The sequence below is a fragment of the Chiloscyllium punctatum genome, chromosome 31 (assembly GCF_047496795.1).
Source record: "Chiloscyllium punctatum isolate Juve2018m chromosome 31, sChiPun1.3, whole genome shotgun sequence".
Classification (NCBI taxonomy): Eukaryota; Metazoa; Chordata; class Chondrichthyes; order Orectolobiformes; family Hemiscylliidae; genus Chiloscyllium; species Chiloscyllium punctatum.
The window spans coordinates 7,164,781-7,236,869 of NC_092769.1; the positions used below are offsets into that span (position 1 = coordinate 7,164,781).

Below are 72,089 nucleotides of genomic sequence, written 5' to 3' on the forward strand. Positions count from 1 at the left end.
ATGTCCAGGAGTGAACATCTCTGCAGCAAATTGCACGGTTAAGGTAAAAGGCACGGAAAGTGTCATCTCGAACAGGCTCCGAGGGCAGAGCATCCTCACAATGTGATCTGTCGCTCTCGGAATGTAATGCGACCTCCGGTTTTAGGGTAGAGAACTTTCTTTGGGACACTTATTCTGCAAAACAGACACAGTGACTGAATAAATGCTGCACGGTATGATGTGGAACACGGCCTGCTCAGCTTTGTGCATTTTCCCTGTAGTCCGGTGTGTTTCGTGTTCCGTGTAAACGTGAAAGTCGTCCTGTTTCGAGCAATGGGTGAAATCATTTAGCAAAGCAAGAATCGAAATTGCAGTAATGTCAAGCAGCTCATGGTTATTTGACCAAATCATAAGCGAACATATATTGTCACGCACTCACAGATACATTTGTAGCTGAAAAGAGTCCGAGAAGATAGACTCAGCTTTTGTCTGGATTGATGGGCTATCATTATCTGATGCGACATTGACTTTGTAGCCGGGCACATCCCAGCAGCTGTGCGAGTCGGAGAGGGATCATGGAACCCTTTTCATGTGACTTTGCGTCTGTTGTTATGCAGGGGCACAATTGGAAATGCAAGAAAAGGGGCTGTGCGGTCGGCTGTTAGTGTGGCCGAGCGGTCTAAGGCGCTGGATCCAGGTTCCAGTCCTGAAAGGGGCGCGGCTTCGAATCCCGCCACTGCCATTTCTGCTGTTTAACTCCAATGCCGCCGCTTGTTAAAATGCTGTTTCGGTCCCGACTGTATTGATTTTTGAAAACAAAAGTAAAATGGGTTTGCTTCCCGGGGAATTAACTGTGGTGTGGGATAGTGCCACGCGGAAAATCGCAAACAGCTCTGCTGTTCCAGGCAATTTGTGCGTTTCCTGGAACCGAATGGAGACTGTTATTTCATCGCTGTTGTGATGAAACACTGCAGAAACGAACGGCTTACTTACTTTTGATCCGACTGACCATACTCCGTGAAATTTTCCCAGACCCTCAGTTGAGGATTTTTGCTGCTGGAAGTTACCTCAGAAACCCTGTTAACTCGTAATGTGGTGACTCGACTCGTCGTTATTTGGTTTTCTGGCCAATGGGAAAATCGATCCAATGAATTTCGATGTCACATGTTATTGAATTTCTCCCATTTCCTTTATTTCCATCCTGGAGACATCAGAAGGGAAAGGCAATCTAATCGAGACTGTGATTGGTGAAATTTACTTTTTATGGCCCGTTATTATTATGTTTTTTCCTTCTCTCTTTTCAGCATTGTCTGGGAAGTGTTGGTGCACTAAGGCTGCAGTATGTTTGAAAGAGTAGTTTGGAATTGCCCTGTTGTTAGTTGTGAGATTACTTTATGACTCATGCCCTCGGACTGTCTCACATTTAGCTTTCATGCATCTCTGTGTCTGAAAATGCATTCGGCATGCCAGTTTTGTTTGCGTTACGTGTTAAATGCTTACTGTTTTGCGATTCGCTCAGTACATTACGGGTTAACAGGGTTTCTGAGGTAATTTCCAGCAGCAAAAATCCTCAACTGAGGGTCTGGGAAAATTTCACGGAGTATGGTCAGTCGGAGCATACGTAAGGAAGTCGATCGTTTCTGCAGTGTTTCACAATACTACCTTTCCCGTGAGCAGTCGAATAGACTAAACGATTGTGCCACAGACTGGAACAGCAAGCTCTGCTAAAAAGGAATCCTTTAAAGCCGGTGTAAGCAACACGACGGTATTGGGGTACACTGCGTGGAAACAGATACTTCGGTGTATCTCGTCCATGCTCACCGTATAGCCAAAATTAAACAAGTCCCGTTCCCCAGCATTTGGCCCCAATCCCGCTAAACCAATCTTATCCAGAAACTCATCCGATTACCTTTGCAATTTTCTCAGTGTAATCGCCTCCTCCACTTCCTCTGGGAGCTCATTCCAAACACGCACAACCTTCTGTGTGGGAAATGTGCCTCAGGTCCTTTGTCAATTTCAGCCCACTCACCTTAAAACTATGCTTTCGATTTTTCAACTCACCCCAACTTGGGTAAAACACATAAATACTCAGTTTACAACCCTTCCATAAGATCATGTTACGCTGGACAATAACAAGCTATTGGAAACAGAAAGCTGAAACGTAGAATTATTCAACTTTCAGTGCTGGATGCCACTGAGCTGCAGTAGGATCTTCTCGGCTGGTTTCTGTGGTGTAGTGGTCATCACGTTCGCCTAACACGCGAAAGGTCCCCTGTTCAAAACTGGGCAGAAACTGCTTTGTTCTTCAACTGCAGCCGTTCCCATGCGCAAGAACGGAGCTTCCTTGCTTGCTTTCCCATCTGTAAACCTGCTTTCGAATTTGCTTGAACGAATCTGCTCTCGTCGTGAAATGTAAGGCAACTCCATTTAATTACCTTGCAAAGCAGTATAAAGATTTTCTCCAACCTGGTTCTGATCAAATGCCATTCTCTTTGAGAGTGTAGTTGCCGCGTTCTGATCCTTCCACAAAAAGTAGTACCGCATTTGCATTCCTTGCGCAGGCGGCTCAGTTCAAAGGCAGGGAAGAAGCTGATGCGCTGGTGTCACAGCGCACCACGAATTCCTGAACTTGTCTGTCTGTCAAACGTACCCCCAAGTCTTCTCTGAAATGCCTCATTTGGAAGTTGTTTGTTGTTATTCAACGCGCGAGAGATGGCACCGGAGGTCCTGAATCATGTTTTGGAGCAGTTCGCACGTCAATGGCTTATTCAATCAGCAACAGCAATGAAAAAACTTACACTCTCAGAGGAACCTTCGGACCTGTGCTGTCATAGTGTCGCTCTTATTAAGGTGCGCCCCGAGATCTAAGCTATGTTGGAACTGAAACGGAGGAATCGACAGAGAGGCTACAGAATGACATCGCATGCAATTAATTTTCTTTAAATCACTGACGAGCAGGAAAACGTAAACGGGGAGGGCGAGTGCAAAAGTGTGGCAATTGCAGCTCTGGTGCAGCTCCTTCTTTGTGATTCACTTGGCAACAAGAGAGTGGAAGGTGACTCAGGTGTGAGAGCTCTTCACATCGAGAACAAAGAGCACTCAGGTACAGTTAACAATCTCTCTGACACCTTCTGATGTGTGCATGGGGGAATCAACTTTGGCTTCTGTTACTATGTTCAGAAACTGCCTTTTAGATTAACGTGAACAGAAACTGCACCTCTAATAAGCACCAGAGAATTTAGTAAACTTTCTGAGTCACTTTCCATCGATCCCCACTCTGGTTGCCACCTGAGTTGGCAGCCGTGTGGCTCATGTCCAGGTGTAAACATCTGTGCAACAAGTTGCATTGTTAAAGAAAAAGACAAGGAAAGCGACAACTTGTACTGGCACTGATGTTTGCGCTTCCTCACAATCTGATCTGTCTTTCTCCGATTGCAATGCTCCCCTCACTTATCAGGGCGAGAACATTCTTTGGGACGTTAAATCTGCAAAACAGACGTCGTAACCGTCAGTATGTTGCACGGTATGATGTGGAACACGGCCTGCTCAGCTTTGTGCATTTTCCCTGTCTTTCAGCGTGTTTCATGTTCCGTGTGAAGGTGAAAGTCGTCCTGTTTCGAGCAATGGGTGAAATCATTTACCAAGGCAACAATCGAAATTCTAGTAATATCATGCAGCTCTTGGTTTCGTTGTTGAATCAGAATCGAATTTCCATTCTCTTGTACAGACATTGCATTTGTGGCTCACACAATTCTCAGAAGGTAGGAACAGCTTCCCTTTGGTTTTTGTGTGGATTGAAGGGTTATCATTATCTGCTGCAAGATTGATATTGCAGCTGGGCAGATCCCAGCAGCAGTGCGAGCAGGACAGGGATGGGGGAAGTCTTTCCCTGTGACTTTGGTTCTGTTGTTTTGCAGGAGCACCATTGAAAGTGTAAGAAAATGTGCGACTGCAGTGGCTGGCCTTCTGGTAGGAGGTGCTGCATTGTAGCTCCAATCTCTAATGAGGCGTGTGTTTGAATCCCACCATTTGTGTGTGTTTCCGGTTTTACTGCAGCGTGTTAATGTTCAGTATTTAAATTCCAACACGACCATCTTACTTCGCTTATTGGAAATGTATCTCTGATTTGGGAGTGTGCACCCTCTCCAGTGGGCCAGTGTCCATGCTGTAGTGATCACATTCGCCTCCCATATGGAAAGCCCAGGCCTCAAGCGGTTCCACTGCTGCATCATGTTTCGGCCAAGTTGTGTTGTTCACTGTTTTTGCTGAAACTGAACGGAGATTGGTATTTCATCGCTGCTGTGAAACTTAATCCTGCAGTGACTTTACTTCTCATTATTTGGTGTTCTGGCGGATGGGAAAATAATTCCGGTTAGTTGTGATGTCATATGGTCTTAAATTTCTCTCATTTCCTTCACTTCTGTTCTGGAGACCTGGGCAGCAGGCACTGCCACATTGTTGATCGGATGGGCAAACTAATCTAATCCAGACTGTGTTTGGGAATATTCACTTTTCATGGTCCATTCATATTCGGTTCTTTGTTTTCCCTCATTTCAGAGTTTGTTGGGAGGTGACGGTACAATAAGTTTCCAATATATGTTGGGAGCATAATTTGGAATTGCTCCGCTGTAGGAGCTGGGAGCCGTTTCTCACTGATTGCCCTCGGACTGTCCCCAGAACAGCATTCATGCTTCGAAATCTCTAAAAATGCATTTTAAACAAAATCCATTTCCCAGCATTTGGCCCCTATCCAACTAAACCCTTCCTATCCAGAAACTCATCCAGTTGCCTTTGAAATCTTCTGAGTGTACTCGCCTCATCCACTTCCTCTGGTAGTTGATTCCATACACTCACAGCTTTCTGTGTCGGAAAGATATAAAAGTCCCTTTTATATTTTACCTGTCTCATCTTCAACCTATGCTCTCCAGTTTTCAACTCGCCCCACATTGCGGAATACAAAACCTTAAGTATTCCGTTGACAAACCTTCCTTCAGTTCATGCCGACAATGAAAGGAAAGCTGTCCCAGCATTTTCAGACTCGCCCTACATTCCAAACTGTGCGCCCCTGACAAATATACTTTGTGAGCAATTTCACGTGATTTTCTTAATTTTTCAATGATGCCAGTTAGGCTGGAGAGCAACCAGCTCCTGGAAACAGAAAGGTGAAGCGTTGAACGGCTGTAAATTTTAGCGCTGGACGACTCTGACACAAAATCACCCTGTGTCAAAATCCAGCAAGAATAGCCTTATTCCCGAAGGCAGCCTTTCAGACTGACACGCGCAGAGCTTTCTAACGTGCTGTTCACATCAGCAAACCTGGCTTTGAATTTGCTCACTCATATCTGTTCGAGTGGTGAAAAGAAATGCAATCCCGTTTCATTACTGTGTGAAACATTGTTATGCGTTTCTCCAACCTGGTTCTGAATATGCACAGATGTGTACAGCATTGATGGCCATTCTGTTTCAGAGTGGAGTTACCGTGCTCTGATCCTTCCACTAAAAGCAGTACCGCATCTGATTTTCTTAGGCAGGCGACCCAGTTCAAAGCCAATGAACAAAGGTTCCCAGCAAAAACCCTCAGCTGAGGACCTGGGCATGTTTCATGGGGAATGGTCAGTGGGGGTAACATTATGGACGCTCTCGGTTCTGCAGTGTTTCGAAACACTAAATTGAAGCGCGATTGGATTTTAATATTCTGAGGAATAATTTAAATTGATTGGCAAAATAGGAATTGTTTTCTAATTAGCAACCAACTCAGGTTTGTTTCACAGCCAAATGTTACATCTTTCCAATTTTTCAGTACACGCTGAGACTGCTAGCTGGTATTTGTCAGGTCTCAGTTCTGAACAGCATTCACTCTCATTTCAAGGTGGAGGGCAGTCCTTCACCTTCATAACACTGTTCTCATCACTAAATTCAGCAACTTTGAATTTTGGGGACAGGGGTTTGGTTGGAGCTGTTACATCATTAAATGTCAAAATTTTCACACGGGAATCCCCTTTCAATCGGGGGGAGTTTCTGTAAGCTGTGTCCAAGGGCTGTGCAGGGAGCTGCAGTGGCCACTTTCTGTTGACAGCAGGGTCTGGATAGAGCAGTGTTTGTACCTGTCTTACTCCATGTGGAGCCAGGGAACACAGAATCATCAATGGTTTGGGCTGCAATTGAATCTTGCCATGGATTTTCCGGTTTAAATGGAGGTAGGGTAGTATTCCCATAGACTGATCTGGAACAAACAAATCTCCATACCTGGATGATCTCAAACTCGCAACCTTTATCTTGCAGCCCGCTGCTGACCATTGGAGCCATACAGCCTGTCACCAGCCAGACGTGCCAATTTCCCTACAGCAGGAAGATTAGCAGGGATCTGAAGGGCGGTGGAACAACTGGAGCTCTCACTGTTTATAGAGGTTGTCACCAATTTTCCTGCTTTCATAACCAAATGTGTCAGAGAGCTAGAGGGGTCTTCAAAACAGGAGAAGGAACCATGACAAATTGGAAGATGCCCAGGCCCTTCAATGTGACTGCCTGAGCTACATCACTATGGCTCTGGTACTGGGATAATTCAAGCCCACGGCTTGACAGAATCTGGAAATTAAATACAGAACTTCAGGCTGTTCAGTCTAAATGTATACCATTAAGATACAGTGGGTATTGAATCCCTTCCATATGGCCACTTCATCAAATCATCCCTGTCAACATATCCAGAATCTTAATTTTTGTATCTCATCGTCCATTTCGACAGCTAATGTGAACATCTTGTTTTCATCTTCCTTATCTACATCAATTATAAGCCAATAAGCTCTGTCGCATCTCGCTTCAACTGCAATTGCTCCATCTCATCATAAATCACTCCTGAAACCTTCTGGGAAATGAATGAGTCTATCACCTCTCAGGACCCTCCCATCTTGCACAATGTGTGATCATCTCTGTTGTGAGTGTACTGATAACCCTCGGCCAGGAGGAGGGATAATGTGAGTTTCTGAAATAAAGGAGAGGGTGCAGGAGGAACCCAATAGGACTGGCAAGCTTTGGGAGAGAAATATAATGTTCATTTCTAGAGATAAATTCTTACTTTATTTTGATTAATCTTTTCTCTCTGCCCGAATAGTGATGGATTGCAAAGAAGGGAATACCCACAAAAGTATAAAGCAAAGGGCATTATTTGTCTGTCTGATTTCTCACCTGGACTGACACTCCGTTTATTAAACTTCTTTGAATATTTAAATTAGATTAGATTACTTACAGTTTGGAAGCAGGCCCTTCAGCCCAACCGACCCGCATACCACCCAAACCCATACACCTACGTTTACCCCTTCACCGAACACTACGGGCAATTTAGCATTGCCAATTCACCTAACCTGCACATTTTTGGATTGTGGGAGGAAACCGGAACACCTGGAGGAAACCCATGCAGCCACGGGGAAAATGTGCAAACTCCACACAGAGAGTCACCTGAGGGAAGAATTGAACCCGGGTCTCGGGCACTGTAAGGCAGCAGTGCTAACCCCCTGTGCCACCGTGCCTCTCCTACCAATTTGGAGACGATTCACAGACAGGAAACGCCAAACAAACATCTCATCAAAATCTGACATGATCAATCAATTCATCAGAAACTGTAAACAATTGGCATTTGAGTGTTCCATCCTCATTCATTACCAATCACTGCATATAATTTCTCCATCGTATCCTCGCTGACGGTCTGTAAAAAAGTCTTAGGTGATTGTTGGTGTGTCACATTCCTGGGGGGAGGTGTGTTCCAGGTAGAGGAGGCTGGGAGCTGAAAGGATGAACTGAGTTGGGGAGGAGATGGGGTTGAGTGACAGACCTTGGGAGTATTTGAACCTAGCTAAGTCAGCCATTGTATTCACACCATGTGGGCTGACAGGGGGAATATTGACCTGTTACTGTCTCTGTCTGTCTGTGTGGGCTGTGGGTCACTTGTTCCTTTTCTGACTTTTCTATCTATCTCTCTCTCACCCTCTCGCTCTCTCTCTTCTCACTCCTCTTTCTCTCCCTCTCTCATTTTCTCTTTCACACTCTCATTCTCTTGCTCTCCCTTCACATCTTCTTCACCTTTCTTCTCCCCTCCCCTCTTCTCCCTCTCTCTCCTCCCCCTCACTCTTCTCTGTCCCATTCATCTTCTCTCTCCGCTCTCTCTTCTCTCTCCCCTCACTCTTCTCTCTCCCCTCTCTCCTCTCTCTTCCCCCATTCTCTCTCATTAGGGTCTCACTGTGGCTCAGTGGTTACCACTGATACCTCACAGTGCCAGGGACCCTGTAAAAATCCTGCCCCAGGCGATTGTCTGTGTGGAGGGTGCACATTCTCCCCAGTGTTTGCGTGGGTTTCCTCACCCGGTCCAATGATGTGCAGGTCAGAGTGGACTGGTCATGGGGGAGTTGCCCATAGGGTTAGATGAAGTGTTCAGGTGGAGAAAGGTCTGGGTGGGTTACTCTCCTACCAATCTTCCCACCCCTCTCTTACTCCTCTCTCCTCTGCCAGCCGGCCCTCACCCTTCTTCCTGATTCTCTCCTCACTTTCCTCCCCCACTTTCACCGTCCTACCCATCTGCCATTCTGCCTTTCACCCAATCTCCTCCTCTCCCACCTCCAACCACTCTGTCCCCTCGAACTCTCCTCGCCACCTCCTTCTGCTACCACCCCCTCCTGCTGTCTACTCCCTCTCTCCACATCACCACCTCCTCCCCCTCACCTCTTCTCTCCCCGCTAACATCCACCCCTGCTCTCCTCCTACTCGCCTCCACACCTCACCTACTCTCCTTCTCCCCATCTCTGACACTCTCCTTTCCCCCTGCTGCTCTCTACCTCAACTTCCCACTCTCAGTCTTCCGCCCCTCTCTTCCACCCCCTCTCTTCTTCCCCACTCCATCCTCCCCTTTCTCCTCCCACTCCCTCCCCTCCTCTCCTCCCCCTATCCGTCCTCCCCTAACTTCCCCTCTCTCTCCTCCCTCTCTCCGTCCCCACTCTCTTTCCTCCCCTCTCTCTCCTCGCCCTCTCTCCTCACACACCCTCCCCTCCCCTCTCCCTTCTCCCCTGCCCCATCCTCCCCTAACCTCTCCTCTCTTTCCTCACTCTCTCCTTCCTCCCCCTCACTCCACCCACTCTCTCTCCTCCGCTCTTTCTCCTTCCCTCTCGCCCACTCACTCTCCACCCCATCTCTCTCATCCCCCTCTCTACTCCCCTCTCCTCCCCTACACTCTCCTCCCCTCACTCTCTTCCCCCTCTTTCTGTCTCTTCACCTCTCTCACTTCCTCTCTCTCCTATCCCTCTCTCTCCTTCCCTCACCTCTCCCCTCTCCCCCTCTGCTCTCTCCACTCCTCTCTTCTCCCCCTCCCCTCTCTCGTCTTCCCCCTCCCCTTCCTCCTCCCTCTCTCCTCTCTCCTCTCCTCTCACTCCTCACCACTCTCTCTTCTCCCTTCTCCCCTCCCAGCTCTTCTGTCTCCTCTCCGCTCTCTCTTTTCCCCTCTCTCCTCATCACCTATCCCCTCTCCTCCTCCCTCTCTACTCTCTCCTATCCCCTCTAGCCTCTTCCCTCTCTCCTCTCCCCTCTCCTCTCACTCCTCACCACTGCCAGCTCTCCCCCTCTGCTCTCTGCTCCCTCCTCTCTCCTCTCCCCTCTCTTCTCTCCCCCTCACCTTTCCCCTCAGCTCTTTTCTCCCCTCTCCCGCTCACCTCTCCACTCTCTCCTCTCCCCTCTACCCCTCCTCTCACTCGTCACTACTCACTCCTCTCACTCATCACCACTGTCTCCTCTTCCCTCTTCCCTCTCCCCTCTTCCCTCTCTCCTCTCCTCTCTCTATGCTCTCCTCTCCACACTCTCCTCTCTCCTCTCCCCTCCCCCCTCTCTCCTCTACCCTCTTCCCTCTCTCCTCTCTCATCCCCATATCTCTCTCATCTCCCCTCTCACCTCTCCCCCTCCTCTCCTTTCCCCTCTCCCTCTCACCTCTCCTCTCTCCCTTCTCCCCACTCTCCTCAGCCCCTCTCTTCTCATTCCCTCTCCTCACCCCTTCTCATCTTCCACCCTCTCCTTTCTTCACCTCCCCTCCTCTCCTTTCCACTTTCCCGCCCTCTCCTCCCCTCTTCCCCACACTCACTTCTTCCCCTCTCCCATCCCCTTCTTCTTTATCCCTTCTCCTGAACCCCTTCCCTACCCCCTATGTTCTCCCCTCGTATCCTCTCCCCCCACTTGTCCTCCCCTCTACTCTACCATCTCTCCTGCCCCCCCCCCCTTTCATGGCTCTCCTCCCTGTCTCTGCTCCCCTTCCCTCCTCACCTTCCCACTCCTTCCCCCACTACTGCCTCTCCTCCCGCACTCTCTTCTCCCCCTCACCTCTCACCGTCCTCCCCCATCCTCCCCCTCCTCCTCATCTTCACTGCTCTCCTCCCCAACCCTACACACATCCTCCACCCCCAAGTCCCTCTCTCCTCCACCTCTCACCCCCTTCTCCACCCCCTCTCCTACTCCACCCCAAACTCTCCCTCGCCTCACACCACAAACTTCCCCTCTGCCTTCGCCTCCTACCCCCTCTACTCCCCCCTCCTTCCCCCTCTCTCCTACACCCTCTCCTCCCTTCTCCTCCCCATCACTCGCCCCCCCACTTCATTCACTGTCTCCTCCCCCTCCTCCACCTTCCACTTGCTCCTCACCTCTTCTCCTCTCCTTCATTCCTCTCCCTCTCTCCTATAACCTCCCTGTCCTACACCCTCCACCCCTCTACTCCCCCTCATGCCATTCACCCCTCGCTCATCACCCCATGTCCTCATTTTCCCTCTCCTACCCAACTCCTCCTACTCTCTTCTCCCATCTCTCCTCCTACTCTCACCCACCGTTCCCAGCTCTCTCCTACCCCCTCTCTCCTACAGCCCTCTCTCCACCCCTTCTTTCCTCTGCGCTGCCTCTTTCCCCAATCCCCTTATCCCCGCAGCGCCCCCTCCTCCACCCTCTCGTCTCACCCTCTGTCCTCCCCTCTCCCTCCCCCTCCCCTCCCCACTCTCCCTCCCCATCTCTCACACTTAAAGATGAGGCATACAAAGTGATCAAAACAGCATGAAACTGGAAGATTGGGAAAGCATTAAAGGTCAAAAGAAAGCCACAAGGCGAGCGATAAAGAACCGTAAGAAAGAACAGGACAGAAAAATGCATCACAGAATTTAAAGACAGATAGCAGAAGTTTCTATGAAAACTTTAAATGAAAAAGAATGGCGAAGGTAAATGTTGGTCCTTCAGAGGATGAGAAGGGCCATTTAGTTATGGGATGTGATGGAACGGCTAAGGCACTGAACAGGTATTTTGTATCGGTCTTCACAGTGGAGGGCACTAATAACACGCCAGTGATTGACAAAGAGATGGAGTTGGTGAGGACTTGGAAACAAACATTATTACAGAATGCTAGTGTTGGGCAAGCTCATGGAGCTAAGGATAGAGAATTCTCCTGGTCCTGGTGTAATGCATCCCAGGGTGCTAAAAGAGACAGCTGTGGATAGAACAGCTGCACTGTCAGTAATTTTCCAAATGTGCTGGACTCTGGGGCAGTCTCTGCAGATTGGAATACAGTGGCACCGATGTTTAAAAAAAGGAATGTAGACAAAAGATGGGGAAGTATAGATCAGTTAGCGTAACATCTGTAGTGGGGAAAATGCTTGAGTCTCTGAGCAGGGAAGAAAGAGCAAGGCATTGGTGGATCCTCAAGTGAATACCTTCCCACGCATGGAACAGCTGAACGACTTCTTCCCCGTGTTAATAGAGTGATGGTAAATAAAGACCATTGAATTTAAGACCTTTAGAGATCTTAATTTTTTTTTCACCACAGTCAGCGGAAAGGTCTCTTTTCAGTGTAAAGTCACTGGTGTGACATGAAGCTGGATGACAAAATAAATCTCTTCACACAGAATGTCTGTGACAATGAGTCTCCAGTAGGTCTGGGAATTTGCAATTCTTCTCACAATCCAGACATTTCCATTGTGCTCATCTCCTCACATATCTCCAAGTTGGATGATCTGGTGAATTCTTTAGGGAGTTTTAAATTCTTTAGGGAGTTCCCTAAGGGAACTTTAGGGAGTTTTAAACAATCCTTAGATAAGCTCATGGATGATTTTGGGATAGTGTCGGGGGACGAGTTGAGAAAATTCCACAGGTCGGCGCAACATTGAGGGCCGAAGGGCCTGTTCTGCGCTTTATTGTTCTATGTTCCATGTTCTATAATCTTAATCTTTTTCCAAGGTAGAAATGACAAATTCTAGAGGCCATAGATTTCAGGGGACAGGGGGAAATTTAAACAAAATAAAAACCAAAAGAACAGAAGATGCGGTAAATCAGAAACAAAAACAGAAGTTTCTGGAAATCCTCAACAAGTCTGGAAGCATCTGTGAAGAGAAATCAGAGTTCACGGTTCTGATGAAGGACCCGAAACATTAACGGATTTTTATTTTCTCAGAAGCTGCAAAACCTGCTCAGGATTTCCAACAACATGAGGAAGTTTAAAGGGAGTTATGTCAGGCAAGTTTCTTATGCAAAAGGTGGTAGATGACTAGAATGTACTCTCCTGGGAGGTGGTAAAAGCAGAAACAATCATAATGCTTCAGAGGCATTTGGGACGACACATAAGCCGGCAGGGGTTGGCAGGGACATGGATCATGTCCAGGCAGGTGGAATTAGTTTGGAATGGCATCATGGTCTGCACAGACATGGTGGGCTCATTATTCCGGTGCTGTACTTTTCTGATTTCCTGGGGGTACAACGTATGGAGCGAGAGTTAATATTTTTTTTATAACACACAGTGAGTTGATACATTTTTAGAAAAGCAATGTAGAAAGGAAATATATATTTGGATAGCACAGACACAAAGAGTAGAGACTGAGGGAAGGGGGGACAATGTGTACAATTCTTTATAGGAGAGAGGACATAATCAAAGAGTTTTGATCAAATCATATGAGATCCTGGGTTTCATTAAACAATTTCAGTGACTGATTAGGTCACAGTCAATCATTGTATCCAATTCAGGTCAACAGATTCCTGCTCAGGAAGGATCTGAGTGATCTTCAGGGTGTGGAGGACAGAATTACTGGTGTGGTGCATTGATGAAGAAAATGCAGTAACAGGATTGATTTGGAAAAAAAATGCCATTTTCTTTGAAGAAATCAAGTTGAATATATCTTGATAGATTAAAATGGATAAGATTATAACACATCTAGATAGATCAGACAATAAAATAAATTGCACTTGATAGGTGATGTCTCAAAATGTAAGATTAGATATAACGTTATGAGAAAGTGGGAGATGAGCAAGTGTTCCCGCTGACTGTATTGGCTGGAAATATGCAGAACATGCTGCCTATTATGGTGGTGCAAGTAGTGATGATCAATGATTAACAAATACGATTATATCAGATCTGAGGGAAATAAACTTCCAGGGGCTTGGGGACAGTTGGAGAATGAGAATAAAGGATTCTGCTACAGAGAGACAGCTTAGATTTGATGGGTACCTTTCTGTGCCATAACACTTTTTTTTTGTACTTGCTTAACTTGTTCTGGTTATTTGTGTCCAGGGGTTAAATTATCATTCAGGTAAATCTGCTCTGTGTTCATGCTCAGACCAACACAAGTTGTCCTTCCACAGCAGGAGATACTGTTTACTGATTTATACTTGGTTCTGGGGGAGTCCACAGGTAGGGTACACAGAACTGAAAATCTGCTCCAGGGTGATTTAACCAGGATTGTGAATATCTTGGAACATCTAGTGCCACTCCAATACCTGAAATGCTTTCCGACTGACTGACTAAATGAAATATGTTCAGCTCCTAAAAACCGAAAAATCTCCGGGTCCACAAGCTATCAGGAGAAATACTTTTTGCTTTTCATTGGCCCCAACGTCATTTGCCTCGAAAAATTTAACACATTCCTTCCACATACTGGGGCCAGTCACCAAAGACAGGTTTGAATGAGTCAAGCTTCCCAAATAATGGAATGATGGCAGAAATGCTTATCCCAAATCACACTTTTCTCTTGTCACTACTGAAATAACTCCACAGGGGCTGGTATCTCATCACCAAGTCTCCCTTTATCTACATGTCGCTGGCTGGAGTTCTGTGGTCAGTGTTGTTCCACAAGGATCAGAAATGGAACATCTATTGTCAGTAACATATATCAATGATTAGCATGAAAATGTAAACGATTTAATTAGTAAGTTTCTAGATGGTGCAAATAGATGAAGTTGTGAATCATGAAGAATGTTGTCAAAGGATACAGCAAGAAAGAGATCAGTTGGAAAACCCATACGAAGATAGATTTTAATCCAGACAAGATGTATTTTGGGATGCTCATTGCAAGAGGAATGTATTCACTAAACCGAAGGACTCTCAGCAGCATTGATGAACACAGGGATCTTCAGGGGCAAGTTCACAGTTCCCTGAAAGTGGTGAAGGATCTGTATGGCATACTTGCCTTCTTTTGTCAGGGACTGAATATAAAACTGTCATGAGGCCACCTTTGGAGTATTGTGTGCTGTTTTGATCACCACATAAAAAGGAGGATGTGGAGGCTTTGGACAGCGTGAAAACAGGTTTACCACGATGTTGCCTGGATTGGGAGAGGTTGGAATGACATGGATTTTTGTCTTGGGAATGTCAGTGGCTGCGGGTGATCCGAAAGGTTCAGACAGAGTGAATAATCTGAATTTTTTTCCAAGGTGAAAATGGCAAATTCTAGAGGCCATAGCTTTAAGGGGAGAGGGGGCAAGTTTAAAGGAAATGAAAACCAAAACAACTGCAGATGCTGTAAACTAGAAACAAAAACATTTTCAAAAAAGGTTCAGCAGGTCTAGCAGCTTCTATGAAGATAAATTACAGTTAACGTTTCTGAGGAACGGTGACCAGACCCAAAACATTAAATGTTTTTCTTCACAGATGCTGCATGATCTGCTTAACATTTGCAACAACATGTGCAAGTTTAAAGGGAGTTGTGTCAGACAAGCATCTTATGCAGAAAGTGATAAGTGACAAGAATGTACTTTACTGAGAGATGGGAAAATCAGAAACAATCGCAACGTTTAAGAGGCATTTGGGCAGACACATAAGCAGGCATGGATTGGCAGGGATATGGATCATGTACAGGCAGATGGAATTAGTTTGGAATAGCATCATGATCCGCACACACATGGTAAGCCAATTATTCCAGTGCTGTCCTGTTCTGATTTCCAGAGGGTATAATGTGTGGAGCGAGAGATAGTATTTTGAGTGGAATATGTCTCTTCTTTAGACCACACAGTAAGTTGATGCATTTGAGAGAAGCAATGTAGAAAGGTAATATATATATTTGAATGGCACAGACACAGAGAGCAGGACAGCAGGAATGGGGACAATGTGTACCAATCATTAAAGGAGAGAAAACAGAAAGTGTTTTGAGTAAAACAAATGGGATGCTGGGATTCATTATTGGTGGAATGATAACAAACTCATGGAAAAGATGCTGACCCTTGACAAATCTCCAGTTAGGTCACAGTCAATCATTGCATTCATATTGATCAACAGATTCCTGGTCAGAACGAGGAAGTTAAAATACCATAGAGGGGCCAGTTCCTTACCTTTTGTTTCTCTTTCAGGACACCGTGCAGTCTCAAGGGTTAAACAGTCCCCTGCAAAAGGCCTTATTTCTTCAACTGAAGGCCTGTACTCTGCCAATACAGACAGAACACTACAGAAGGGGGGAGGCTGACAGTATCTCAAAATAGAACTTCTTGCTGCTACACCTGTGGATTGCCCCGGAACCCCAGACAGAGGAATTTGCCCTTTCCAGACAAGACTGAGAGCCCTGTGCAAAACCCTGTTAAACTGCCTCCCACTCCTATTGTCTTACCTCCATAGGGCAGTGAATCCCCCATTTACTAAAGGAGGAACCTTTCTGCCTTAATCTCTTCCCATCAACACATAGTCACATAGTCATGAACAATATGATAATCAATTTCTATAATCCATTCACACGTTATCACAGGACATCGTCATTCATCAAGCTTTGTAAGGTCATAATTACCTGCTTTAAACTATGTAATGACAATCGCCCATTTGACTGATATGCCTTTGTCTAATTCCTATTAAATGTACTGTCTCTGTGGGTAAGGCAGAGATTCATGAAGAAGAGTCTCTACAAGTAGACACTCTGCTACTTTAGAGATGCTTTGAAACTCTCGCCAGCTGTCCGATAATAAAGCTACTGCTATTGTGCAGAAAACTTGTCTCGTCTGGATTTGTGGAACAAAATGGGCATCAACAATGAATGATCTGAGTGATCTTCAGAGTGTGGAGTACAGACTTACTGGAGTGGTTCACTGATGAAGAAAATGCGGTCACTTGATTGATTTGAAGAAATTGCTTTTTTCTTGGAAGTGAAGAAGTTGGATATAGTTTTGATAGAGCTGTATAAGATTATAACAGACCTAGATATAGCAGACAAAAATATCTGCATTCGAAAGGTGATGGCACAAGCGTTAAGGTCAGATGTAAGGTTTTGAGACAGCGGGAGATGAGCAAGTGTTTCTGCTGACTGTATTGGCTGGAAATATGCAGAACATGTTGCCTATTATGGTGGTACAGGCAGAGGAGAAGATGAATGATTGATAAAAACAATTATATCAGATCTGAGGGAAATAAGTTTGGGGGATGTATGGGGAGTGAGAATATGGGATTCTGCTACAGAGAGCCAGCTTGGATTTGATTGGCCTCTTTCTGTGCTATAATGCATTTTATTTGGACTTGCTTAACTTGCTCTAGTCACCGATTAAGTTGTCATTTATGTAAATCTGCTCAGTGTTCCTACTCAGTCCAATACAGGCTGTCCCTCCACAGCAGGAGATAATGTTTACTACTTTATACTGGTTCGTGTGGGGGTAGGGGGGGGGGGGGGTGAGCTAATAGTGTGTATAACAGTCTGCTAACATTTATCTGAAATGGCAAAACAGCAGTGCAGCCACACTAGGGACAGACTCTGGAAATGTGGGGATTTCTTTACCCATCCCAGCTGGAAACTGGCCAAACCAGTCAGAATGGGGAGCTGTTGACCTGCTCTGTGTGTGTGTGTGTTGGGGGGGGAGGGGGCGGGGGGGTGTGGACGAGGGATTCACTCAGACATCCATCCTGCTGAGAAACCAATGAATTTACTCATAACCACAGCTGAAGGATTTTTTCTCTCTCTTTTTCACACCAAGGAATGAACAATGGTTTTGGCAGTTCATGAAGTTTTGCATATAGAGAACATAGTTTTGGAAATGTTCACAACATCGTTGACCATGTACAGATTCACACTGGGTAGAGACTTTTATTTTCCTTTATTCATTCACAGGATGAGAGTGTCGCTGGCCCGGCAGCATTTACTGCCCATCCCTAATTGCCCAGAGGGCAGGTAAGAGTCGACCACATTGCTGTAGGTCTGAGGTCACAATGTAGGCCAGACTAGGTAAGGATGGTAGCTTCCTTCCTGAAAGGGCATTACTGAATCAGATGGGTTTTGCTGGCATTCGATTAATGGTCATCATTAGATTCTTAAATTCTCGAGATTTTTAATTATTGAATTGAAATTCCCCCATTTGCTGTAGTAGGCTTTGAACCCAGGTCTCCAGAACGTTATCTGAGGCTGTGGATTAACTGTCTAGCAACAATACCACTGGGCCAAAACTTCCCCACATCGCTGTCCATCTGCACAGAGTGAACAGTGATTTTCTGGTTCATCACACATAAGTTTGCTGAATAATTGCAGGTGTTGGATGTTGATTGGCTATTGATATTCATCTATGAACAATGTATTCTGGGGTTTGTTTCTGATGATGATTGGAAGCACCATCAGTCTTGTTATCTTTTGGGGATAAAAACAGATTTAATTAGCTTTCTGTTAAATGCATCACAATCGAGTTGATCCCATGACTTTCAGGCAGATTAGTTTCTTTTGAAGGGCTCTTCATTACCCCAATCTCCTCCATCCTCTCTCCAACAGTACAACAATCTCACAGAGTCTCGTTATGATTATGAAAGAGACAATCTGATCAGCTGCTTCTTTCCCAACTCCTATGTTAAGTTGGATTTTAAACTCCCCTTGCTGCAGGTGTGATCCTGCATCATTGTACAGTGTTGCTCGTATTTCATGTCTTGGCCTATCAGTGTTCATGATACTGCATGTCGCTTCTTGTGTATGGGGCTGACCGTGTAAGAGTTCAGCTCTTTCCTTCCACCAACAGCAGTAGAATTGTACTCCAACAAAACTTACAGAATCACGGCCCAGCATATTCCCCAACTTACCTCTTACCATCTAACCAGAGTATCAATCCTCATTCAACTGAGAGAATCCATGAGGGCATGCCAGTAACAGCAGCATGAATACCTAAAAATGAGGTGTTAACCTGATGAAGTACCCAAAGAAGACTACTTGTGTGCCTAACAGCATAAGCAGCAAGTGATAGACAGAGTGAAGCAATCCAGGAAACAACAGAACAGATCTAAGATCTGCAGTCCAACCAAAACCAGTTGTGAATGAAATCAGAGCACAGCTGGAGTTCTGAGGACAGTTCTCTTCAAGATATTAACCAACAAGAATGTCAGACTGGATTAATTATCATAAAACTCAAGTCCATTTGATATTCATATATTTACAATCAGTGTTCAATTCACCAAATGTAGCTGAAGGTAAAGATAATCTTCAAGTGATTGTAACAGTGGAGACATCTGAATACTTGATCAGCAAATTAAAGCCTGTTGCGTTTAGATTGTAATAATTTTAAAGAGATTTTACAAAGTTAGGTGACTTGAGTATAATAGAAGAAGTTGATTGGTCGGTAGCGGATAATATTGCTTTAATCTGAAGTTAATTTAGGATGAGTAAACAAATAAACACATGTTAGGGAATCCCAGCCCCATGGAGTGCACATCCAGTTCCATGTGGGAAAACCAGGACACTTCTTGTGTGAGTGACAACCACAGGAACACAGAGGTGACATGGGAAATGTCAGGAACACTCCTTTGACCACGGCTAAAGTACTTCACACATTTCTGATCCCCTTATTCCAGAGTTGATGTGATCACACCAGAGAGGGTACAGAGGAGATTGATCAGAATGATTCTACAATTGGGAAATTTCTGCTCTGAGGAAAGGTTGGATAGATTGGGGATGATTTCCAAGGAGGATGAGCTGAGATTTAATTGAAGTGATAAAATGCTGAGGAATCCAGATCGGGTGGTTAGGAAGGAGCTATTCATTAACTGAGAGGTCAGAAACTGGAGGATTTAGATTGAAACTAATTCTCAGAAAGAAGGGGAGGGGAGAATTCATTTCACTCGGAGATGGTGGGGAGCAGGAACTCATTGATGGGGTGGCAGAGGCAGTAACCAGCATTAGATTAGAATAAAAGGACATGGATCTAACTGAGATGCTGGAACATGCAGGGCTGTGGACTAAAGTCTGCAGAATGGGATCATTGCGATTTATTTAACATTTCTCCAGAATATCAAACTCAAGTCCAATTTGAAAATTTATGAACATCATCCAACCGAAATTCCAAATGTCAGAATAAATTTATCAGAAAGTTACAGCACAGATCGAGGCCACTTGGCCTATCCTGAATGTGTTGACTGTAATAGAATGACCCAGGCTTTACAGCGTTCGTACTCACCAACGAGAGCAACAATTTCAGACTGTGAACTCTGCCCTCTATGTTGTTATAATCTGCTTTTATAATGTATATCTTTCACAGCTGCATAACTTGTTTCCTGGTTTCTTTCCCAGCCCTCACTCTATTCCCTGTGGCCTTGAGGGACTACCATTTCTGCTGTTTAATCTCTCCTGCCTTCCCCCGTGTAACGGACTGTCTTTTTGTCCTTGTCTCACCCTCACCTTGCTCACAACCTGTTACATTTATGATTCCCAGACCTCTGTGACTTCACTGCGCCCTTTGGTCAGTGGTACGAATTTTGAATTCTCTTCCTCATGAGATAATCGGAAATCTTCCTGGCTGCAGTTTCCCCTAGATTTTATTTTGATAAAAAAGACGATTTACATCAGAGTCAAGTATTTTGAGCCTTCATCCACAATTCTGAGCACTTAGACATAATTTGAGACCGTCCCACAGATGTGCAGGTTTGATGGATTGGCCGTGCTAACATGGCCTGTAGTGTGTAGGTTAGGTGGGTTGGGTTAGCCATGGTAAATGTGGGGTTACGGGGGTAGGGTGGGACAGCAGGTCATTGCAGACTCGATGGACTGAATAGCCTGTTTGTGTGCCTAAGGGATGCTGTGATTCTAACTAATTGTGATTGTTGTCACAGTTTCCTCATGCCAGGTTCATTCAGCTAAGGTACACATGCTGCGTTTTGTGTTTCTCTGGGTTCTCACTCAATCCTTTCCTTCAGTTTTACATCAATTTCACACTGTATGTGAGGGTGGGAATGAATTTGTAAATATAAATACTCCAACCGAAACCCCTCACAAGTCAGGAACTGTTTCTGCTAATAGCATCACTCACAACAGGAAAATAAAGGTTCAGTCAGAAATCTGACAGAAATGCAGCGGTTATAATCACTAGGAAAGGCTAAATAGCTTAAAACTCTTTTCTTAAGAAAACAGGAGGTTGAGAGACAACCTGGTACAAGTAGGAAGCTTTGTGTCTGTGTTTTCAGAGATTTGAAGCTGAAATCATTGGTTTGAAGCATATTTCATTACCCCAGGTCATCAAAGGTGCTATCGAAATGTGCATCTTTCTTTCTGCCTATCTGTCTGAGTTAACAATCAGATGGATAGGTCATTGATTGTTTTCCCGAATCCCTGATTGAATCTGCCTCCCCCCACAATCTCACGTGCCTCACCACTCACTGGGTCTCGGAGAAACTCTGCTGTTATCATGAGAGCTGCAGATGGATAACTTCCATTGGAACAGGGGGAGGCCATTCAGCCCCTCAATCCTGCTCTGCCATTCAGGATGATCATGGCTAATTTGTGGCCTAACTTGCAATTTTCAAAACCCTCCAAACTCATCAATCAACTCCTCTGCAACAGACAAGATGAACATTGAAAAACTGATCATCAGCAAATGCTGGGATATCAGGAACAAAAGCAGACATTGCTGTAAAAATTCAGCAGATCTGGCAGCATCTGTGGAGAGTGCACCTTTGCGACCAGTGACAGGTCAGGTGACCAGCTGCAGCTGACCATTCTGCCTTTTCTGGAACACTCTCTGCAACAGGTTCCGGTGCAAGGGGAATGAGACTGTCAATAACAACTAAGAAAACAGGAGGATGTGCTCAATCAGGCTAAAACCCATTTTGGTCTTTCACTTTTAATTCAACTGGAAACATTATTCATTAATATTTCTGAAATAGGATAACAGACCAGACATCAACTCTTCATGTCATTGGGCCTGGGAAATTGTGCTAATTCTGACCTGGTCCAGCCGACATGTGAATCCAGACCCTGAATAATGGGGTTGACTCTGAACCATCTCCTGGACAGTTAGAATGGATGACAAATGCTGCCCCAGCAAGTGATGCCATGATCCCATGAACAAACAAAACAAATCCAATCACTGTGGTTACTTGTGAGCTCGCCGATGATTCATCAAGCTGGATATCTGAGTGCGTGGCTTCCCACACTCAGAGCAGGTGAATGGCCTCTCCCCACTGAGAATTCGCTGGAGTACAGTGAGGCTGGATGGTGCACTGAACCCAGTACGAGAGTGGGAGCACCTGAATGGTCTCGCACTGGTCTCCTGGGACCGGGAGAGATGATATTCATCATCTCAGGGGATACTGGGTAAAAATACCTCCAAGAGGGATCTAGTGAGAGTAGATCGGGAGGAACTGTTCACATGCATGGGGGAATCAATAATGAGGAGGCTCTGATGTAAAGGGATTGATAAAGGAAGCACATGTGACATGAGACAAAACGTTTTCATGCAGAGAAAGTTTATGGAATGCACTGCCAAAAGAGCGAGGTGGAGCCAGGTACAATGACGAGATAGAATTGAACAATTATTGGAAGGGGATGAATGGGAATGTTTATGGGGTAAAGGTAAAGAATGGCATTTGGTGAGGTGATGCTTTGGAGAGCTGATGAGTCAATCAGCCTCGTTTTGTCCTTCTGTGAACATTTCATTCTGAGCCCTCTAAGGAATTATCAGAGCAGGCATTGTGAAGAGGTCAGATTGAATGAGAGTCTCGGTGAACAAAAGTGAGACACCTATACAGAGAAGTTTTGGGATGGAATAAATGAAATGTTATAAATTTACACGGCCACCAACATTACAGCAGTTACAAGTGGGACTGATCAAGAGAGTGGAATTAGAGCAGCAAATAAATCTTAAACATTTATGCAGCTAAAGGGGATGCTGGATAAAGATACCACAGTTAGTGCTGATTTCATTCCAGACACATCAGCCAGGGCACACATCCTTGCAGTGTCTACCATATTGATCTCTTTAAGATGTTTGTTCATTTTTAGATAGTCCAGAGAAGACAGCTTCATTTTCCTCAATCACTTCTGCCAAGGAAATGCTGCTGTTAGAATTCAATTCACTGGCATGTTACTGGCTGCTTCGAGGACTGGAACTGGAAATTGAGACTGAAAGGTTACTGTATAAAATATCTTCGATTGTATTGCCAGATTGCCAGACACATGAGGGGCTTTAACAAAAATAACTTAAATGATGGGCACTGAGTGTCAGAGTGCCTACTGTTGTGGGGGCATCCCGTTCAGATACAATCTATTGGTAATTGTTAGAATTGACTTGCACTGGCTCCAGCGAAGTGGTCAGAGCATTATAACGGTCATCGGAGATGGTAACAAATTTCCCATGGGTTACAAATCGTAAATGACAGAGGAAGTATGAGTTCTGCTGGTAAAGTGTATAAAGTTATTCAAAATGGCGCCAACTTACTTTCAGATACAAGTGAGAGAAAGGCACATTAAGTAGGTCATTGCATTAGTCCAAATTTAGAAATTCAGGGGAACTGAAGGGAGAGCTGGTGTTGGGAGTTATAGTAATGATAGGGGAAACCTTGTTTTACAGACAGAGAGAGTTCCAAAATGGGAAACTCAGCTTTAAAATCACATCAACTGCAGAGTCGTCCAATTCCACAGGTCCTGATCCTTATCGGTAATATGGAAGGGGAAAGCAGCATTCCCAGCCCAGAAAAATCATTCCTATGTTATGCAAGTGGTCGAATATTTAACTGGTCATGTGATCTGGGAAGACACCAATGTGTTTGGACCAAGGTGAGGCTGTGTACATGTAAGGACTGTGGGAAGGGATTCACTTACACCTCCCAGCGCGACACTGACTGACACAGTCACACTGGGGAGAGGCCGTTCACCTGCCCCATGTATGGGAAGGGAACTACTCGATCTTACAGGTAAAAACAATGACTGCAGATGCTGGAAACCAGATTCTGGATTAGTGGTGCTGGAAGAGCACAGCAGTTCAGGCAGCATTCAAGTCGGTTCGAAATTGACGTTTCGGGCAAAACCCCTTCATCAGGAATAAAGGCAGTGAGCCTGAAGCGTGGAGAGATAAGCTAGAGGAGGGTGGGGGTGGGGAGAAAATAGCATAGAGTACAATGGGTGAGTGGGGGAGGGGATGAAGGTGATAGGTCAAGAAGGAGAGGGGGCAGTGGATAGGTGGAAAAGAAGATAGGCAGGTAGGACAAGTCCGGACAAGTCAAGGGGACAGTTACTGAGCTGGAAGTTTAGAACTAAGGTGAGGTGGGGGAAGGGGAAATGAGGAAACTGTTAAAGTCCACATTGATGCCCTGGGGTTGAAGTGTTCCAAGGCGGAAGATGAGGCGTTCTTCCTCCAGGCGTCTGGTGGTGAGGGAGTGGCGGTGAAGGAGAACCTGCTGAGGCACAAGAGATGGCACAGCGGATTAAGACCCTTCACCTGCTCCATGTGTGAGAAAGGATTAATTCAAATCTCTCACCTGCGAAGACATCAGTGCATTCCTATCGGGGAGAGGCCATTCACCTGCTCAGTTTGTGGGAAAGGACTCACTCAGTGACCTGCTGAAACACCAGCGAGCTCACTCTGGGGAAAGGCCATTCATTTGCTCCCAGTGTGGGGGGAGATTCACACAAATGCACCACCTGCGAAGTCCCAGTGAGCCCACACAGGGGGAGAGGCCATTCAGATACTCAATATAGGAGAATGGATTCAGTGATTCATCCCACCCCGAGTCCCCAGCGCGTTCACACGGGGTAGGAGCTGTTCACCCCTCTGCATGACAACGGATTTGCTGCGTCTTCAACACGATTGAGAGACCAGTGAGTGCACACAGGGAAGTTTTAAAGCCAAAATTTAAAAACCTTGTGTTAAAGATAAATGTTAAATAAAATCCATCAAACCGTCCCTCACTGAAAACTGTTGTGAAATTGCAATCTCCTGGAGAATGCCTGCCCACTTCTTCCTATCCGGGCTCCATGACTACATACATATCTGGGAGATAGCAGCAGGAGGCCATTCGGTCTTTCAATCCTGCTCCACCATTCAATGGGAATCAGCTGACCATCCAGCTCAGTCTCCTGTTCCTGCTCTGTTCCAATCCCCTTTCATGACTTTGCCTCGAAGAACTATATCTAAGTCCTCCTTTGGTTTCACTGCCTCTTGTTCCAGTGATGTTGCTGTGTTACTGTGTGGGTGTAGGCAGGGGTAGTGTGATGGTGCTGCCTCCTGGAGGGTGCAGTCAGATCCCTCATCATCCCGCAGTAACATCAGTTAGGTTTCATGCAACTAGAGATAGAACCCATTTCCAGGATATGGGCATCACTGGCTCAGCCAGCATTTATTCCCCATCTCTCGTTACCCTTGAGAAGATGGTAGTGAGCTGCTGTCTTGAACCATTCACAGTCCATTTGGTGCAGAGAGATCGACGATGCTGGGAGGGAGAGTGTTGCAGGATTTTGGCCCAGTGATTCTCCATCTTTGCTTCGTCAAATGCTGGTTAACTTAATCACGACCTGCACGTGATTTTGAGATTTCAGTCTGCAAACCTTCACCATCTCGCACCCTGTGTCCAGGATTATGTACAGATTAGAAATTCAGAACAGACAATTCTTCTTGTTTCTCTGGAATCTTTTTCCCTTTCTTCCCTCAAAACTGTAATCCTCCAGCCCACTTACTCTCTCCCACCATTCTGACTCTGCGACCCCCTAATGTACACCCTCCCCATTCTCATGGAGTTACTGATAAACAGATCCATGCCACCACTTCCCGTCCCTGGTTAGACTCTGCACCCTTTCTGGGTTCACTTCCTTTCCCTTCAGTTGCTGCAAGTCAATGATGTAACAGCAGAATGAAACAAAAGGAAACAGAAAGGGAGGTGGCAGATCCTGGACCGAAGAGGAACCTTCAGTCTGGGAGAATGGGTCAGATCCTTCTTTGTTCCCCATTAGGTGATTCCCAGCATTACAATGAATTGGGAATGGAGAGTGTTCCTACATGGGTGTAGTGACACTTTGACCCCCGAATAGATCAATACTATAAGCAGATACATTCCTCCTCCAGCCAATCACATGTGAAATACTTTCCGCAAAGTATACTTACCATAAGTACATCTCAAAAACCCGTCCACATTCTGTACATGTATAGTGCCGGGTTTCCCCGCACACGTATGGTCCCTGCCTCACGGATTGTGGAAGTTGTAGTCCCCATGAAGCCACTGGAGCCCTGTCTCAGGAAAGTGAAAGAAAAGCGTGGACTGTTGGGTGTTGTGTATAGGATCCCCGTTCAGATACACAGAACATATGGACTGTCACTGGGTTTTACGGAGACATCTGCTTCCACAAGCTGATTTTCTGATGTAAGGAATATAGATTCAGCCAACTGGGGCGTGGGGAGGTTAATAGGAGAAGCAGATTTTAAGCAGAGGTGGCTCAATGGTTAGCATTCCTGAGTTTCAGCGTCAGGGACCTGGATTTGGTTCCAGCCTTAGGCGACTGTGTGGAGTTTACACGGTCTCCCTGTGTCTGTGCGGGTTTCCTCTGGGTGCTCCAGTTTCATCCCACAGTCCAAAGATGTGCAGGCTAAGTGGATTGGCGATGCTAAATTGTCCACAGTATCCATGCGTGTGCAGGTTAAGCCATTAACCATGGGAAGTACAGGAAATGGTTGAGTCTGAATTGGATGCTCATTATAGGATTGGTGTGGACTCCATGGATGATTACCCTGTTTCTGCATGGTAGGGATTCTATTCTATACTCATGAAGAAGAATGTACCTGTCTCAATGTGCTGTGAATCTGTGGAATTCCCTATTCAAAATGCGGTGGATGCCAGGACAATGAGCAAATTTACTGAAGAAATATAGATGTTGATTTTGCAATTAGATGAAGGATGAGAGAGAGCAGGCAGGAAAATCCAGTTGAGACCGAGGTGAGCTCAATCATCACCGTATTAAATGGTGGAGCTGGTTCGAAGGGCTGCATTGCCTCTCCTGTGCCCAGGGCCTATCTTCTTACGGTAATAACTGGAAAGCTGAATCCAAAACTCACCACCTTCACCAAAGGGGATTTTTGGAAAAAGCAGTATATTCAGGTGGATTAGCGGTCCAAACGTAGATAGTGTGGAAGCATGTGGGAGATAATGATTTTGCAATTTTAAACTGAGGTGAGTTAAAAATCATACAACAACAGGTTATAGTCCAACAGGTTTAATTGGATCATGATGAAAGAGCAACACTCTAATCTAGTGTGCTTCCAATTAAACCTGAAGGACTATAACCTGGTGTAGTGTGATTTTTAAATTTATACACCCCAGTCCAACATCGGCATCTGCAAATCATGTAAACTGAGGGGAGACAGTGATTTATGGTTTTAGACTGTGTAGTACATTCACACCATCCAGAATATTCTGTTGTGAATATTTATCCTGTACTTTGTTACAAAGCTAAGGTCTCTAACAATGAAAACCAAAACACCCTGGTAACATCGCCTCATCCCGTAATCTGATAAAAAGACTTGTGATAAGTCTGGTTGAATTTAGAATACAGTTGGAAAGCGGGAATATTAAATCTAATCCCAAGATCCTGTGCTTAAACAAAGGAGACTACGATAGAATGAGGCAAGAGTTGGCTATTGTAGACTGGAAGCAAAGACTTTAGGGTGGGACAGTTGACGGACAGTGGAGGAATATCAGAGATTTTTTTCCAAACTGCTCAGCAAAAGTGTATATCAGTGAAAAGGAAGGACTATAGGAAAAGGAATAATCTGCCATGGGTGGCTAAGGAAATAAGGGAGTTTATCAAATTGAAATAGAAAGCATACAAATTGGCAAAGACCAAGGAGAAACTAGGAGATTAGAAAAACTTTAAAGATCAACAGAAAGCTAGATGGGATTGGGGGAGAAAAGTGATGAGTAGCAATCCCCAGGGCCGGAATAGCAGTTTACACTGCTAGAAAGGAACCTATTGTTTGGTGAACATATGGCCTCTGTAACTTATCATAGAGATAATCCTGATCAAGTTCAAAATCACAGCACACTCCAAAAGCTTGTACTTCCAAATAAACCTGTTGGACTATAACCTGGTGATGTGTGGTTTTTAAACTTTGCCCACCCTACTCCAACACTGGCTCTTCCACATCAGAATCCTGACAGACAGCCCCACTGAGAGTGAACCGCCTGTCAGATACCTGATTGAGCCACAGGGGCGTGGGGGAGGGGTATGTGGTTTAACTCGACTTTTTAACTGCCATTGCCATGGAGATAATATTGAGAGACAGCATCCATTCAAAACCACAAACCACAAAGTTATAAGAATGGGAGCCATACGTCGGACAGGCGGGGAGTTACTTGATGCTGCCTGGAGGTGTTCTGCATGTACACTATCCAAGTAACTGCCATGTCTCATCAATAAAAGACTCAAAGAAGACCTCTCAGAGTTCTGTGCCTAGTTATTCCTATCCAACAGGGTTCAGGAATATGAGTACACAGCAGTCAGCCTTCACAGTGGAGGATACGAAGAACATGCCAGTAATTGATAAGGAGACTAATGAAAGCGACAACCAAGAAACAACCATTATCACCAAAGTGTTAGAACTGGGCAAGCTAATGGAGCTAAAGGTAGACAAGTCTCTTTGCCCTGATCGAATACATCCCAGGGTGCTACCAGAGATAGCGGGAGAATTAGTAAATATACTTGGAGTCAGGGTCCTACAGCTGAGACAGGCTCTTTGGCCCAAGCCAATCAGATTGCCCATCCACGCGATCCCCATTTCCCTGCACTTGGCCCATTTGCTTCTGACCCTTTGCTATCCATGTATTTGTCCAAATGTCTTTTACATGTTGTTAGTGTTCCCGCCTCAACCACTTCCACTGGCAGCTCAGTCCATATACATACCACCCTTTGTGTAAAACAGTTGTCCCTCAGGTTCCCTTTCATAATTTCTCCTCTAACCGTAAACTGATGCCCTCCAATCCTTGGTTTCCTGAGAAAAAGACTGAGTGCATTCACCTTACCCATGCCTCTCATGATCTTATACACTTCCAGAAAACACTCCCCTCTGTTTCCACTGCTCTAAACAAAAATAAAATCTTCACTTGTCCAACATCTCTCTGTAACTCAGACCCCTGAGACCTGGCAAATTCCTTGTAAATTTCTTCTGCACCTTTTGACAGTTTAATAAGTGAAACCTACACTGCATTCATCACATTTGCAGTGTTTCCCCAAGGCATTGGAACTGATGTGACAACGCCAATGGATTACAAGCCATGATCGATAATTAACCCCTTTACAACAATCCCGTTTTCATAGTATTTTCCATGGTGCAGGGATCCTGGTGTCTTTCTGGTTGCATGATTAATTAAAAACTTGTCCTCATACAAAACAAATCAGTAACTTAATTGTTCATGGGAAATGTGCCATGTTTTTTCAGACTTTAAAAAGCAAATGAACTCTTTCTCCACAGTCACCACACTAACATGGACATGGCTGTGTCTCGGTACTTTTTTTCCCAGACACACTGACATTTGAAATATTCGCCCACAGACAGAATACACACCTTTCCTTCCACATGAAAAGGCCAATGATATTCAGATCGGCACGGATCAAGTAACTATCAAAACTGAACAGGAAGTTCAGTTGGAATTTCTCATCCACAAATCCGCCCTTTCAGAACCCTACAACAGAGAAAATAAGTCACAACTGTTAATACAGGATGGAAATTCATAAGACAATTATAGGATAAAATTGTATTTTCTTTGTTTCCCCCAAAGCTTTAAATCTCAGTCTCACAATTTCTCTCTTCTGTGAACTGAAATCCAAACCAATCTCCTCACTCCTTCCCTCCACACCCAGTTCTAACACTCTCTATTCTCTGAATTCAGTTTCAGAGCTCCTGTCTGCAGACTAAGAACCAAAAAAAGAGGCGGCACGATGGCACAGTAATTAGCACTGCTGCCTCACAGCACTAGGGTCCCAGATTCGATTCCAGCCTCGGACTCATTCTCTCCGTGTCTGCGTGGGTTTCCTCCGGGTGCTCCGGTTTCCTCCCACAATCCAAAGACTGGCAGTGCAGGTCAGTTGAATTAGCCACGGTAAATTACCCATAGTGTTTGGTGCTTTAGTCAGAGGGGAAATAGGTCTGGGTAGGTTGCTCTTCAGCGAGTCGGTGTGGACTGGTTGGGCCGAAGGGCCTGTTTCCACACTGTAGTAAATTTAATCAAATCAATGAGTCTGACTCGGAGCCTCCCGGTGTTTGATGAATCCTCCCCCGACCTCCCAGGGTCAGACCCACATTGATTTTTTTCCCTCCAAACTGGAACCTCATACTCATTTCCCCCAGTCCAACCTCTGATGAGAACCATCCTGCACACACTGGCCAAATCATATCTGAACTAAAATGGAACAGATCAGAACTCTAATTACAGGCCCACCCCTCTCCCTTTCCATAACATTCCTGAATCTTCACAAGAGTTCTGATAACTTTCTGCAAAATGCTTCCCCATTGATACTTTGACCACTGGTCACGATACCAGGGGAGGGGCCATTCACCTGGGTCCTGTTTTCAGAGGGAGGACGCTGCCAATGACAGATTAATCCCACACACCCACAGCCTCCCTGGCATTGACCCACCCTACACATCCGCCAACAATTGCCCAGCTCTGCCCCCGTGCACAGGTCTCCCCTCCTATAGCACATGCTCCAGATCTCACAGGAGCCTGGGTGATTGACAGCAGCTGCTGCCTAATAGGATGGAGGGGGCGGGGCTGGAGAACTGGGACAATGGGATTGTAACCAATGAATGAATGTGGAGGACACTGGGGGATGGACAGATCAGTGAGGGACAGGAACAGTGCAGTAGCAGAAGAGGATCCTGGACAAAGGGAGCAATAGAAGAGTCTGACAGGAGAGAAACTACGGGAAGGTTCTGTTTGGAGGCTCAGGCAGGGACAGCTGGAAGATAGTATCGAAAACATGACCAAGCCAATCAGCCTCTTCAAAGATGCTGTTACTCAACTCTGAACCAGATCCTCCTGGTCCAGAGGTAAGGACACTACCACCATTTCTTGGTGGGCTAGTGGAAAGGAGGGAAGAATTTCTCAATCTCAATCACATGGAAACTCCGTGAGCTCCTCCCACTTACTGTCTATGTTAGGGAGGGAGGAGACAGAGCAGGTGGGAGAGGGTTAGGGATATAGGGACTGCCTTTCAAAAGGAACTCACCTGTGTTGGTGTTATTAACAAGACTCAATACACAGTCGCTAACACAAAGCTGGTGTACGTGAACTTTATCCAGAATATTAACACCTATAATTGGGTGACACAGACCCCAATGTACAGAGTTAAGTCCTGGATATTAATAACGGCTTTGTGTGTGAGAAATCACTTCTCATGAACTTCAGTCAATTTTTTTGAAGTAACAACAAGAGGATTGATGGGGGCAAAGCAGTGGAAATGATCTAGATGGACTTCAGTAAGGCGTCCAACAAGGTTCCCCATGGGAGACTGGTTAGCAAGGTTAGATTTCATGGGATACAGAGAGAACTAGCCATTTGGATACAAAACTTGTTCAAAGGTAGAAGATAGAGGGTGGTGGAAGGTTGCTTTTCAGACTGGAGACCTGTGACCAGTGGAGTGTCACAAAGGATCGGTGCTGGATCCACTAATTTTCATAATTTATATAAATGATTTGGATGTGAATATAGGAAGTAATGTTAGTAAGATGACACCAAAATTGGAGGTGTAGTGGACAATGAAGAGGATTACCTCAGATTACAACAGGATCTTGATCAGATGGTTGAATTTGCTGAGGACTGGCAGATGGAGATTAATTTAGATAAATGTGGGGTATGGCATTTTGGAAAAGCAAATATTAGCAGGATGTATACACTTAATGGTAAGGTCCTCGGGAGTGCTGCTGAACAAAGAGACCTTGGAGTGCAGGTTCATAGCTCCTTGAAAGCAGAATCGCAGTAAGATAGGATAGTGAAGAAGGTGCTTAGTATGCTTTCCTTTAATGGTCAGAGTACAGAGTACAGGAGTTGGGAAGTCATAGAAGTTGGGAGGTCATATTACCGCTGTACACGGCATTGGTTAGACCATGTTTGGAATATTCAGTGCAATTCTGGTCTCCTTCCATCAAAACAATATTGTGAAAGTTGAAAAGGGTCAGAAAAGAATTACAAGTATGTTGCCAGGGTTGGAGGATTTGAGGTACAGGTAGAGGATGAATACACTGTTTTCCCTGGAGTGTCAGAGGCTGATGGGTGACCTTCCAGAGGTTTATAAAATCAGTAGGGGCATGGACAGGGTAAATACACAAGGTCTTTTCCCTGTGGTGGGGAGGAGGTACGATGGGCGATGGGAGACAGAGGGGAGAGACCAAGAGGGGAGGGTGACTGTTATTTTGTAGATCTACAACACAACCCTGTTTCTGTTTTCTCCCCATCCCCTTCAATCCCTCTGAAGGGCTCAGAACAAGTGCACATTCCCAGGAAAGTAGAGTTTCAGGGTGATCAAGTGCTGAAGGTTACATTTGGGACGCTGACCTTTATTCGTCTGTCTACTTATCAATAAATAGACCTGGGTTCCACTGTCCTGAATTCATGTCTGTGGCCACAGACGCGTCTGTCTCTGACCCTGTCACTGTAGCTCTGCCATTCTCCTTCCTCCCGTTCTGTGCAGCGGAGCTATCTGTGGTGTAATGGACCTGGCTGTTGATTTCCCCTGAGAGTACACCCCACCCAGTATAGAATCCCAAGCGGTGCACAATATCTGTCTGAGAAGGGGAATGATCACTGGGGAGTGCTGCACTTCCTTCCTGAACGTTTTACTTGATCTGATGGTCACCCATTCCCTTTCTGCCTGTGTAATCCTCACCTGCAGTGTGACTAACTCACTAAAACGGCTGTCTATAACATTCTCAGTATCACAGATGCTCTACAGTAAGTCCACTCACAGCTCCTGTTCTGAAAAGCAGTTTCCCAGTAGCTGTAGGTGGGCCCACTTCCTGCACACGTAGCCGTCAGGGACACTGAAAGCGTCCCTTATGTTCCACATTGTACAAGAGGAGCAGACCATGGGTCTGAGGTCTCATGTAACTATGTGTCTCTAGATTCAGCTAGTTACTCCCATTAAGAGAATTTAAATGAGCGAGAAACATTCCTTCACTTCAAACATTTCCATCATAATCAAAAGCCCCAATCTTTACTGAAGCTGACATTTTATATTATTAAAAACTGTTGAAAAACAAACTCAGCAGGTTTCACTTACAAATTGCCTGTTCCCATTGGGACCAAGTGAATTTCTGAATGTCCGGAACTAAAACTGAAGCTGTAGTTCACCTTCTCCCTGTCTCCCCTCGCTCTGTTTACACCCAACTCCAAAACACACTGATTGAGCCAAACAGCCCTCACAGTGCAGCCCTGTCATTTTTATTGCCTTCTCCCATCTACACTGCCCTCAGCCTCCTCTACTGTTCCAATTCATCTCAATGGGAGATGAGGAATTGTATCTCATCTTTCACTTCAGCCCTTGGTAACCCCAGAGTGAACATAGACTTCAGCAGTTTCTGGATGAACAGACAGTTGTCAGAATCTGGAACATTCGAACCAAAATGGTGCTGCAATTTGAGTCCATAAGGAATTTTAATGAGAAGTTTGCAGTGAATTGAAAATAAGGAGTTTCCAGGCAAACATCATGAAGTGGGTGACTGGGACAAAATCTGACATTTCCTACAAAGAGACGAGGTGTAATTTGGATCAATCTGTGCTCCCTCTCAGGGCAATATCTCCTTCCACAGCTGCAGGGCCCAGAACAGAGCACAAACCCAAAGGGTGATCCAACCACAAATTTGAATATCTTTTTGTTCGAAATAAAAACACTTTCCCACAGACAGAACAGACACACCTTCCTCCTTTCTACAGTTCAGTGTCAATGGTATTCAGATCCTGATGACCCTGCTGATGATAGAAAATTGCTTTTGAGATCCCTGTCTCAACTATTCTCAATTAATATCCTATAAAATGAATTCACAAAACAAAGCTCACAGTCAATGCAAGATGAATAGTGAAGGCAAACACTTCTCTTGGTATGTGTTTGATGTGTAAATGCTCCTCTTCAAATCACCGCTCCCCCACCCAGGAAGAGGACATGTCTATGTGCCTCGCTGTACCTTGCCCCAAGTAAACATGGTGACCATAACCCAGGACCTATCACGGCCTGAGGCCCACAGCCGTTTTCCCATTTGCTGTAAACGTGGGAGCAAGAGTTTCTAATTCAGGCCTAACTACCTGTTCAGAGTGTAATTAAACCCTCCCAGTCAAAACTGGATCCAACTCCCCTTTCCAGTTTCCTCCCCCTGCACACACCAAGGGTCATTCTAGGTCCAGTGACCCTTCCTCAGAACCGACGGTAGCTGGGAAAATTAGAATCCCTACAGAGTGGAAACAGGCCATTGGGTCCAACAAGTCCACACCCACTCTCTGAAGATTTGCTCAACCAAACCCATTCGCCGACCCTATTATTCTACATTTCCCCTGACTAATGCACCTAACCTATACATCCCTGAACACTACGGGAAACTTTGCTTGGCCAATTCACGGAACCTGCATATCTTTGGACTGCAGGAGATAGGGGTTGAAGAGTAAATAATAGGTGGGGACAGAGCACAAAGAGAGACAGGAACTTTTGGAAAGAAAAAGGAGTGAATAACGATCTGGCTTGGAGGGTGCACAGCTGTTAATGGAAGGGACAGGAACCTGTGTCTGGCAGCATCTCAGTGGAGGTGCTGGAAATGGCAGCTGATGATCTACGTTCTGCTGCAAAACAGACCCCGAGCTTCCAGTTGCCTGTCATTTTAACACACGAGTCTGTTCCCTGGCCAACATCTCAGTCTCATGCTTACTGCAGTGTTCCAGTGAAGCTTGATGCAAGCTGGCAGAACACTCCAGAACATACCAAAACGTCCCGTATTTCAAGGACTGCAATTTCCCCTCCCACGTGGTCAACAATACTCTCCAGTGCATCTCCACCACTTCCTACACCTCTGCCATTGAACCACACCTCTCCAACTGTAACAAGGATAGAAACCCCTAGTCCTCACCTTCCACCCAGATACAACGCATCAGCCTCCGCCATTTCCACCACCTACAATCAGATCCCACCAGATATATTTCCCGCTCCATTCCTTTCAGCATTCCACAGAGAACAATCCCTGTGAATTCCTAGTCAGATCCATGCTTCCAACTAACCCACCCTCCATTCCCAGCCCCTTCACTTGTCAAAGCAAGAGGTGTAAAACCTGTGCCCACACCTCCCCCTCACCCCTAAAAGGACCCTTCCACATCCAGCAGAGATTTTCCTACACATCCAAACACCTCAACTATCATGGCCTTTACTTTCGATGTGGTCTCCTCTCCACTGGGGAGTCAGGACACCAACTTATGGAATGTTTCAGGGAACATTTCTGGGATGCATGCACCAACCTGTGGCCGACCACTTCAACTTCCCCACCTACTCCGCCAAGGACATGCAAGTCCTGGGCCAACCCCACCACCAAACCCCAGCCACCCGCCGCCTGGAGGAATAAAACCTCATCTTCCACATTGGGACCCTTTAACCACAGAATCAAGGTTACCTCATCTCCCCTCCCCTGCCTTATCTCAGATCCAACCCTCCAACTCGACACCACCCTCTTGAACTGTCCCACCTGTCCATCTTCCTTTCCAATTATCCACTCCACCCTCTCTCCATTACCCTCCACCGACATCCTTGCTCCCTTCCCACCAACCCCTCAAATCCCTCATTTATCTCTCCGCCCTCTTACTCCCCCTCCCCAATCCCGGCATTCCTGATGAAAGGAATATGCCCAAAACGTCGATTCTCTTGCTCCTGAGATGTTGCCTGACCTGCTGTGCTTTTCCAGCACCACACGTTAACGCAAGCTGGAAGAACTACACCTCATCTTCTACTTGGGGACCCTGCACCCCTCGAGCCCCAGTATCAAATTCCATAAGTTTAGGTCCTGACCTCTCCAATGTCCTAGCGCCCTAGCCTCTTAACCCACATGCCAGGCCTTTTTATTACAGCCTACCATTACATATTACCTATGGTTAGTCACTAACAGTCCCCAGAAACAGCTATTTACCCTCCCCCCAGTCAGATCGTTATCCACTCCCTTGTACAACTGCTCCCATTTTTCTTTGGAATCTATCACCACCTATCATTTACTGCTTAACCCCTACCTTCTGCATATAAACCGACATTTCTTTTCAGTAACATCAGTTCTGAGGAAGGGTCAGCGGATAAAAAATGTTAACTCTGATTTCTCTTCACAGATGCTGCCAGACCTGCAGAGCTTTACCAGTACCTTTTGGTTGTTGTGTGAGATTTACAGCATCCGCAGTTCTTTTGGTTCTAATTTACCAAGAATTTCTAATTCAGGTCTAGCAACCTAAAACCGTGTGTTTATAAACCCTCCCAGTCCACAATAGCTCCATTTCTTCCCCAGACTTTTCAGTCTCTCCCACTCCCTTCACACTCACTACTAGGTCCCCCCTCACAGTGACACTGCACCTGCACAGCTCATGGCCGTGTTGGCCTGCGGGACCCACCCTAATTCACTCCCATTGGCTGGAGGATCACGCCAATTCTCCTATTGGTCTGAAGTTTTGTCAAACACCCGGGCCCCATTGTGACCTGAGTGGGATTCTCCCAAGAGCATCGGATACTGAGGGGTGACCTCAGAGTTTTATAAAATCATGAGGAGCATGGATGGGAAAAATAGACAAGGTCTTTTCCCTGGGGTGGGGGAGCCTAGAACAAGAGGGTGTAGGTTTAAAGTGAGAGGGGAAAGATTTAAAAGTGAACAAAGAGGCAACTTTTTTCACACTGAGATTGGTGCATGTATGGAATCTTCTGTTCAGAGAAGTGGTGGAGGCTGGTACAATTACACCATTTGGCATCTGGATGGGTATATGAATAGGAAGGGTGTAGAGGAAATGTGCCAAATGTTGGCAAATGGGACTAGATTAAGTTGGGATATCTGGTCGGCATGGACCAGTTCGGACAAAGGGTCTAATTCCATTCTGGAGGTCTTTATGACTCTGCCCTGGGATGAGCTTCATCATTCACAGTGAATGGGGCAGGAACACAGAGCACAGGGGTTTGGGGCTATTCAGCCCATTGGGGTTGTACTCTCCCCCTCTGAAGATAGGGCCAGTCTATCCCAACTCACCTCCCATTTGTCTGTAGCCCTCCAGATCCGTCCTTAAAAAAGTTAAATTCCAAACTTGTTCTGACAATAACGACTGAATCTGCATCCAGCTGTCGGTCAAACTGTTCCAGATGCTCAGAACTTAGTTAGTAAAATAATCTTCACATTTTTAACCGGCATTATTTGCCAGTTACCTGAAGGTAGTAACTAAAAATTGTGACGTTAATAATTTCTCCCTCTGTCTCTCTATAAATTAAATATCCTGGAAACAAATCTGCTCCTGGTCGAAATTACTGCCTAACCTTCTCAGCTCCAAGAAGAATTATATGATCTTCTGCTAACTCTCCATAAAAGAGAAACCCATCTTAATTTTAGTAGTGGCATAAAGATGTACAGCAGAGAAACAGACCCTTCGATCCAACTTGTCCATGCCGACCAGATATCCTAAATTGATCTCATCCCATATGCCAGCTCTTGGCCTATATCCTTCTAAATTTTTGCTAATCACATACAACATCTCAAGGCATAATTGGGTAATTGTACCAGCCTCCACACTTCCTCTGCCACCTTATTCCATACACATACCATGTTCAGCTGGAAAACATTGCCCCTTAGATCCCTTTTAAATCTTTTCCCTCACAGCTGAAGCCTGTGCCCCCAAGCTTTGGACTCTCATATACTGGGAATAAGACCCTGGGATTTCACCCTATCCATGCCCCTCACAATTGTATCCGATGCTCCAAGGAAAACAGCCCCAGCTTATTCAACATCTACCTATGTAGCTCACACCCTCAACCCTGGCAACATCTTTGCAGATCTTTTCTGAACCCTTTCAAGTTTCACAATATCATTCCGATAGCAGGGAGAACAGGACTGACACCAGAATTCCAGAAATGGCTCAATCAATGTGCTGTGCAGCCGCCAAATGACGTCCCAACTCCACTACTCAATGCACTGACCAGTAAAGGCAAGTCCATTAATCACCTTCTTCACTACCCTGCCTATAATTCCACTTTCAAGGAACTGTGAACCTGCACTCCAAGGTCTCTTTTTCCAGCAACATTCCCGAGGAACTTCCAATTAAGTGTATAATTCCTGCCCTCATTTGCTTTTTGAAAATGGAGCACCTCATATTTGTCTGAAATGAACTCGATCTGATAATCCTCAGCCCAGTTGATTGAAGTCCCATTGTACTCTGAGGTAACCTTCTTCGCTGTCCAGTGCACCTCCACTTTTGATGTCTACTGTAAACCTACTAACTATACCTCATATATTCACATAGAAGTCACTGATATAAGTGCTGAAAAGCAGTGGACCCAGCACCGATCCTTGCACCATATTGCTCATCACAGGGCTCCAGTCCGAAAAACACTACCCTCCGTCTCCAACCTTCCAGCCAATTTGTATCCAAATAGCTGGTTCTCTCCGTATTCCATGGTGTCTAACTAGCTAACCAGCCTGTTATGTGGAACCTTTTTGAATGCCTTTCTGACGTCCAAGTTAGTGATTTATGTACAAAGCTATGCTGACTATCCCTAATCACTTCTTGCCTTTCAAATTCCATATAAACCTGTCCTTCAGAATTCCTTCCAACACCTTGTCTGCCACTAACTTAAAGCTCACCAGCGTATTGTTCCCTGGCCTTTCCTCATCAACTTTCTCAAATAATGGCACCTGTCTTGCAGCACCTCACCTGTGGCTATCGGTGATAGAAATATCTCAGCGAGGGGCCCATCAATTACTTCCCTAACGTCCCACAAAGATTTGGGATACACCCGATCAGGTCCCACAGATTTACTCAGCTTCATGTATAAGACATCCAGTACAACCTCTGTAATATGGATAGATGTCAAGTTATCACGATTTATTTCTCCAAAGTCTCTAGCTTCCATATCCTCTTTCAGTAAAAGCTGACATGAAATCCTCGGATAGCATCTCTCCCACCTTCTGTGGTTCCACAGACAGCCTTGTTGATCTTTGAGGGTCCCTATTCTCTCCCTGGTTACTCTTTTGTCCTTAGTGTTTTGTAGAATTTCTTTGGATTGTCCTTAAACCTCTTTCCCCAAAAGCTATCTCATGTCTCGTTTTTGCCCTCCTGTTTTCCCTCGAGTGTACTGCTACTGCCCCTATACTCCGAGGGATTCACTCAAACCCAGCTGTCTGTACCTGTCATATCCCTCCTTCATCCTTTTGACCAGACCCTCAATTTCTTGGATTGACTTGGATTGAAAATTTGCTGGCTGACAGGAAGCAAAGAGTAGTGATAAACGTTTCCTGTCGGAATGGCAGGCAGTGACTGCAGGTACCACAAGGTTCGGTGCTGGGACCGCAGCTGTTTACAATATACAGTAATAATATAGATGAACATATTAAAAGTAATATTAGCAAATTTGCTGATGACACAAAGCTTGGTGGCAGGGTGAAATGTGAGGAGGATGTTATGAGAATACAGATGAACTTGGACAGGCTAGGTGAGTGCACGGATGCATAGCAGATGCAGTTTAATGTGGATAAATGTGTGGTTATCCACTTTGGAAGCAAGAACAGGAAGGCAGATTACTATCTAAAAGGAGTCAAGTTTGGTCAAGGGGAAGTACAATGAGATCTAGGTGTTCTTGTACATCAGTCAATGAAAGCAAGCATGCAGGTACAGCAGGTAGTAAAGAAAGCTCACTGCATGCTTGCCTTCATAACAAGAGGAATTGAGTATAGGAGCAAAGAGGTCCTTCTGCAGCTGTACAGGGCCCTGGAAAGACCACACCTGGAGTGTTGTGTGCAGTGTTGGTCTCCACATTTGAGGAAGAGCATTGTGGCTATTGAGGGAGTGTTGGGTAGGTTCATGAGGTCAATTACCGGACTGGCAGAATGATCATGTTGAAAGATTGGAGCGACTGAGCTTGTATACACTTGAGTTTAGAAGAATGAGAGGGGATCTGATAGACACCTACAAGATTATTAAAGGGTTGGACACTCTGGAGGCAAGAAGCATGTTTCCACAGATGGGTGAGTCCAGAACCAGAGGACACCATTTAAAAATAAGGGAGACGCCATTTAGAACAGAGTTGAGGAGAAACGTCTTCACCCAGAGAGTCGTGGACACATGGAATGCACTGCCCCAGAAGGCAATGGAGGCCAAGTCTCTGGATACTTTCAAGAAAGAGATGGATAGAGCTGTTAAAGATAATGGAATCAAGTGTTACGGAGATAAGACAGGAACAGGATACTGATTGTGGACGATCAGCCATGATCATAATGAATGGTGGTGCTGACTCAAAGGGCAAAATGGCCTATTCCTGCACCTATTGTCTATTGTACCTCGTCAGTCCTACTGTGCCTTGCCCTTGCCTGCCTTGCCTGTCTAACTTCTCAACTGTACCAGCCTCAGACTTACCTCCTTTCTTACTATCTCTTTAGGTTTACCCCCACGCCCTCACTGGTTTAATGCCTCCCGAGTAGCACTAGCAAATCTCCCTGCTTGGATATTAGACACCTTCCAATTCAGGTGTAATCCATACTTCTTATGCATGTCAATTCTACCCCAGCAGAGATTCCAATGATCCAAAAATGTGAATCCTTCTCCCCTGTATCAGATCCTTAGCCACGCATTAATCTGCTCTACCCTGCTATTCCTACTCTCACTAGCATGTGGCACCGGGAGTAATCCAGATATTACTACCCACAAGGACCTGCTTATTATCCTCCAGGCTAACTTGCTATATTCTCTCATCAGGACTTCATCCTTTTCTCTTATGTCATTGGTACCAATGTACAGCGACCTCCCACTGGTCATTATCCTCTTTCAGAATATTTTGCACCCTCGGAGCCATCCTTCACCCAGGCAGTAAGGAGGGACCACCCCATTCTGATGTCTCACTGTCAGAAACTGCAGTCTGTGCTGCAGACTACAGAGCCCCCTATCACCATCGATCGCGTAGAACCTGATATACCTCACATTACACTAGTAACTTGGCTGTCAGTGCGATATTCCCGAGAGTCTGTTACCCCTGATGCTTTGCAAAACAGTATACTTATTTGAGATGGAAATAACCACACGAGACTCCTGCACTACTTGCCCTCCACTCCTCCCTTTCCGAGAGGAAACCCATCTACCTGACTGGATCGGCAGTTTTCCTGCCTTTCTGAAACTGCCACCTATCATACCACCGCCCCCACACCCCTCCTCCGGTTCCTGAAAATTCTTCATTACGTTTATCGGGTCCATGAAATCCTCCAGGAATTGCATCCTCACTACCTGCAGACAATCAGGATAATTTAAACTTTCCTTAATCTCCGAAATCCAACAGGAAGAGCACACTGTACGAATGGCCATCTCTGCACCTTAACAGTCCACAGACCCAGAAAAAGGCACATAGTCTTACAGCTTTATAAAACACTACTCTAGAATAAATTAGTACCAATATTTTATATTAAAAAACTGAATCAAAGTATCATAAGATGTGGACTTAAAGAAATAAACCGTCGCTTTACTGAATGTTGTAGCTTTCCTAAAATAAAACAGACTAAGATTTATCTTTGAAAAGACCGAAACCGACTGAGCTGTGAGTCACAGATGAACAGCACTAAATAGAACCTTCGGTCAAATTTGTCCATGCCGACTAGATATCCGAACCTCATCTTATCCCTCTTGCCAGCACCTGGGCCATACGTCTCTAAATCTTCACTATTCATATCAAGTATCTGAATGCCTTTAAAATGCTATAATTGTCAGCCTCCACCACTTCTTCTGGCAGCTTATTCCATACATGCACCACACTCTGCGTGAAAAAGTTGTTCCTTAGTTCCCTTTTATATCTTTCCCCTCTCACCCTCAACCTATGCTCTCTGTTTCTGGACTCTCCTACTCAGGGATAAAAAAACAGCAGCAGAACTGTACTCCAGCACAATCTAAATTCATGGGTTTGTACATCCCGCACTCACCCATCACAATGGACAGGATAGGTCAGCATGCCATGAGCAGCACCAGGCATACCTAAAAAGTAAGTGCCAACCTGGTGAAGCTACCAAACAGGACCATCGGCATTTCAAAACAGCATCAGCAGCAAGCAACAGAGCTAAATGATCCCACAATCAATGGATCAGTTCTGCCACACCCAGTTGTGAATGGTAATGGACAATTAAACAACTCGTTGCAGGAAGCTTCACAGAAATCCCCACCCTTACTGGAGGGGTTTCACACATCCATGCAAAAGATAAGTTGACACCATTTGCAGTAATTTTCAGCCAGATGCAAAGTGAGATGATCCGTCTCAGCCTTCTCCAGTGGTTCCTAACGTCACAGATGTGAGCTTTAAGCGAGTTCAATTTAGTTCAAACAATATCGAGAAATGGTTAAGTAGTGTAAAGGCTATAGGTCCTGCTAATATTCTGGCAATAGTACTGATAGCTTGTGCTCCAGAAATTGCCACCCACCAAGCCACATACCGCTCCAGCACTGGCATCGACCAACAATGTGGAACATTGCCCAGGGATGTTCAACACAAAAACACAGGGCAAATCCAACTCAGGCAACTTCCCTCTGTCAGTCCACACTCGATCAGCAGTAAAGTGATGGAAAATGTCATCAAAGGGCTATCAAGCAGCAGCTGCTCAGCAACAGCCAGCTGAGCGACACTCATTTTAGGCCCCACCAGGGCCACTCAGCTCCCGATTGTGTTACCGCCTGATTCACAACCTGAGGTGAGAGGGTCAGCCCAGTCCCACTCCAACACCACTATTTCTAGCTGATTCTACCCTCATCTCAGCTCATATACTGAAACTCTCATCCAACATGTGTTATCTCCAGACTTCATTATCCAAACACACTCCTGGCCAACCTCCCAAATTCAACCTCCCTGTAATCTCAAGAAAAAAATGAAAGCTCTATCGCCCACGTGCTCACTTCTCCCCAAACACGTTCATCAGTCAAAAGGCTCCGATTCATAAGCAACAACAATTTAAAATTCTCACTCTTGATTTGATTTCTGGCTGTTATCATCCCTAGCTCCCTGCACCACCCATTCTTTGCCGAATTCTCAACCCATTTTCTTCGAGACTTCCAACTTTTTTTAAATTCATTACTTCAACTCTGCGGCTGATTCTACAGTTACTAAAGCAACATGGTCTGGAATTTGCAGACAAAACCTCACAGGTCTGCTTTCCACCTTTAAGATATCCCTCAAAACCTGTTTTTCGGCAATGCTTTTGGTCACCTGACCTAAAATCTCCACCCATGGCTTTATGTCTAAAGTTCTCAATCGTATTTTTGTGAAATTATAAGCATGATAATAAAACTACAAACTGTTCTGGATTTGGACATTATCTTCAAATAATAACTGTTGCTGTAATGAATAACCTGTAATGCCTCTTACCCAATCACATTGTGGGAGCACCTTCACCACACAAACTGCAGCTGAACAAGAAAGTCAAACATCACACTCTCCACAGGCAACACAGCTTTGGCATTAATCACTGGTATCTGTGGAAGGAGAAACACAGTTGATGTTTCAGGGAGTGCAAAATGGATTACAGGGAATGAAAAAGAAAAAAGTAATCTGATAATAGAGCAGCAGATGGTCAGGGGCTGGGCCGCAGTGAAAAACTAATTTACAAAGGGTCTATAAAAGTAATAATACAGTAGTAAACAGACCAGAAATACACCCATGGTTCGAGATTGAGGAAGTTAGATATTGACAAAGTGGTTACGAGGGAGCCCAGAGGTGAATCAGAGCAGTATTGGCTGCAATGATCACAATGACTCGATACGAGAGAATGGCTGCACATGCGCCTGGCTGCACCTTGCCCCCTACAAAGATGGCTGCGGTGCACGTGTCCAGTGAATCTTTGCCCCGAATAGCGATGGCTGCACTCACTCGGGAATGCAGCGGTGCTGAGGCAATTCCCCATTTACTGCAAACACAGGACTGGACGTTCAAATTTGTGTTTTCCGACGTGCACAATTTGGTTGTAAAACCTCTCCGCACATAGCAACACAGTTTTTCTCCCGTTTTCTTGTTTATTTCTTTCCTTACCGTATCCTTTCTCTCCGTAACTTCCCGAACAGTCAATACAGCGACTCTGCGCCGCGAGCGAGGGTGATCACATGGTTGTTTAGCCCCGCCCTTCACTCACTTTGATTGGTTGGAGGACGAACTTCCCGCTCGGTTATCCAGATCCGCCTACCTTCCTTTCATTGGTCCGGTGCTGACATCAATCACCCGGCGTCGCCTTATTGACTAGAGCATGCGCAGGATGTCCTGCTTAAGCTGATATGTTGGGTAATGTGATGACGAAGTTTACTGAGGTTAAGAATTCCCATTGTGTGAGCTCTGCAGTAGATTTCCTTTATTCATGGAGGGAATTGCCTTCCTACTCATGACTGTATAGCTGTGATTGATGAATCAATGCCATCGGAACCAGTACATAAACACCCCATTTTCACAACATCGGAGATCTTTTGCACATTGTATCACGCTCTTCTTTGGAAACAAAAAAAACATGAAATGGAGCCTCAAGGAATCGGAGCAGGCGTCGGGCATTCATCGCCTTCAGCTTGTTCCCCCATTCTATCAGATCATGGCTGGGTCAACCCAGATCTCAACACTTCTTTTATGCTTGATCCGCATAGCCCTCGACTGCTCAATATTTGAAAAATCTATCTGCCCTCTAAAATAATTTGCGACAGAATCATCGATTCCCTACTGTGGAGAAACAGTCCCTTCTGTCCAACAAGCCAGAACAACACTCTGAAGAGTAACCCAACCATTCCCCTCCCACATTTAACTTTCACAATTGTTTGGGCGAGAAAATTCTAGCCATTCACAGAGAGAAAAAAAATCTTTACCTTTTCTACAATGAATGTTCCCATATGTAATGTCCCCTGGTTTGAGACTTCACTGGTGCTAGAAGATCTAGTCAACATCTACTCTGTCAAGCTCCTCAGGATCTTGTTTCCATAAGATCACCCCTGCTTATCTATTCTTGATAGGTCAACCCTTTCGTCCTCTAAGCACCTAAGTGAATATTTTTTGAATGGTTTCCGATGTTGGTTTATCCTTTATGAAATATCGGAGCTAACATTGTATACAGCACTGCAAGTGAGGACTCAGCAACAGCCAGTGTAGTTAACCAATCCTCAGTCCATGCTAATACATTACGCTGATACCATGAGCTCCTAAATTGTGCAACTAACTTTTATGTAGCACCTTATCATTTGCATTTTTAAAATCCAAATGCAGAACATCATTGGATTGCCCTTTGTCAGCCCTGCTTGTTATCTCCTCAATGAACTGTCACAAATTTGTCAAATATAGTTTCTCTTTCACAAAACCCAGTCTACCATGTTTAGTGATAATCTTTTCTAAATGTCCTGCAATTTCTTACTTTAATATTCGACTCTGTAGATTCTTTCAGTAGATTTGCTAAGTACGATTCCCCCTCTTAAATCCATGCGGATTCTGTACAATCCTGTCGCTGTTCAGTAAGAAACTTGACTGTACTCCAATGTAGTTAGTAAATTTATCTGTATTTATTCTTAAAATTCGATTACTTATCAATGCTGGACCCATGCAATATCAATAAATTTGTGACTGTGAATTTGGGTTATAATGTTTTTTTCTGTTAATTCCTTTTCGTACTGTGTTATGCAGACAGCACCAAGTGATCACTCTTAATTGCGAGTAACTTTGAAAATAATATATTTTAAAAATGACATCCCAAAATGCTGCCTCATTATTGGGCAAGGAGGATTTTGCGTTCAATAGTTTGCAGATGAAATTGAACAGATGTTTGCTGCAATTTGGTCAGAATGCAGGTTACACCAAAGTGGCAACTCTGCTCTCAAATTCTTACTTGACACTGCCCAAGGCGATACTGATGTGACTTCACTTGTCCATTCTTGTTCACCAGCTTTATTTCCAGATTTAATTCTATAATCATTCTCGAGCTTGTAATTTTAGACAACTTCTCTTTTACGTACATATATAAATATCATACTGAAATGTTGCACTGAATGGTACCAAATCTGAAATTAGTCCCTAATCTGATAGTAACATGCTCTGACGCTTCGACATATGTATTGGCATAAGTCGATGCCAGTTATTTTTCTGAAGCCTGTGATTCCTGATGAAGGGCTTATGCCCGAACCATCAACTCTCCTGCTTCTCGGATACTGCCTGACTTGCTATGCTTTTTCAGCATGACACTTTTCGACTCTGACGTCCAGCTTCTTTGGTCGTCACTTTCTCCTTTGAGTAGATTAAACCAAGAATACTTTTTGTTGATCAAAGTGCAATAGGAACCAATTCAAAAATTCAGATATCTCACATTTACCTTAACTATGTGAAGGCTAAAACATTACAAAATTATTGTCAGTTATTTAAACCGTGCTGACAAACTTATGTAGGATCAGTGCCTCAGCTTTAGAGTATTTCCAGATATCATGCAGCTGCAGTATTTTGTTTTGCACTCAGCTATATGTTGTTCTCACTTGTTTCTTTGTGAAAGATTACAAAATTAACTTAGATGATTGAACTTATGATTTCTTTAACCAATGTTGAGAGAAAAAAATGTCAGTATTTCAAGTGCTGATAAAGTAAAATAAACTGATAATCGGTAGAAAGGGTTTAAGATGGATATGGAACAAATGCTGGCAAATGGGATGAGATTAATTTTTGATATCTGGTCAGCATGGGCATTTTGTGTTGTACAACTGTGACTTCATTCTCTCAATTATTCAAGAAGTTGAATACTTCGAGGAGGAAACGGAGAATTTATGCAGAGAATGCACTTGAAATGATGATTAAGGTATATCAAACTCACATTATTACATGACGTTTTCGTCTGGGTTCTTCAATGAACAAACTTGTATTATTAGCTGAATAACTATGTATCACGTGATTTGTTTTGCACAAAATATTTCGTTAGGATCTAGTGAACGATTAAGAAGTGTTCATGTTTAAAATTTAGGCAGCTTGATTGTTAAGCAAGAAAAGGTTAGCGTTTTACTCCCACTGAATCATTGCTCTATAAAAGGTAACAAGCTTTTTATCTTTTCTGGGCACTGAATATAAGGAAGTCAATTCTGAAAGAAAAAAATCCTCGTCGGTAATGTTCCCACAAATGGGGAGTAATTGCTTCTGGCCTCTCTTCAGGCTATAGAGGCTAGGAAAGAAATGAGTAAGCCAAAGTTAGCAACATCATTTAGATGGACTATGCTCTTTGGGGAAACTTGCAGGATCTGGAGAAGAAACACGTGTTTCAGAGTGTATGCAATAAACCTGAACATTATTGTTTTTTTCACAGAGCTTGGGACCCGATTGGAGAAGCAATGAAGCTTGTATTGTTTCTTAAATTTCCGAGCTTGTCAAATTATTGTTGGTAAATGCAGGTGACTTTATCAAAGCACATTTCACATGCCCCAGCTCGGAATTTGGTCCCAATTCTGTCAGTCCATCCATTCCTATGGATAACAGGTATTTGAAATGTGAGCACTCCATTTAACTATTTGAATTGAATACTTCAGTGGTTACGTCCTCTTGGATTCTTAATTTCAAATTACTCCATGTGATTTTTTGTCCCCCCTGAATTCGTCAAACACTGGGCAGTTCTGGCATATCCCAAATATTTACAATAGATGCATGTACACTATTGAAGTCAACCTGGCAGATTTGAATACCATTCGGGTAGTCAACAACAATACAAAAGTAACTTTATGAATTGCTTACTGTACACCACCAACGCAAGCCAAGTTTTAGTGAAACCACAGATTGTCTCCCATGGATTCCCAAATCTAAACAGTGCATTCCAGATATGCTCACTATCACCATCTGGGAACAGTCTCCCAAAGTGCTCCCAGAATTTAGAAAGCGCATACGCTACCCTCCAAAGCTAAATCTGCTCTCACAGGATTCACTCTTATTGCATACAATGACATTTATTGTCCAGTTCTTTAATGTGACAAATGATTTTACAAACAATTTATAAAATATTTTAAATCCTGAAGAAATGTGATGTCAGCCCTTTGTAGAAGTGAATGGAAAGTGTGATGTTTGTTTGATCTTTGGCTCTCTGTATCAGACCGAAGTGAACGTTTAGCAAGATGTGGGATGTTTCCCACACACTTTGTTTAAAAAAGCAAAGATTACGCTCTGAGATTTAAATGTTCATTCAGTTTTAGTAAAAATCCTTCCAAAAATTGAGTTTGACTTCTGCTCCTTTAAACAGACATGCTCTTGGCCTTCAATTCTGTGACATGTGATCATTCTTTGGTAAAGGTGGCTGTGTGCAACACTGCAGGATGTTGTGCTGAAGTGCCTCATTGGATGGATGAGCTTTATTACTGGTGTCACTTGGCTAATTTTGAGATGGAATGTTACTTTGAGTTAAATCTTGTTTTTAAACTGAGGCGTGCTTGTATAACTTAAGTGTGGAAACTATGCTCATGTTTACAATGAACCTTTCACTTTTGGAGATTAGTATTTTTTCGATCTATTTTGTAAATAAAGTTCACTATAGAAAGCACAGTGCTGGAGAACCGCATGTCCAAGCTATGTACAAGAAGGCATACCACCTGCCTTGTCTCAAACTTGCTACTCATCTTTGAGGACTAATCTGTCAGAATTGTGTTTGCTCGCTTCCTTTGAGATCACACTCCACAAATGTCCCAGTTCCAATTTCTGGGCCGGGCCCAGTTACCACATTGCAGTGGGGTGGGGAGCTTTGTGTCAGCCTGAAGTTTTTGTTAAGAGCAACATTGCGGGTTGAAGTTGACGGTTTTGACTCATATTGTGTCATCAAACTTGGAGGAAATCCTTCCGAATGTATTGATTAACTGGACTGAGGCTGTTTACATGCAGCCCTGTTAGCAGTGCTGTAATATTCTAAGTTAAGAATCACACAAAACCAGGTGATAGTCCATCAGGTTTATTTGGAAGCACACTAGCTATCGGAGCGCCGCTCGTTCATCAGGTGATTGTGGAGGGCACAATTCTAAGGCACAGAATTTATAGCAAAAATTTATAGTGTGATGTAACTGAAATTATCCATTGAAAAATACCTTGATAGTTGAGTCTTTCATCTATCCGAATACAATGATAGTTTCACTTCTTTCATGTGTAAATCACAAAGCCTTTTTTTTAAAGTTGCATTCCTGACACTGGCCCACCAAATCACTCATTGAATTAACCACTTCACAGTCTCAACAATGGAATGAAACTGGATGGACCACATTACATCTACCAATGCACTGGAAAATACAACAACACAATCAGCCCTCTTGACCCTGCAACTTCTGTCTCACTGTGCGCCAACAACAGCAGCAGAACTGTACTCCAGCCCAATCTGAAATCTCATGGCCTGTTATATCCCCCAGTCAACCATTAACATCAAGCCAGGGGAATCAACTCTAGTTCAATGAAGAGTTCCGCAGGGCATATCAGGAGCAATACCAGACATACCTAAAAATGTGGTGCCAACTTGGTGAAGCTACAGTGCAAGCAACACCAAATAGACCTATGTGATCAACCAACCAATGGATCAGATCTGAGTTTTGCCACACCGAGTCAGGAATGGTGATGGACAATTAAACAACTCACTGCAGGAAGCATCACAGGTATCCCCACCCTTACTGATGGAGGGGCCTCACACATTCATGGAACAGATAAGACGACAGCATTTGCAGCAATCTTCAGCCAGCAGAGCCAAGTGGATGAGCCTTCTCCATTGGTCCCTGACATCACAGATGTGAATCGAATTGGTTGAAAACTCATTTCAAACCAGATCAAGAAATGGACAAGTCGTGTAAAGGCTATGGGCTCTGCCAGCATTGTGGCAATAATACTGATGGCTGTGCTCCAGAACTTGGTGAAAAGGTGTTGCTGGAAAAGCGCAGATCAGGCAGCATCCAAGGAGCAGGAGAATCGACGTATTGGGCATGAGCCCTTCTTCAGGAATGAGTTCCTGAATGCTGCCTGACCTGCTGGGCTTTTCCAGCAACACATTTTCAGCTCTGATCTCCAGCATCTGCAGTCCTCACTTTCTCCTCCAGAACTTGTTGCCCACCAAGACAAGTAGTGCTTCAGCACTGGCATCTACCGACTTTGGGAAATGTTTCCCAGTGTTGTTCAACACAAAAACGCAGGACACATCCAATCCAGCCAATTTCCCTCCATCAGTCCACACACGCTCAGCAGTGAAGTGATAGAAGTTGTCATCGATAGTGCTGTCAAGCACATGTTCACAATAACCTGCTCAGTGACGCCCAGTTTGGCTTCTTCCAGGGCCAATCAGCTCCTGAGCTTGATACAGACTTGATTCACAAACTGACAAACAGCTGAATCCCACAGCTGAGGGTAACAGCCCAGTCCCACTCCAAGACCTCTATTTCGACTTCAGTGATATCACCAGACCTCAGCTCATTTATTGAAACTCTAATTGATTCATTTTGTGAACTAAAGATTTCATTATCTAAACCTACTCCTGGCCAGCATCCAACATCACCCTCCCTATAATCTCCAGAATATTGAAAACTCTACAACCCAAGTGCTCACTTGTACCAGAACTTGCTGATCCATCAAAAGGCTGCCATTTATAAGCAACAGCAATCTACTTTCACACCCTTGGTTTAATTCCTGGCTGTAATCATTCCTATCTCCTTCCACCACACACCCTTTCACATCTCAATAACTCATTTTAGTTTATACTCCCAATGATGTGTTTATTTTTGAGTTCAGCTGTGTGACTGTTTCTATAGATTCCAAGGCAACACGGTCTGGAATTTCAACCGTCTAAGATCTGCTTTCTTCCTTAAATTCATTCCTGAAAAATTGCTTATTTCACAAAGGTTTGGTTACTGGACATCATATTCTCCATCTGTGGCCTTATGTCAAAAGTTCTCAATATTTTTGTGAAATTAAAACTGTGTTGAGTTGCACAGATATCTTCTACTCTTCACTATCTCTGAGTGAGTAATCTGTAATGTCACCGACCCAACCACGTTGTGGGAACACCTTCACCATTCCAACTACAGCAGTAAAAGAAAGTCAAACATCACCTTCTCAACAGGCAACAGAGCTTTGGCCTTGATCATTGGTATCTGTGGAAGGAGAAATACACATGTTTCAGGGAGTGCAATATGATTTTTAGGGAATGAAAATGGTGCAGAATTTGACTGCCAGAAATGGAAGGAAAATCCACTCACTATTGGAAAAAAGAACTCTTGATTATCAAAGATATTGTGGAAAAAAATAACCTGATAATAGATCATAAGGTCAGGAGCCGGGCAGCAGTGGACAAATCATTTACCAAGAGGTCTGTGAACATAATAGTAAAATACTACACAGAGCAGAAATACACACGAGAGACTGAGAAAGCTAGATAACAAACAAGTGGACATCAAGCAGCCCAGAGATGAATAAGAGCAATGTTCACTTTTATGATCCCACAGTCAGAGATGTGTAGCACAGAAACAGACTCTTCAGTCCAACCCATCTATGCCAATCGGATATTCTAACCTAATCTATTCCCATTTACCAGCACTCGGCCAACATCCCTCTGAACCCTTCCTATTCAAATGCCTTTGAAATGTTAAAATTTTCGTTGCCCTTTAGGCTCCTTTTGGATTCCCACCTAGCCCCCACCACCTTAAACCTATATCCTCTAGTTCTGGGCTCCACCAACCCTTGTCTATTTATGCTATCCATGGCCCTCACGATTTTTATAAGCCTCTATAACATCACACCTCAGCCTATGACACTGCAGGGAAAATGGCCCCAGCCTATTATGCCTCTCCCTGCAACTCAAATCCTCCAACGCTGGCAACATCCTTGAAAATCAATTCTCAAACCTTTCAAGTTTCAGTGCCTCCTTCTGACAGGAGGTAGACCAGAACTGCACACAATATTCCAAAAGTGACCTAACCAATGTCCTGTCCAGCTCCTTTACTCAATGCTCTGACCAATAAAGGGAAGCATACGAAATGCCTTTTTCACTGTCCTATCGACCTGCGACTCTACTTTCAAGGAACTTTGAACCTGCATTCCAAGGTCTCTTCGTTCAGCAAGACTCTCCAAGACCTTACAATTCAGTGTGTGAGTCCTGCTCTGATTTACTTTTCTAAAATGCAGCACCTCACAGTTATCTAAATTAAACCCTATCTGCCACTCCCCAACCCATTGATCCATCCGATCAATATCCCATTGTATTCTGAGACAAACTTTGTCACTGTCCACAATACCAACAATGTTGGTGTCACCTGCAAACTTACTAACTCTATTCACATAAAAATCATTTAAATGAATGACATATAAATCCAGGGAAAAAAAACATCCATTTCTCTGGATGTGAATATGCTCTGTGTAAATCCTGCCCTATGACTCTCTGCCAGAAAAGGCTGCACATGCGTCCCGCTGAACTTTGCCCCCTACAAAGCTGGCGGCTGCACGTGTCCAGTGAATCGTTGCCCCGAATAAAGTTGGTGGTGCTAACTCGACTCAATCGCTGGTTGAGGCATTTTCCCGTTTACTGCAAAAACGGGACTAAGTTTCAAATTTATATTTTCCAATGTGCACCAAATCTCTATAAACCCTCTCAACCCATACCAACACCATTTCCCTCCTGCTTGCTGCTGTTTATTTCTATGTTTACCAACAGCTCTCCGTCCACACATCCCGAACCGACTGCGAGAATGATCACATGGTACAGTCTCGTCCCGCCCCTCATTCACCCTGATTGGTCGGAGGACCAACTGCCCCGCCAGGTCCTCCAGCTCTGTTCCTGCCTTTCTATTGGTCCGCCGCTGACATCAATCACCATTGTTGGCTGGAGCATGTGGCTTGCTTCGTGGCTTTTGTTGCTGTTCATGAGTTACTAGAGTTAAAAATGACAACACCATCTGAAAACCACCTGATGGACAAGCAGCAAACCCATTGATTCCAAAATAATCCTGTTAACCAATAGCCTGGTGTTCTGTGAATTTTACTTTTATCCATCCCAATCCAAAACCTCCAAGTCAGGATTGAGGGAGAGATAGCAAAAGAACTAGGAACAGTAGAAGGCCGTCCTGCCCTTCGAGCCTGCTCTGCCATTCAATAAGATCATGGCTGATCATTTCGTGGACACAGAACCATTTAGCCACGTTCTCACCGTGTCCATTAATTAATTACTTTTTTAAAAAATCTAACCTAGCTTTAAAAACGTTTGCTGAACTAGCATCAACTACTTCCCTGGGCAATGAATTCCAAAGTGGTCAAGAAGTTCCTTCTCAATTCAGTCTTAAATTTGCTGCCTCTAATCTTGTGGTGATGCCTTCTTGTCCGAGCCTCACCTGCCAATGGAAACATCTCTCTACCTCTATTTTATCCATTCCATTCATTATTTTTTATGTTTCCATTCTTCTGAATTCCAATGAATATAATCCCAATCTACCCAGTCTCTCTTAAGGTAACTCCCTCAACTCTGGAATCAACATAGTTTACCTCCTCTGCACCCCCTCTCGTGCCAGTACACCCTTTCTCAACTAAGGAGATAAAAACTACATGTAGTACTCCAGGTGTGGCCTCACCAGCACCCAAATACAGCAGGAACATAACTTCTGCTTTTAAACATAATCCCTTCAGCAATGAAGGACAAAATTCCATTTGCTTTCTGAACTGATTGTTGTGCCTGGTGACCAACCTTCATGCAGAAGGATGCTCAGGTCCCTCTGCAGAGCAAATGATGCAACTTTTTAACATTCAAGTTTTTTTAATGTTACTACAACCAAAAAGAGTATAAACTTTCTATTTTCAAACATTCCATTTCATTTGACAGATCATTACCCAATCACTCAATGTATCTATGTTCCTCTGCAAAGTTTCACAGTCCTCCACTCACTTTGTTCCACTAATTATCGAAGTGTCACATGCAAACTTTGACAGCCTACATTTGGTTCTGTGGGATATAGGTAAATTAATGTTACTTCTGCAATTCTGCAATTCCATTTTACAAAGTAAAATAAACTCACACCAGTGTGGAATTGTTTTAGCCACGAGCTGAGTCAACAAGAATGGAAACGATGTGGAGGAAATATATAATTGCTTTTGTATTAGCTAAAATTGTATGTCAGAATGAAATGTGACTGCAAAACAATGGTAGACATGACGGGCAAGTAGATAAGATGTTGTGAGGGGATGAAGTTAAGCTAGATACACCTGTACAAACAATAGGTATAAACATCTGTTTCCCACTTTTACAGAGACAGAGGAACAAACCCCAATTAAAAGGGTCATAGGGATCAGAACGGCCTCGGGAAAGGCACAGATGAAGGGGGTAGATAATGATGAAGAAAGAATATGCCGAACAATGACCTACAGCAGGATGAGGTCAAACAGCCTTGACGCCAGAAATAAGCATTTTGTCACAGACAAGTCCGGATAAGGCAAGAGATAAAAACACGGGTAATAGGGGCCGGTCTTAGGGAAGTGGACGATGTAAGCAGGGGAGGAGCAATGTAAAACAAAAGACATCAAAACATATAAATATTATGTATGAATTGAATTTGGTGCGTGTATGTCCTCTGCCTTATAGACACTGGACATCACACCCACTAGCAAGTGTAAAATAAATGACACTACTGATTCAGATCTTGTCTTGGACTGAAATTATTGAAGTGAGTGGGCTTTGTTTCTCACAATTGGGGGCTGCCCGGGATTTTCTTCCATCACCGGGGGGAGTGGCTGGCCTTGGACACTTGGAAGACGCGTCCCGTTCCCCATTGAGGAGCGGTCTCGTGTCCTGGTTTGGTCTGCCCCCTTGGGCGACTGGTACGAATCCCACAAGAGAGACATCTGATTCAGACAGTGAAAGGAGGTCGATAGATATTAAGGCACAAAGGGGCCAGGCAACTCTGTGCACAGACCAAGGTAAGAAACCTGACTTTTAAGTATTGCCTTGGTGGCCGGGATTGAGTTTTAGTAGTTAATAAGGGACTAACGAAGGAACTCAATATGGGTTGTGCCGTGGGTAAGGAAAGATTCTCCGGGAAAACAAAAGAAGGAAAAGGCAATGAAAATGGAGGCGGGGTCCCTTACAACATACCTCCAGAAAGTCCTTTGGGGAGGATGTTGTGGAATTGGCAAAATAATACTTGTACAAGGGAAAAAGATGATTAAATATTGTTGCTTTGTATGGACGAAGGAATCCATTCTTCGTCCCGCCTCTTCTGGCCAAAATACAGGTCGGACGAAGACTGCGTTTGTAAATATCTGAATTTATTTGTCAATGAGTGAGAGAGAGAGAGAATGAAAGGAGCTGTACAGCTGTTAGAAAGTTTAACCCTTTGTGATTTGGTTTGAATGCACATTTGTTTGTTGGTGATTGAATGTTTGCGTTTTATTCCCTGGAGTTTGAGATCCGGGACTGTTTTGAATCTGATTTTTATTATGGAAACTTAACATGATTTCTTTTAACGTTAAGGATTCTATAGAGATTATGAAAAAAAAAAGATAACTCCTGTTCTTCTTACAGGTCATGACTGCCTTATATCAGTTTCGAACTAATCTCTTTTATCTTTACATAAAAGCGACTTACAGAGGACAGTTGAAGTTTCAGTTCAACGTTAGATTGTAGTAAAAACAAAATTCTATGGTTAATATATGTGACCTTGGATTCGGCCATTTTTCATGCATTAGAAATTTTCTATAACTTAAATAGACAAATTCTTTTAAGGCGGCTCGAATTATTTCACGACCTATAGTATTGTAATTGAGCAATGATGGTCAAGACTACTTAAAAAAAATAATTTTGGATTTAAATTAAGAGAATAAAACTGGGTGATTATAGTGGATTTCAAAATTGAGAACTGTATGCATTTTCCATTTTAAATATTAAATACTGAATAAATGAAAGGAAATATATAAATATATAAATATATTTACAAGTTTGGAACAGGCTTTAAAGTTAGTCAAGCATGAATTGATGAATTGGTGTTTGAAGTTATGGGGAGCGAGAAATATTGCAATATTTCTTTAAAACATAAAAAGGGGAAGAACGTAATGACTTATCCCCTTCAGGAGGTACCAATAGAAACGTCGACACGGTCAATTACTGTTTCGGGGCTAAAAGGGGAAGGCTTTACTGTTCTAGTATTTGATGATATTCTATGATGATAGAAGGTCCTAAGGATAGGGTCACAGGGGAATTGTTGTATATCCCTGATGTAGGAAGTAACTTACTGGGGAGAGACTTAATTATCCTCTTAGGACTGGAGATTGGAATTCAGGAAAAAGAATTAGTTGCACAAAGGCAATGTTGACAGAGGATGTGGAGAGAGAGAGATAGACCCTATTGTATGGGCTAGGGAAGGGAATTGTGGAAAACTACAAATCCCTCCCCTTGAAGTAAATTTTTTAAAAAAGGAAAAGGGGACGTTGTCTGTGAGCGACAATATCCCATTTCCATAGAAGGTACACAAGGACTGCAGCCAGTAATTGAAGGACTGATTAGAGATGGACTGTTGGAGCCATGTATGTCTCCTTATAATACCCCAATACTACCAGTGCGGAAATCCGATGGAACTTATCGATTGGTGCAGGATTTGGGAAATCAAATAGTACAGATCAGGCACCCAGTGGTGCCAAACCCCTATACGTTATTAAGTAAGGTCCCTCATGGCCACAAATGGTTTAGTGTGATAGATTTAAAGGATGCCTTTTGGCCTTGTCCCTTGGCAGAGGAAAGTAGGAATTTGTTTGCCTTTGAGTGGCAAGACCCTAAGACAGGACGAAAACAGCAATACCGGTGTACTGTGCTTCCCCATGGGGTTTACGGAATCCCCAAATTTATTTGAATAGATGTTAGAACAAATATTGGAGAAATGTAGCAGCCCCAAGGGGACTACCTTGTTGCAGTACGTAGACGACCTCTTAGTAACAGGAAAGAGAAGAGAAAGAGTAGTAGAAGCCACTAACAAATTATTGAATTTCATGGGTCAGCAGGGACTGCGAGTATCTAAAAACAAACTACAATACGTGGAGCAAGAAGTGAAATACTTGGGACATTTAGTTCGTGAGGGAAAGCGAAAGATAAGCCTGGAACGGATAGAGGGAATAGTGGGAATAGTGGGAATGCCGCTGCCCATTACTGAACGGGAGTTTCGCAAATTTTTGGGTCAAACGGGTTATTGCAGATTGTGGATTGATTCCTATGCACAGAAGACTAAGAAATTATATCTCAAACTATTGGATGTGGAATCAAAATGTCTAAGTTGGGATGATGAGGAAAAAGAACTAGTTGAGAAACTCAAAAGAGATCTGATCCATACCCCCGTGTCAGCCTTACCTTCTGTAGATAAACCTTTCCACCTCTTTGCTACCGAGGATAAGGGAGCGGCTTTGGGAGTATTAACCCAGAGGTGGGGGAAGGAATTAGTACATGAAGAATTGATTAAACGGGTCTTAGAATCCCTATTACTCCCCCGAGAAATAGCAGTAGTGCATGTAAATGGTAATCAGAAAGGAAATGAACCAGACGTTAGGGGAAATACATTAGCCGATGAAGTGGCTAGGGAAGCCGCCCTGATCCGACAAGAAGTGGTGATTCATTCCCTATAACCTACTGTCCCAGGTCCTCGGGAAGCGTCCTATATTTTCTGAAAGTGAAGAAAATGAATTGAGAGATTTAGGGGCTGTAAAAACAGGAAACGGGCATTGGACGTTACCTGATGGAAGGGAAATGTTAAAAAAAATGATGATGCGAGAGATTATGTCTGTCCTACAGCAAGGCAGCCATTGGAGAGTACAATCAATGTGTGATTTAGTTCTTAGGGAATATGGATGTAAAGGGATGTATACAATTGCTAAACAAATATGTGAGGGATGTATCATATTCAAAAAGGTAAATAAGAAAGTCTTGAGAAAACAGACCCCGGGAGGAAGAGACCCAGGATTGAGACCTTTCCAGAGTGTACAAGTAGATTATACTGAACTCCCAAGGGTACGCAGACTAAAATATATGTTGGTCATAGTAGATCATTTATCTGGTTGGGTTGAGGCATACCCCCTAGCTCCCGCCACTGCGAGTGGAGTGTCTAAAACAATATTGGAGCACATAATTCCCCGATATGGGCTCGTGAACCATATTGCTTCCGACCAAGGAACTCACGTTACCTCTAAAGTGTTAGAGGGGGTAGTGAAAGGGTTGGGAATTTCCTGGAGTTCCATACTTCATGGCACCCGCCATCATCGGGAAGGGGTGAGAGAATGAACCAAACACTCAAACGACAGCTCTCTAAATTGATAATAGAAACCAGACCCCCTTGGATCAAATGTTTACCTATAGCTCTCTTGCGAGTACGAACAGCCCCAAGGAAAGATTTGGGACTATCCCCCTATGAAATCTTTTTTGGATTACCTTACTTGGGAACGAATGGAGAATTGCCAATTCCCGAAACTAAATATTTGTTTTTAAAGAAGTACATACTGGGCTTGTCCTCCTCTTTGTCTTTCCGAAGGAAACAGGGTGTATTGGCACAGACGCCACCCCTTGAATTCACCGTTCATTCCATCCGGCCGGGCGATTGGATCTTAGTAAAATCATGGACAGAGACTAAATTGCAGCCGGACTGGGAAGGGCGGTACCAGGCTCTTTTGACTACTGAAACGGCAATAAGGACAGCGGAGAAAGGCTGGACTCATTACACGCGGATCAAAGGGCCAGTGGACCCTCCCGTGGAGGAAGAAGTCTGTTCAGCTGAATCAACGCAAGATCCGCTGAAACTCAAACTAAAGAGACTTTCAGGAACAAATTATCCAGTGGCGATGCAAGCACGGGATTATTTCTCTAAGATTGTATATTAAGTCTTTTTGTGCTTCAGCATAATGTATAGAATACTGGGAATGCTTAGAGTTATGATGCTAGCCCTCTTAGTATTGGGATTTCATCAAATATCATTTTCATATGTATTATTAACGGTTCCTGAATCCGATAATCACAAGTAATAGACGCTGATGCATGCAGCTTAGTAAATTGTGGGGATGTAGATAATCAGAGACAGTACGCAGCTCTGAGATACGTTTTAATTCCTATGGGGATGGCCTTGGGGATGGTACTTAGTATAATGGTCTCGTCACAGTACACCGGACTCCCTTCCAACCAGCTCACGATTGTCCCGATAAAAAGTGTAACCCAATATACCTAATAATAAGGAAAACCACATGGCACGAAATAATCCTGGGGGGGGGGGGGGGGCACCTATGAGATACAATGAAATGAAACATTTGGGATAGAAATGAAAGCAAATGGGAAGGATTTCTTGGGCTATTGTTTTCGAATTAGCATAGGACGGGGAAAACTCGTAGAACTACTGGGTAATAAGATACAATCTTTCACCCCTCCCACTGATCCTAAACTAGTAAAATTTAAAGAGGTAAAGGACTTGAAACAGACCATTGAAATAGCAACTGGGTACGAGGATACAAATGCCTGGGTTGAATGGGTAAAGTATACTGTAAAAAGTCTGAACAAAAGCAATTGCTTTCCATGTGTCTCCGGTCGGCCAGTGGCCCAGGGGGTTCCCTTTCCGCTCGGGTGGAAGCGAGACAGGAAGGGCATGAAATGTATGATAGCCCTGTATCAGGATGAGACTGCATGGAATGATAGGAATTGTACCTCCCTATCTCTGATGTTCCCTCCCTTGGAGAAGAAAGATGCAAAAGCTCCACCCCCTGTTTTCCGCTGCAGTTGGAAATCACACATCGTGTGTGCGTAGACGAGGTACACGTCGGTCGAAAGATTTGGGGGAGCTGAAACTATGTACAGAGATTAAGCATGTTACCGAAACGGAGAAGGGAGGGAACTACTCAGCACTGAAGATTCCCCGAGCGGATCTGTGGTGGTACTGTGGAGGCAAAATATTGAGACCCAAGCTACCTCCAAATTGGAGAGGGATATGTGCAATTGTACAATTGGCAATTCCATTTACCCTGGCATTTGAGAAGGAAAAGATCGTAGTGAAAAAGGAAGTTGTAAGAGTTTACTGTTAGACCCTTCTTTCGATGATAGGATTTATCTCGATTCTGTCGGAGTCCCTAGGGGAGTACCGGATGAATTCAAGGCTCGTAACCAGATTGCAGTAGGTTTTGAGTCAGCTCTCGTTAGGTGGGTAACAATTAATAAAAATGTCGATTGGATAAATTACATTTTATATAATCAACAGCGATTTATAAATTATACAAGAGATGCGGTTAAAGGAATATCAGACCAGCTTGATGCGACAAGTAGGATGGCATGGGAAAACAGAATAGCCCTTGACATGATTTTGGCAGAAAAAGGGTTTGCGTGTGTGATGTTAGGAGGAAGTTGTTGTACCTTTATTCCTAATAACACTGCACCTGATGGTTCAATTACTCGGGCCTTAAGGGGATTGACTACCTTAACAGAGGAACTGGCTGAGAATTCAGGACTGGACACATCTCTCACAGGATGGCTTGAATCATGGTTTGGAAAATGGAAGGAGGTGGTGGTTTCTATCCTTACTTCCCTGATAGTAGTAGTCGGGGTATTAGTGGCCATTGGCTGTTGTATCATACCCTGTGTACGAGGGCTCACCCAAAGACTGTTTGAAACAGCCTTGATGAAACAGGTGCCCCTAAAAGAAAAATGCAGAAGATAACAAATGGTAATTAAAGAAAAGGGGGAAATTGTGAGATATACGTAAATTAATGTTACTTCTGCAATTCTGCAATTCCATTTCACAAAGTAAACTAAACTCACACCAGTGTGTAATTGTTTTAGCCACGAGCTGAGTCAACAAGAATGGAAACGATGTCGAGGAAATATATAATTGTTTTTGTATTAGCTAAAATTGTATGTCAGAATGAAATGTGACTGCAAAACAATGGTAGACATTACGGGCAAGTAGATAAGATGTTGTGAGGGGATGAAGTTAAGCTAGATATGCCTGTACAAACAATAGGTATAAACATCTGTTTCCCACTTTTACAGAGACAGAGGAACAAACCCCAATTAAAAGGGTCATAGGGATCAGAACGGCCTCGGGAAAGGCACAGATGAAGGAGGTAGATAATGATGAAGAATGAATATGCCGAACAATGACCTACAGCAGGATGAGGTCAAACAGCCTTGTGAGGCCAGGAATAAGCATTTTGTCACAGACAAGGCCAGATAAGGCAAGAGATAAACAGGGGTAATGGGGGCCGGTCTTAGGGAAGTGGAGGATGTCAACAGGGGAGGAGCAATGTAAAACAAAAGACATCCAAACATATACATATTATGTATGAATTGAATTTGGTGTGTGTATGTCCTCTGCCTTATGAACACTGGACATCACACCCACTTGCAAGTGTAAAATAAATGACACTAATGATTCAGAACTTGTCTAGGACTGAAATTATTGAAGTGAGTGAGCTTTGTTTCTCACAGTTCCAACTCCAAATCATCTGTATCAATTGTAAATAATTGCAGTCCCAACACTGATCCCTGAGGCACACTACTTGTCAATGATTGCCAGCCAGAACAATACTTATTTATCCCCACACTTTGCTTCCTATTCGTCAACCAATCTTCTACCCCTTACGCCATGCACCCTTATATTATTCAACAGCCTCTTGCACAGCACCTTGTAGATGGTCTTTTGGAAATCCAGCTACACCACATCCACTGTGTCCCCGTTGTCCACCTTGCTTGAAATGTCTTCATTGAATTCTACAAGGTTGGTCAAGCATGACCTGCCCTTCATGAACTCATGCTGTGTGTGTACAATGGGACAATTTCCATCGAGATTCCCTGTTATTTCTTCCTTGATAATAGACCCAAACATCTTTCCCACTACAGAGAATAAACTAACTGGTATATAATTCCCCACGTTTTGTCCAACTCCTTTTAAAAACAGTGGCATCACTTTTGGTGTTTTCCAATCTGCTGGGACTGCCACAGAGTCCAATGAATTTTGGAAATTTACTGCCAGTGCATTTGCTATTGTTCCTGGCATCTCTTTTCGTACCCTGGGATGCATTCCATCAAGGTCAGGAGCATTTTCTATTATTAGCTCAATTACCTCCAAACAGTCTAAAACGAGCTGTTCCATCTTCCGGGGTTACGTTAGAGCCCGGGTGTCCTTGGAGAAGGAGCACGCGGTGTCCACCAACACCCTGGAGTTGTTCAGGGAGAGGTGGGCGTCGCAGGGAGTGGAGTGTATCATTTCCCTGTCCAACTCTATTTTGATTTAGTCCCTACCTTCCCCTTCACTGTTTTGATCACACAGCATTGCCCTTTGATGTGAAGGGCAGTGCTTGTCACTGGCCACTCGGGTGTTTTCCTATTTTCCTTTTGGTGGAAATTGAATAAAGATTCGTGCACTTTGTGTCTTTCACTGTGTCTCACACCTGCACACTCACGCAATGGGTGCTGGGGAAAAAAATAAGCACTACCGCAGTTAGGCGGTAGTGTGGGGGTAAAAAAAAGCAGGAATTACCCTCCCCTTCACTGTTTTAATGAAAACAAAGAAAAAAAAATAACACTAGCTGTTCTCTAATAATGATAGTTTCCAAATCCTCAGCTACCTTTGTCTCTTTGCTAGTTACTGGAAAGATATCAGTATCCTCCATTATGATGTCACAGATCTAAATGCTTCTTCTCATTTTCTCTGTCTTTATAGTCTGTGCTAGATTACTTTTCTCATGTTCTATATTATTTTTCATTATAGCTCTTTTACGGCTTTCGGTTGACCTTTAATGTTTTCCCAGTTCTCATTTTATGCTGTTTTTGGCCACATTGTACGCTTTCTCTTTCAATTTGATTTTCCAGAACAGCAACCCAATTCTCCAAGCATTTCACACACTCTTTCTTCTTGTGACGGCCCTCTCGAGCTGCTGCCCTGTTTTTCATGAGGCGGATTTCACATTTATGAGTGGTTTCTTCAGCATTCTGGGGCTGGCTTTGCAGGACTGGTGAAGATGCCATAACCATTCCCTGACCAGCAGTGGAATTAGGAGTTGTACGGATCTGATAGGTTTGGACATCTCCAGCAGCACCTTGTACAAGCACTTGGCTGCCCGGCACAAACCTTGGCTGTAGCTGCATTGGTCATTGTTCGTGTCTGGAGTCCTGCACTCCATCGTTACCATTGTTGGCCAGCTGAATTGCTCCCCCCTGTATAACAGCAATGTATTGTCCGCTGCGAGTCTGATAGATGGGTGCCTGCATCGTCATTGTATTTATGGTTGAGACAGACTCTTCTTCTGATTTCTCCTCATCGATTTCTTGGCACACCAGGGGATCAGAAGAAAGTTCATTCAGGATTTTCTTGAACGAAGGCTGTCTCGATAGAATTTCACTATGTTTCTGAGAGTCAGTCATGCTAAGCAGATTCCTGGGAGTGCTCATTTTCAAGTATAATAGAAATCTGAACAGTCTGAACTTGAGGGGACTGTATGACTGAGGACTGAGGTGCTTGGATTACTCCTTGGAATTGAACAGTCTGCCCATTCGGTAATTGCACTGAAGTTACTGCTTGACATGTTGTTGATTGGATCTCAGGCATGGTTACCTGCATGGTCACATTATATATTAATGATGTTGATGAAGGGACTGGGGGCATTCTAGCGATGTTTGCTGATGATACGATGTTAGGTGGACAGGCAGGTAGTACTGAGGAAGTTGGGAGGCTGCAGAAGGATCTAGACAGTTTGGGAGAGTGGTCCAGGAAATGGCTGATGGAATTCAATGTGAGCAAACGCGAGGTCTTGCACTTTGGATAAAAGAATACAAACACAGACTACTTTCTAAACGGTGAGAAAATTCATAAAGCCAAAGTACAAAGGGATCTGGGAGTGCAAGTCGAGAATTCTCTAAAGGTCAACATGCAGGTTGAGTCCGTGATTAAGAAAGTGAATGCGATGTTGTCACTTATCTCAAGAGGTTTGGAATATAAAAGCAGCGATGTGCTACTGAGACTTTAAAAAGCCCCATTTGGATTACTGTGTCCAGTTTTGGTCCCTACACCTCAGGAAGGACATACTGGTACTGGAGCGTGTCCAGCAGAGATTCACACGGATGATCCCTGGAATGGTAGGTCTCACATATGAGGAATGGCTGAGGATCCTGGGATTGTATTCATTGGAGTTTAGAAGATTAAGGGGAGATCTAATAGAAACTTACAAGATAATACATGGCTTGGAAAGGATGGACGCTAGGAAATTGTTTCTGTTAGGCGAGGAGACTAGGACCGGTGGGCACAGCCTTACAATTAGAGGGGATCAATTCAGAACAGAAATGCCAAAACATTTCTTCAGCCAGAGAGTGGTGGGCCTGTGGCATTCATTGCCATGGAGTGCAGTGGAGGCTGTGATGCTGAATGTATTCAAGGCAGAGCTTGATAAATGCTTGATGTCACAAGGTATTAAGGGCTATGGGGAGAATGCGGGTAAGTGAAGTTGAAATGTCCATCAGCCATGATTAAATGGTGGAGTGGACGCGATTGGACGAATGGCATTACTTCCACTCCTATGTCTTATGGACTTATGGTCGAATTTGATCACTTTCCTCAGATACCCATTGCCGAGTATGCCTTTTCATATTGTCCTTCCTTTTCAGCGAAATAGACTTATATTTTACACTACATTGTGGAGCATTCTCACTAGATAGTGGAGCATTAAACCCCTCTTATAAAACAATGTGAGGTTTTAAAGAAATAGTTAAGATGTAACAACTCGAGTAACAAACTTATTTTCAAACTCCCAGAACTGTTGGCAATTTACATACCTGGCCGGTATGGTTAAGTTGGACCAAAAAATCTATTTGTATATGAATCAGCTCAATGACTGTAACTCGATAGAGCAATTATTAATGTATAATATTTCACCCGTGATTCTGTGCAGGTATGAATATTCTCTATAAACTCACTGATAACCTCCGACGCACGCGCAGTGTCACATTAACCAGGACACGGTGAGACATGGAGCAGCTTTCTCCGGGTGCGGCTACGATCGGCTTCAGAGCGCGGCATGTGGGAGACTAACTGGGAGAAAGGAGCGGAGATAATTCACAAAACGCGGACATAGGTGAAAAAACCCGAAAAAGACCCTCCAGGCCGGGATAAGGAGATGGTGGTCTCTGTCGGGAAAGCAGCCCAGGGTCACGGCCGCCATTTGTTTGAGGGAAGAGAGAGGACGGGCCGCTAAGCCGCCATCTTGAGAAGGTCAATGTGCAGGAGGGCGGGGCTATCGGGGTCGAGGACAATCGGAGGAAAGACCAACCTTAGATTACTTCACTAAAGACATGAATGCACCCGGTGGATTTTTCTTAACATCAGCAATTGCTTAATACTCACAGTTTTTTAATTACATCTTTTTTGAAGCATTTAATTCACATTCAATCATTTGCATTGGTGGGATTTGAACTTGTGTCCAGAAAACAGCTACTAGATTTCTGGATAAATTGTCTGACAATAATACCACTAGGCCATCACTTCGCCTGCTCACACGCTGCGCATTCAAGTGCAACATGAATCAAAATCTTTTCTTCATTCACAATTGTTTGATCTTGCACTCTGGTGATACCCTTTAGTGTCTCTCCATGTGGTATCCCTCACTGTGTGGTCTAAGTGTTGCCTCTGTCAGTGTCCCTCGGTCTTGCAGCTACTCCAGATCCTGAGCCAACAGAATTCTCCACTCCAGAGAGACGATGGAGACTGGGATGTTCCAGATTTCTTTGCGACTCTGTACCATTTGACATGTGTAGCCCTCACTGCAAGTCTAATTTCCTATTCTGTCTATCTCTCTGTCTCCTGTAGGTAATCAGGAAGGTCCTGACCTAATAGACTTCCAAGCTGCTGGGTGTCTCATTCATCACCTCATTCAAGATGGTTTGTCAGCCAGAGAGACAAAATGCAGGGAGATCTGAAGCCTTCAATATATCCTACAGTGAGGTAAGATCACTCACAGTGCACAGAGCAGAGAGCAATGAGAGGGCTCCAAACACCAGCTAACAGGACAAGACATCGCGAAAGTGCTGGAGGGGGAGCTCAGGACAGACACACCCCAGGTTCAGTCACTGCCTTTACGGTAAGTTTGTTTTTCTAAGACAACATCGGGAGTGTCACAGTTATCAATAAAAGCCTGTGTTGTCTTAGTGAGCATCAGTACAACAGAGGGGAAAACAGCCCTTCCACGAGAGGATGGGAATGCCATCTGGGAATGTTCTGTTCTGTGTTCCCTCTCCCACACTGTATCTATGGCTTGTCTTGTGGATTAGTGTCTTCAATCATTCTAACGTTAAAAACAGTTCCTATCTCTGTACTTTCCTCCCCTCTCACCAATCACTTCACATGTTTGAAACCTGCTCCAGTCCAGACTACCATCCATATCTCTCTAACTTACTTCAGTCTCAACAACATGCCTTGTCACGATAGTCCACTCCCCCAGTAGCCCAAGACTTAGGGTCTGTTTCTGTGCTGCATGACTCTCTGGCCGAAGTCATCAATGCTGACCAGGTTTCCTGTACTGAATGAGTTGCATTTCCCTGCGTTTGGCTCATGGTCCTTCAAACCTTCTCCTCTCCATGTTCCTGCACAAATGTCTTTTCCATGTTGTAACTGTTCTTGTTAATCTCATGTGCCCCTGGCAGTCCTTTCCGTATATGAACCGTCCTCTGTGGAAAATGATACCCCTCAGATCTGTCTTTAGGTCTTTGCTCTCGGTCACTCCTGAGGCCTTACCCATCCTGCTGTGGGACGCAACTTCTCCCCGGTACAGACTGCCCTTAGGCCTTAACCATTCTGCAGTGGGACACAATCCCTCACTGTTACAAATGGCCCTCGGGCCTTACCCATCCTGCTCTGGGACACATCCCCTCCCCGGTACAGACTCCCCTCGGGCCTGATCCATCCTGCTGTGGTACACATCCCCTCCCCAGTACAGGCTCCCCTCGGGCCTTACCCATCCTGCTGTGGATTTGAGTGGGAGCAGCGCCTGAGTAAAAACGAACCCGGAAGACTACAGCTAAGATAAGACAGTTTGTTTTCAAATTACTTAGCTGTAGCGGGCTGCGGTGATTTTTTTATTCCTCTCTCTCTTCACAGAAAGAGCGGGAGCAGCAGGGGAAGTGACGTCTACCAGAAGGGCAGCCTGGAAGGACAGCAGTGAGTATATAAATCAGGAAGGCGGATAAACCTGTAGTATCTCCCACCTACCCTCCTCCTCTAAGTTCCATAACTGCACTGGTTTTTTTGTAAGGTAAGGATTTTCTATTTCTTTACCAGTGACTGGTTAAAAATTTACTTTGTTTGTGAGTGTGTGTGTATAGATATATAGATAGGGAAAGACGATAGCAGAGAGGTAGCAGAAAGAATTCTAACTCAAACTTGTACAAAGTAACTAAGTAATTAATTAACTAAGCAGAGATGGCTGGGCAGGTGATGTGCTGTCGCTGTATGATGTGGGAGCTGGCTGATCCCATTGTGAATGGCAGTGACCACATCTGCAGCAAGTGTTGGTTGCTGGAAGAACTCCAGATCAGAGTTGATGATCTGGAAATAGAGCTTCAAACACTGTGGCACATCCAGGAGGGGGAGAGTTACCTGGACTCTTTGTTTCAGGAGGCAGTCACACCTGGGAGAGTAAGTCATTCACATTCAGCTTGTGATAAGGCTCATCAGAGTGTGACTGTAAGTGAGGCTGGTCGGGGGAAGCTCAGTTCAGGAGTGGAGGAGCCTCAGCCCTTAACCTTGTCAAACAGGTACGAGATTCTTGCTCACTGTATGGATGAGGAAAAGGGCACTGGACAGGATGAGCCAACTGACCAAGGCACCATGGTGCAGAAGGCCATTCAAGAGGGGGGAGTTAATAGACAAGTAGTGGTTATATGGGATTCTATAATTAGGGGGACAGATAGTATCCTTTGCAAGCCGGATCGGGAGTCTCGCATGGTGTGTTGCCTGCCTGGTGCCAGGTTACGGGACATCTCCGACCGGCTTGAAAGGATATTGGAGGGGAAGGGAGAGGATCCAATTGTTGTGGTCCACGTTGGTACTAACAACATAGGCAAGACTAGGGTGGAGGACCTGTTTGGGATTACGAAGCACTAGGCAGGAAATTGAATGACAGGTCCTCAAGGGTCATAATCTCTGGATTACTGCCCGAGCCACTTGCCAATTGACATAGGGACAAGAAAATTAGGCAAGTAAACACGTGGCTAAGGGATTGGTGTGGGAAAGAGGGATTCCACTTCATGGTGCATTGGCATCAGTTTTGGAACATGGGGGAAGTGTACCATTGTCTCCACCTGAACATGGGGGAACTGTCTCCACCTGAACCGATCAGGTACCAATGTTCTAGCGAAGAGGATAAATAGGGTGGTCACTAGGACTTTAAACTTCTGAGTTGGGGGGAAGGGAAAGTGAAAGCAACAGGGAGTATGGAATTAAATGGAAAGATAAAAAGCAGAATACCATGTGTCCAGGCGGATTTAAAATTGAGGCAGACTGGGAATGCAGAAAAAAGCAAGGATAACTTAGGACATCATATGACTTCCAATATCTCTAATGAGAAGAAAGTTAGCATTAAGCCACTTTACCTGAATGCTCGTAGCATTCATAACAAAGCAGATGAACTAATGGCACAAGTCATAGTGAATGATTATGATGTGGTAGGCATCAGAGAGACTTGGTTACGGGGGTGGGGGGGGGGGGGGTGGGGGTCAGGACTGGCAGTTAAACCTCCAAGGATTTTCAACTTATCGAAAAGACAGGGAGGTCGGCAGAGGGGGTGGGGTTGCCTTGTTAGGAACAAAATTTAATCTATGGCACTGAATGATATAGCGTCAGATGATGTGGAGTCTGTGTGGGTGGAATTGAGGAACCACAAAGCCAAAAAAATCATAATTGGAGTTATGTACAGACCTCCTAACAGTGGTCAGGACCAGGGACGCAACATCTACCGGGAAATAGAGAAGGCATGTCAGAAAGGCAAGGTCACAGTGATCATGGGAGACTTCAATATGCAGGTGGACTGGGTAAATAATGTTGCCAGTGGATCCAAAGAAAGGGAATTCATGGAATGCTTACAGGATGGCTTTTTGGAACGGCTTATCATGGAGCCCACAAGGGAGGAGGCTATTCTGGACCTCGTGCTTTGCAATGAACCAGATTTTATAAAAGATCTTAAAGTAAGGGAACCCTTAGGAAGCAGCGGTCATAATATGGTAGAGTTCAGTCTGGAGTTTGAAAGAGAGAAGGCAAAATCGGATGTAATGGTGTTACAGTTAAATAAAGGTAATTGTGAAGGCATGAGAGAGGAACTGACAAAAATAGCTTGGAAGCAGAGGCTAGCGGGGAAGACAGTAGAATAAAAATGGCAGGAGTTTGTGGGTATAATTTAGGACACTTTAGAGGTTCATTCCCAAGAAAAGAAAGATTATCTGGGGAGGGATTAGACAGCCATAGCTGACAAAGGAAGTCAGGAAATGTATTAAAGAAAAAGAGAGATCCTATAAAGTGGCCAAGAGCAGTGGGAAATCAGAAGTTTGGGAAGGCTACAAAAACAAACAGAGGATACCAAAGGGAGTAATAAGAAAGGAAAGGATAAAGTATGAAGGTAGGCTAGCAAGTAATATTAGAAATGATATTAAAGTTTCTTTCAATATATAACAAACAAATGACAGGCAAAAGTAGATATTGGGCCACTTCAAACTGATGTTGGAAGGCTCGTGCTGAGAGATAAGGAAATAGCAGGAGAAATTAATAAATACTTTGCGTCAGTTTTCACAGTGGATGACATGAGCAATTTCCAAATTTAAAGGGAGTCAGGGGGCTGAGTTGAGTATGGTTGCCATTACAAAAGAGATAGTGCGAGAAAAGCTAAAAAGTCCTAAAATTGATAAATCTCCTGGCCCCGATGGGATACATTATGGAGTTCTGAGAGAGGTGGCTGAGGAAATAGCGGAGGCATTGGTTGAGATCTTTCAAGAGTCAATGGAGTTCGGGAAAGTCCCAGATGATTGGAGGATTGCTGTTGTAACCCCATTGTTCAAGAAAGCATCAAGATAAAAGATGGAAAATTATAGGCCAATTAGCCTAACCTCGGTTGTTGGTAAAATTCTAGAATCCATAATTAAGGATGAGGTTTCTAAATTCTTCGAGCAGAGTCCGATTAGAACAATTCAACATGGATGTAGTAAGGGGAGGTCATGCCTGACAAACCTGTTGGTATTGTTTGAAGAGGTGATAAGTAGGTTAGACCGGGGAAACCCAGTGGATGGGGTCTATCTAGACTTCCAAAAGGCCTTTGATAAGGTGCCACACGGGAGGCTGCTGAGCAAGGTGATGGCCAATGATGTTCGAGGTGAGCTACTGGGATGGATTGAGAATTGGCTGTCTGACAGAAGACAGAGAGTTGGGATAACAGGTTCTTTTTCGGAATGGCAGCCAGTGACGAACGGTGTCCCGCAGGGTTCAGTGTTGGGGCCACAGCTGTTCGCATTTATATATTAATGATCTGGATGAAGGGACTGGGGACATTCTAGCGAAGTTTGCCGATGATACGAAGTTAGGTGGACAGGCAGGTAGTACTGAGGAAGTGGTGAGGCTGCAGAAGGATCTAGACAGTTTGGGAGAGTGGTCCTGGATATGGCTGATGGACTTCAACGTGAACAAATGCGAGTTCTTGCACTTTGGCAAAAAGAATAAAAGCACAGACTACTTTCTAAACGGTGAGAAAATTCGTAAAGCTAAAGTCCAAAGGGATCTGGGAGTGTTGGTCGAGGATTCTCTAAAGGTCAACATGCAGGTTGAGTCCATGATTAAGCAAGCAAATGCAATGATGGCAATTATCTCAAGAGGGTTGGAATATAAAAGCACCGTTGTGCTACTGAGACTTTATAAAGCTCTGGTTAGGCCCTATTTGGAGTACTGTGTCCAGTTGTGGTCCCCACACCTCAGGAAGGACATACTGGCACTGGAACGTGTCCAGCGGAGATTCACACGGATGATCCCTGGAATGGTAGGTCTAACATATGCGGAACGGCTGAGGATCCTGGGATTGTATTCACTGGAGTTTAGAAGATTAAGGGGAGACATAATAGAGATGTACAAGATAATACATGGTTTGGAAAGGGTGGATGCTAGGAAATTGTTTCCGTTAGGTGAGGAGACGAGGACCTATGGACACAGCCTTAGAATTAGAGTGGTAAACTCAGAGACATTTCTTCAGCCAGAGAGTGGTGGGCCTGTGTAATTCATTGCCGCAGAGTGCAGTAGAGGCCGGGACGCTAAATGTCTTCAAGGCAGAGATTGATAGATTCTTGTCTCGAGGAATTCAGGGCTAAGGGAGAATGCAGGTAAGTGGAGTTGAAATGCTCATCAGCCATGATTGAATTGTGGAGTGTACTCGCTGGGCCGAATGGCCTTACTTCCACTCCTATGTTTTATGGTCTTATGGTCTTATAGCTGCTGGAGCACTTGCACAGTAGGTCTGACAGTAGGTCTGACAGATGGAGAGTGTTACAGCTGCTGAAGCAGTGGCAGAGATGGGCTGCCAGATTTTGACTGATATAGCTGCTGGAGCAGTTAAGCAGTAGGCCTGACGGATGGGGAATGATGCGGACGGTTGAGTGTCAATAGAGTAGGCATGAGAGATGGGGAGTCATATAACTGATCTAGCAGGTATAGAAAATGCCGGACATATAGCGAGTGATATCACTGCTGGAGGAGAAACAGAGATCCCCTGATTGACAGAGAGATATTGCAGCTGGAGCAGTCGTCGAGTCCGCCTGAGAGATGGGGAGTAATAAAGCTGCAGGAGCAGTTACAGAGGAGGCCTGACAGATGGTGAGTGATAAAGCTGCTGCAGCAGTAAAAGAGCAGGCCTGACAAATGGAGAGTGTTACAGCTGCTAGAGCAGTCACAGTAGTCCTGAGAGATGGGGAGTGATATGGCTGCTGGAGCAGTTGCAGAGTATGTCTGATAGATGGGGAGTGATACAGCTACTGGAATAGTTAGAGTCGGCTGGACATTTGGGGAGTGATTTAGCTGCTGATGCACTTGCAGACAGCGGGTTTTGAGAAGATTTGTAGCGCAGGTGGAGGTTTGGATGTAGATTTGCTCGTTGAGCTGTAAGTTTAATTTCCAGACGTTTCGTTACCCTACTAGGTAACATCTTCAGTGGACCTCACGCAAAGCAATGCTGAACATTCTTGCTATTTATATGTTTGTGTTTCTTTAGGTTGGTGATGTCATTTCCGGTGGGGATGTTATTTCCTGTGGTGAAGTCACGTCCTGTTCCTTTTCTCAGGGTGTGGTAGAGGGGGTATAACTTGATGTGTTAATTGATAGAGTTCTGGTTGGAATGCCACTCTTTTAGGAATTGTCGTGCGTGTCTTTGTTTGTTTGTCTTAGGATGGATGTATTGTACCAGTCGAAGTAGTGTTCTTCTTCTTCCGTGTGTGAG

General features: G+C 44.3%; 1 long non-coding RNA gene and 1 pseudogene across 1 annotated transcript; both read right to left on the reverse strand.

Annotated features, from left to right (window-relative positions):
• Window positions 1-12,484: 12,484 nt before the first annotated feature.
• On the reverse strand, window positions 12,485-43,739 carry LOC140456795 (uncharacterized). The gene is made up of 4 exons (XR_011953131.1): window positions 43,689-43,739; window positions 43,029-43,135; window positions 29,005-29,122; window positions 12,485-12,721 (listed from the first exon to the last, which is right to left on the reverse strand). It is a non-coding gene; the product is annotated as an uncharacterized lncRNA (long non-coding RNA).
• An 18,619-nt stretch (window positions 43,740-62,358) lies between these two features.
• On the reverse strand, window positions 62,359-63,190 carry LOC140456855 (cyclic AMP-responsive element-binding protein 1 pseudogene; annotated as a pseudogene).
• Window positions 63,191-72,089: the final 8,899 nt, after the last annotated feature.